Source organism: Bufo gargarizans, chromosome 6 (genome assembly GCF_014858855.1).
Source record: "Bufo gargarizans isolate SCDJY-AF-19 chromosome 6, ASM1485885v1, whole genome shotgun sequence".
NCBI classification, from domain to species: domain Eukaryota; kingdom Metazoa; phylum Chordata; class Amphibia; order Anura; family Bufonidae; genus Bufo; species Bufo gargarizans.
Genome location: NC_058085.1, coordinates 134,329,902 through 134,401,990, shown reverse-complemented (window position 1 = coordinate 134,401,990; position 72,089 = coordinate 134,329,902). Strand labels below are relative to the sequence as shown.

The 72,089-nt window shown below is 45.2% G+C and overlaps 1 protein-coding gene across 1 annotated transcript; it reads left to right on the top strand.

The window, feature by feature from the left end:
- The first annotated feature begins 57,144 nt into the window (after positions 1-57,144).
- On the top strand, positions 57,145-63,723 carry NXPH3 (neurexophilin 3). Its single transcript, XM_044299223.1, has 2 exons — positions 57,145-57,594; positions 62,235-63,723. Exons 1-2 carry the CDS (start codon positions 57,541-57,543, stop codon positions 62,982-62,984), a joined length of 804 nt encoding a protein of 267 aa, XP_044155158.1. The 5' UTR covers positions 57,145-57,540; the 3' UTR covers positions 62,985-63,723.
- Positions 63,724-72,089: the final 8,366 nt, after the last annotated feature.

Below are 72,089 nucleotides of genomic sequence, written 5' to 3'. Positions count from 1 at the left end.
AAGGGACAAGGAGAGCAGGGCAGGCCAGACAGGTGCTGGTGGTTGGAGACTCAATTATTAGGGGTACAGATAAGGCGATCTGTCACAAAGACCAGGATCGTCGAACGGTGTGTTGTCTTCCGTGCGCTCGAGTTCGACACATCGCGGATCGGTTTGACAGATTACTGGGAGGGGCTGGAGAAGATCCAGCAGTCATGGTCCATATCAGAACCAATGACAAAGTTAGAGGTAGGTGGAGAGTCCTTAAAAATGATTTCAGGGATTTAGGTCAAAAGCTTAGGGCAAGGACCTCAAAGGTAGTGTTTTCCAAAATACTACCTGTACCAAGAGCCACACAAGAAAGGCAGAGGGAGATTAGGGAGGTTAACAAGTGGCTCAAGAACTGGTGTAGGAAGGAGGGGTTTGGGTTCCTGGAGAACTGGGCCGACTTCTCTGTCGGCTACACGCTCTATCGTAGGGATGGGCTGCACCTCAATGGGGAAGGGGCAGCTGTGTTGGTGGAGAATATGGCTAGAAGGTTGGAGGAGTGTTTGAACTAGGGACTGGGGGGGGGGGGGTTAATTATTGGAAGATAGTGCAGATAGAGACCAGGGGCGAGGTAATGGAACTGGGGGAGGAATGGAAGGAGGGACTAGAACAGTTCAGAAGGAAAGGTGTGGGGTAAAAAATATACATAAACCTCTTAATTGTATGTATACTAATGCCAGAAGCCTGAGTAATTAAACTGGGGAACTGGAATTAGTGATGTGTGAGGAGGACTATGACATAGTGGGAATAACTGAGACATGGCTGGATAATAGCTATGACTGGGAAGTTAATGTACAGGGTTACAGTCTGTTTAGAAAGGATCGCCAAAACCGGAGAGGAGGAGGGGTCTGCCTTTATGTAAAGTCCTGTCTAAAGCCCACGGTCTGAGAAGATATAAGTGAGGGACATGAACATGTAGAGTCACTGTGGGTAGAAATAGATGGAAGCAAAAACAATAATAAAATACTAATAGGAGTTTATTTTAAACCACCTAATATACCAGAGTCCACAGAAAATCTACTTCTAAACTAAATAGACGAGACGGCAAATCATAATGAGGTCGTCATTATGGGTGACTTCTACTACCCAGATATACAGGGAGTGCAGAATTATTAGGCAAATGAGTATTTTAACCACATCATCCTCTTTATGCATGTTGTCTTACTCCAAGCTGTATAGGCTCGAAACCCTACTACCAATTAAGCATATTAGGTGATGTGCATCTCTGTAATGAGAAGGGGTGTGGTCTAATGACATCAACACCCTATATCAGGTGTGCATAATTATTAGGCAACTTCCTTTCCTTTGGCAAAATGGATCAAAAAAAGGACTTGACAGTGAGATATTTAAAAAATAGTGAGATATCTTGCAGAGGGATGCAGAACTCTTAAAATTGCAAAGCTTCTGAAGCGTGATCATCGAACAATCAAGCGTTTCATTCAAAATAGTCAACAGGGTCGCAAGAAGCGTGTGGAAAAACCAAGGCGCAAAATAACTGCCCATGAACTGAGAAAAGTCAAGCGTGCAGCTGCCAAGATGCCACTCGCCACCAGTTTGGCCATATTTCAGAGCTGCAACATCACTGGAGTGCCCAAAACCACAAGGTGTGCAATACTCAGAGACATGGCCAAGGTAAGAAAGGCTGAAAGACGACCACCACTGAACAAGACACACAAGCTGAAACGTCAAGACTGGGCCAAGAAATATCTCAAGACTGATTTTTCTAAGGTTTTATGGACTGATGAAATGAGAGTGAGTCTTGATGGGCCAGATGGATGGGCCCGTGGCTGGATTGGTAAAGGGCAGAGAGCTCCAGTCCGACTCAGACGCCAGCAAGGTGGAGGTGGAGTACTGGTTTGGGCTGGTATCATCAAAGATGAGCTTGTGGGGCCTTTTCGGGTTGAGGATGGAGTCAAGCTCAACTCCCAGTCCTACTGCCAGTTTCTGGAAGACACCTTCTTCAAGCAGTGGTACAGGAAGAAGTCTGCATCCTTCAAGAAAAACATGATTTTCATGCAGGACAATGCTCCATCACACGCATCCAAGTACTCCACAGCGTGGCTGGCAAGAAAGGGTATAAAAGAAGAAAATCTAATGACATGGCCTCCTTGTTCACCTGATCTGAACCCCATTGAGAACCTGTGGTCCATCATCAAATGTGATATTTACAAGGAGGGAAAACAGTACACCTCTCTGAACAGTGTCTGGGAGGCTGTGGTTGCTGCTGCACGCAATGTTGATGGTGAACAGATCAAAACACTGACAGAATCCATGGATGGCAGGCTTTTGAGTGTCCTTGCAAAGAAAGGTGGCTATATTGGTCACTGATTTGTTTTTGTTTTGTTTTTGAATGTCAGAAATGTATATTTGTGAATGTTGAGATGTTATATTGGTTTTACTGGTAAAAATAAATAATTGAAATGGGTATATATTTGTTTTTTGTTAAGTTAAGTTGCCTAATAATTATGCACAGTAATAGTCACCTGCACACACAGATATCCCCCTAAAATAGCTAAAACTAAAAACATACTAAAAACTACTTCCAAAAATATTCAGCTTTGATATTAATGAGTTTTTTTGGGTTCATTGAGAACATGGTTGTTGTTCAATAATAAAATTAATCCTCAAAAATACAACTTGCCTAATAATTCTGCACTCCCTGTAGACTGGGAAACTGAAACCTGTACATCTCATAAAGGAAACAAGTTCTTGGCAATAACCCAAACAATTACCTTTCCCAACTAGTTCAGGACCCGACTAGAGGGATGGCCATACTGGACTTAGTATTAACCAATAGACCTGACAGAACAACAGACGTGCAGGTCAGCGGACACCTGGGAAATAGTGACCATAAAGTAATAACCTTTCTTTTTTATTTTTATTTTTATTTAATATTGTCTTTATTTTTGTTTTATAAAAGCATAGAGTTAGTACATAGACCAATATCAATCACATTATGTATAAAGTATAACAGTATATATCATATCCATCGCATCTATGTATACAATATAAAATTCATAAACATCTCTCCCCCCCCCCCCCCTATTGGCTGCTGTTCCCCTCAGTTCAATCAAACGCAACATACAACAAATACATTAGTTATTTCTACGTGGCCCTGCGTGCAACTCTCCGATTCCTTTCGCTATCCTCGAATATTTTAATTTGTTGACGGTATGAATCCCACTCCCTTGACGAAGGCTGGGAGGCAGAGCCGCAGTATCTGACCACTATAGCTTTCGCTACCATCAATCCTCTCATCCAGACCCGTCTAACCTGAGGGGGGACTTCCGTTTCTGAACTATAGTCTCCAAAAATCACTATCAAGATCCCCGGGTTATAGTTCATTGATGATTCCTTTTGTAGGGCAGAAAAGACCTCTTCCCAATATTTTCTTATTTTGGTGCAACTCCAAAGTAAATGGACATAATCAGCATTCACCTCTCCACATTTAGGACAACAACAGTCCCGATCCCTATTTTGGGGGAACTTTCCTTGAGTTTTGGGTGTATAATATAATCTATGAAGGATCTTAAATTGAATCAATCTGTGAGCACTGGATACTGTCGCCCTTCTCACATTCCTATAGATATTAGGCCACTGTAAAGGAGAGCAATTTAGCTCTTGCTCCCATTTACCTGGGCTTTTAAAGGGTGTTACAGTAGCCAGTGCCATTCGGAGTTTAGCATATAATCGAGATAGTTTCACCTTCTGGTCCTTCTGAGCGTCACAATAGTCAAAAAATATATTCTCTTGTGGAAAAATACGGCCCCTATTCCTAGAGGCTTCAAATACGTGTTTCAAACGTGCACACATGAATAAATCTAATGGTGAAATGTCAGTTAAGCCAAATTCCAAGAGTGATTTAAATCGTCCTAAGTGAAATAAGTGAGACACCCTATTGATGCCTTTACGTGTCCAATACCCAAACTCTGTAATTTTGAAAAATTCCTCCAGGTCCCCATTCCCCCACAGAGGGGTGAAAACAAATGGTCCGGGGACTTTAAGAAGTTCCTTCAGCTTATTCCACACCCTCTGTATTGAAAAAGGGATCAACAAGGCCTTTCTCATTCCCATGGACCCAGTTTCCAACCATGAAAAAGAATTATCTATTAATTTGTCACAAACTTTACTCAGGTACCGTGAAACTAAGCTCTCTTTCCAATTACAACACTGCTGAATCTGTGCACAAAAGTAATAACCTTGAAAAAAGGGAAGTGACAGCCCACCATCTGCCTCCGACAGCCATAGATATCTCTGCTTTATACGCACCCTCTTCCTGCCCCAAATTAGATCATTAATCAAGGTCTCCAATCTATAAAAGAAGATATCCTCTATCCAAATAGGGGAAGCACACATCGGGAACAAAACCATAGGCAAAATAACCATCTTGATCAGTGCAATTCGATCTATCTGTGCCAGTATCAATTTCCGCCAAGCGCCAATTTTGGTCCTAACTTTATCCAAAACAGGGGCCAGATTGAGCTCATAATACCTGCTTATAGGCACCCCAATCTTAACCCCCAAGTAATCTAATGTATCATTCGGCTCTAAAACCCGAACTCGGCTATCCACATCTAGAGCTTTCCGGTTCAGCGGGAGGAGCGATGACTTTGCCCAGTTAATCATATAGCCTGATAATTTACCATAGTGTTCTATTACCTCAATGACAAACGGAAGGATTTTCCAACCCTGGTCTAGAAACAGGATCACGTCGTCTGCATATAGGCTTATTTTGTCGCTCACTCCCGCTACCCCGAAGCCATCTATACCCCTCTCTAGTCGGATCTGACAAGCCAACGGTTCTATAAAGAGCGCGAAGAAGAGAGGAGACAGGGGGCAACCCTGTCTCATCCCTCTCCGCATCATGACAGGAGAAGTAGTATTACCATTGATATTAATATATGCAACCGGCTGTTCATATAGCATTTGAGTCATTTCCAAAAAAGAGTTCCCAAGGCCAAAATGAGACATTGTGGCCCACAAAAAAGACCACTCCATCCTGTCGAACGCCTTTGCGGCGTCTAATGACAGGATGGAGTGGTCCACACTACCCCCAACAGACAGATTCAAATACACCCTATATATACTCGACTGTATATGGTGACCTGGGATAAAGCCCGTCTGGCCAGGGTGGACCAGATCAGCTATAACCCTTTTCAGTCCGTATTTAAAAGCGATATAGGTCTATATGACCCCACATCGCATGGGTCCTTATCCTTCTTCAAGATCAAAACCATCACTGCCTCTCTAAATGATGGTGGTAGAGAGCCGAGTACACAGGATTCATTAAAGACCCGAAGAAGGATTGGGAGGAGGGACTTAGCATGGTACCTATAGATTTCGAAAGGCAATCCATCTAGGCCAGGAGATGAATTATACTTTAAAGATGGAAGAATGGGGGAGTCCAATATTTCTCTATCCTGGATATTTAATTGGGGAAGCGCCAGTTGCTGAAGGTATTGATCCATGTCAGTACGACTAAACCTAGACTCAGATTCATAAAGGGTAGAATAGTATTTTGCAAATTCCTCTCTAATCTCTTCTGCGGATCTTACTCCAGTTCCCTGTGAGTTCCTGATTTCTTTTATGTTGGTATCCACTCTCTGGTTGGCCACCAAACGAGCCAAGAACCTACCCGTTTTACCTCGCAGAAACGATTCTGGCCCTGAAATAACAGCTTGTGATGTGCTTTTTTATATAACAGTGTCTTAAGCTGAGAGTTAGCCTCCTTTAATTGAGTAATGGATTGCTCATTATGACTGTCAATCAGTGCGGCCCGCAAACTCCTTACTGTATCTGTCAGTTGAATTTCCCTTCGTCGTGATTCCTTTCTGAATCTATGAATTTTATTGAAGTAGAGACCCCTAATATGGGCCTTCAGCACATCCCACACATAATGAATGTGAGTCGAACCTACGTTGAAGCCCCAAAATTCCTGAATATCCTGGTCTATTCGGGACTCCTCCCCAATAACCTCAAGCCAGTGCGAATTTAATTTAAAAATTCTTCCTACAGATGGGGCCTCCACAAACCCAATCAGAACCGGAGAATGATCCGAAATTCCATGAGGTTCATACCTCATCCTCCGGACTCGACCGCACAGATCCCAACTTGCAAAAGCCAAATCAATACGGGACATAGACCCGTATGACTGGCTAAAACATGAAAAGATTTTTTTATTGCCGTAGAGGTGGCGCCAGATATCAATCAGCGCCAACTCCTGGCACACAGCAGTTAAAGGGGACCCACTGCGACCGTGCCCAGAGAGTGAAGAGAATCGGTCCAACTCAGGGTCCAGAACCGCATTAAAATCACCCGCCACCAATACAGAACATTGATTTTTGGTAGATATATATTGAGCTAGATGGGAGAGAACTGTTGGTTTAAATGGAGGGGGGATGTAAATAAACGCCAAAATCACCTCCTGCCTTTTCCAATATCCATGAAGAAATACATATCGCCCTTCATTATCGATGGAACTATCTAGCGGTTGGAACTCCACCCCTCGATGAATATAAACACTAACTCCTCTTGCATAGGAAGAGTAACAGGCGTGGTACTCCAGGGAGGCCCATCTCCTTTTCAATGTGTAAATCCTGTCAGCTGTTACATGGGTCTCTAGTAGTGCCACAATCGCGGGCAGATGCCGGACCACAAGGTCAAAAACCACAGTCCTCTTCACTCTGTCTCCCAACCCTCTCACATTCCAACATAAGATATTACACGGCATATCCTATGAGTAGTGGTATCACCAATCTCAGCGGAGAGGCACGCACGACCACGTAGCAGAGAACAGCAGCCAATCCCTCCCTAAAAAGTATACCCTCCCCCAAAAATCCCCCTGCCTGGTTGACAAGGCGTTTTACAATACCCATCAACCTCTCACCTTCCACCAAACTTCCCCCCCGCCACCTCCCCTCATTAACCTCCCTCCTCTCCACCTCTTCATACTATTTCATAAACCCCTGGAATCCAGCCATTGCCCCACCTCCGCCTGTGTGATGAAAAAATGAACAGAATCGTTGTGTACCACTCTTAATTTAGCAGGGTATAACATTGAATATTTAATCTTAGCTGAAATCTTTTTTTAACTTCGGAAAAGGATCTTCTTTTGTTTTGGGTCTCGGGAAAAATCAGGAAATATTGAAATCAGATTACTATCAAAATATATTTCAGATTTTTCTCTTTTTCGTCTAAGAACCCAATCACGGTCCTTTGAACATACAAATTTTGCTAAAATTGCCCTAGGGGGGGCACCTGGAGGGGGTTTTTTGAATGGGATTCTATGGGCCCTTTCCACACAAAAGGAGGATGCATCGTAGTCAGAACCCAAACTTTCTACCAACCACTTCTGAACAAAATTCGGCGGATTATCCTGTTCTACCCCTTCCGGGAAACCTACTAATCGCAAATTATATCTACAAGACCTATCCTCCAGCTCTACCATTTTCCTTCTTAACCAAGCACGGTCTTCGTCAACCTCTTCTAGTCTATTCTTTAGTATCCCATTCTCTACAGTGACAGAATTTACCGTGGTTTCCAGTTCCTTAACCTTTACCCTCAGCTTCGTCATTTCATCCCTTATTATAGTAACATCCCCTTGTACTACTGCAAGGGAGGAGGCCAGATCTGCAACCGAAACACTAGTAGCATTTACCACTCCCAGTATATCCTGCAATTTATTATTAAAAGTAATAACCTTTCAATTGTCATCCAAAAGAGTGTTTCTTCAGGGAGGAACAAAAATACCAAACTTCAAAAAAGCTAAATTTAGCCAACTAAGAGAGGCCATAGGCCTATCTAACTGGGACAAAGTCCTCAAAAATAAAAATACAGCCACAAAATGGGATATTTTTAAAAGCATCCTAAAATCTAACTGTGAGAGGTTCATACCGTATGGAAATAAAAGATTAAGGAACAAGAAAAACTATGTGGATAAATAAAAATGTAAAGAAAGCAATAAATGACAAAAAGAAAGCATTTAAATAACTAAAACAGGAGGGTAGCGAGGAAGCACTGAAAGGAAAAAAATATATATATAAAAAATATATATAAAAAAAAAAGCAGCCAAACTAGAGACCGAGAGATTAATTACCAAAGAGAGCAAAACTAACCCTAAAATGTTCTTCATTTATATAAATGGCAAAAATTATAAATCTGAAGGTGTCGGCCCTTTACAGAGTAATGTGGGGGGAGTTACAGAGAGCGATGAGGAGAAAGCAAAGCTATTAAATATTTTTTTCTCCACTGTATTCACTAAGGAAAATAAACTGTCAGATGAAATGCAGAATGTAAAAGTTTATTCCCCATTAAAAGTGCCCTGTCTGAACCAGGAAGAAGTACAGCGGCGTCTTAAAAAAATTTAAATAGACAAATCACCAGGACCGGATGGCATACACCAGCATAACAAGAGAATTAAGTAATGTCATAGCCAGACCCTTATTTCTGATATTTAACCGCGTTCGTTTTCACCTTAAAGGATAACTGTCATATTTTATATTTTTTTTTCTAAAGTGTAGGGCAAGTGATAGCTAACAATTTTGCGATAGACTTTATTTAGCCAAAATGTTTATTTTTGGTAGAAAACTGGGGCTGAAATGGCCCTTAGCAGCACTCTTCAAAACTATCTGTCTCCGATTAGAAAAGACGGGCTGTGCAGCCAGACGTTATGCTTCTGCCTCCCGTGCTTCCCTGGGAGACAGAAGGCTGGGCAAAGGAGTCTTAGGGGTTAAAATTACATTTATATTCCCCCTTTCTATGCAATCTAATGCTCCGTTACATTCACTGACCTGCGATCCCTGTGATAATAATTCATGAAGCAGCCGGCGGCTCACTGCGCACAGTGCTTCTACTTCCGGCGGCTGATTCATGAATTATTATCACAGGGATCGCAGGACAGTGAATATAACAGAGCATTATATTGCATAGAAAGGGGGAATATAAATGTAATTTTAACTCCTAAGACTCTTGTGCGAAGCCTTCTGTCTCCCAGGGAAGCACAGGAGGCAGAAGCATAGCGTCTGGCTTTACAGCCCGTCTTTTCTAATCGGAGACGGATGGCCCTTAGCAACGCTCTTTTGAAGAGTGCTGCTAAGGGCCATTTCAGCCCCAGTTTTCTACCAAAAATAAACGTTTTGGCTAAATAAAGTCTATTGCAAAATTGTTAGCTATCACTGATTGGGTGACTAAAATAATAGATGGCGGAGGTGCAGTAGACATCGCTTATCTAGACTTTAGTAAGGCTTTTGATACTCTCCCACTTAGAAGGCTTATCAATAAAGTGCAGTCATTGGGCTTGGACTCCCATATTGTTGAATGGATTAGGCAGTGGCTGAGGGACAGGCAACAGAGGGTTGTAGTCAATGGAGTATATTCAGACCAAGGTCTTGTTACCAGTGGGGTACCTCAGGGATCTGTTCTGGGACCCATATTGTTTAACATCTTTATCAGCGAAATTGCAGAAGGACTCAATGGTAAGGTGTGTCTTTTTGCTGATGACACAAAGATTTGTAACAGGGTTGATGTTCCTGGAGGGATACACCAAATGGAAAAGGACTTAGGAAAACTAGAGGAATGGTCAAAAATCTGGCAACTAAAATTTAATGTTGATAAATGTTAATGTTAATCCGTTCCGCCTCCATTCCGCTCTAGATGCGGTCACCAAAATGCTGCTTGCAGTGTTTTGGTGTCCGCCTGGCGATGCAAAGCCAAACGGATCCGTCCTGACTTATAATGTAAATCAATGGTGACGGATCCGTTTTCACAGACACAATATGGTGCAGTTGAAAACTGATCCATCCCCCATTGACTTTCAATATAAGTCAGGACGGATCCGTTTTGACTTAGACTTTTTTTTTAAAGAATAATGCAAACGGATCCGTTCTGAATGGATACAAGCGTTTGCATTATAGGTGTGGATCCATCTGTGCAGATACCAGATGGATCTGCACCTAACGCAGGTGTGAAAGTAGCCTTAGAAGTTTAGAAGCAAATCTTGAAATATTTCAGAAAATTTCCAAAACCCACTTTTTAAGGACCAGTTCAGGTCTGAGGTCACTTTGTGAGGCTTACCACCCAAAAATGACCCCATTTTAGAAACTACACTTTTAGAAAATTATTTTACAAACGTTGTTAACCCTTTAGGTGTTCCACAAGAATTAATGGAAAATTGAGATGAAATTTCAGAATTTCACTTTTTGGGCAAATTTCCATTTTAATAATATTTTCCCGCTAATAAATCAAGGATTAACAGTCAAACTAAACTCAATATTTATTGCCCTGATTCTGTAGTTTACAGAAACACCCTATATGTGGTCGTAAACTGCTGTACGAGCACACGGCATTGCGCAGAAGGAAAGGAATGCCATATGGTTTTTGGGAGGCAGATTTTGCAGGACAGTTTTTTTGACCTGATGTCCCATTTGAAGCCCCCTGATGCACCCCTAGAGTAGAAACTCCAAAAAAGTGATCCTATTTTGGAAACTACTGGATACGGTGGCAGTTTTGTTGGTACTATTTTAGGGTACATTCTGAAAGCCATAGGTTTAAAAAAAAAAATTGTAAGGTGACAAAAAAATGGCTTTTTTGACACCGTTTTATTTTTAATTTTTTACGGTGTTCACTTGAGGGTTTAGTTCATGTGATATTGTTATAGAGAAGGTCGCGACTATATCTAATGTGTGTTTTTTCTTTTTTTTTTATAAAATTAAGGGAATTTTTTTTTATTGAAAACACATTTTTTTATTTTTGGAAGTCTGATCCCCTCTGCAATGCATTGCAATACATCTGTATTGTAATGCATTGCCTGTTAGTATATGACACTGAGTCATACACTAACAGGTTGCCTGAGGCTGGATCTCCTCGGCTCCCGTAGAAGGCAGGTCCTGATGCCGTGCAAGGCATTGGGCAGCCTCTGCACCGCATCGGGCTGTCTTCTCACCCATCGGGTCCCCGCCACAGCAGAGCGGCGGTGATCGGAAATACTAAGGGCGTACCTGTACTCCCTGTGTCCTTAAGGACTCGGACATCAGGGCGTACAGGTACGCCCTGTGTCCGTAAGAGGTTAAGGACTCTATACTGACAGGGAGTGTTCCACAGGATTGGTGCATAGCAAATGCGGTGCCAATATTCAAAAAGGGTCTAAAATCAGAGCCCGGAAACTATAGGCCAGTAAGTTTAACATCTGCTGTGGGTAAACTGTTTGAGGGTTTTCTAAGAGATCCTATCTTGGAGTACCCCAAGGAAAATAAGCAAATAACGCCATATCAGCATGGCTTCATGAGGGATCAGTCATGTCAAAATAATAAAATCAGTTTCTATGAAGAAGTAAGTGCTAGACTTGACAGCGGCGAATGAATGGATGTCGTATATCTGGACTTCTCCAAAGCATTTGACACTGTACCACATAAAAGGTTAGTATATAAAATGAGAATGCTGGGACTGAGAGAAAACATCTGTATGTGGGTAAGTAACTGGCTCAATGATAGAAAACAGAGGGTGGTTATTAATGGTAAATACTCAGATTGGGTCACTGTCACTAGTGGAGTACCTCGGGGGTCACCTATTTTCTTCAATATATTTATTAATGTTCTTGTAGTAGGCTTGCACAGTAAAATATAAATTTTTGCAGATGACACTAAACTGTCAGATAAGTGGCAGATGAGGTTTAACACTGACAAATGTACGGTTATGCACATGGGAAGGAATAATGCAAGTCACCAGTACATACTAAATGGTAAAACACTGGGTAACACTGACATGGAAAAGGACCTAGGAATTTCGGTGAACACCAAACTAAGCTGTAGAAACCAGTGTCAGGCAGCTGCTGCCAAGGTCAATAAGATAATGGGGTGCATCAAAAGGGGCATAGATGAGAACATAGTGCTATCACTCTACAGATCGCTAGTCAGACCATACATGGAGTACTGTGTACAGTTCTGGGCTCCTGTGAACAAGGCAGACATAGCAGAGCTGGAGAGGGTTCAGAGGAGGGCAACTAAAGTAATAACTGGAATGGGTGGACTACAGTAGGCAGAAAGATTATCAAAATTGGGGTTATTCAACTTTAGAAAAAAGACGACTGAGGGGAAATCTAATTACTATGTATAAATATATCAGGGGTCAGTACAGAGATCTCTCCCATCATCTATTTATTCCCAGGACTGTGACTGTGACGAGGGGACATCCTCTGCGTCTGGAGGAAAGAAGGTTTGTACACAAACATAGAAGAGGATTCTTTACGGTAAGAGCAGTGAGACTATAGAACTCTCTGCCTGAGGAGGTGGTGATGGTGAGTACAATAAAGGAATTCAAGAGGGGCCTGGATGTATTTCTGGAGCGTAATAATATTACAGGCTATAGCTACTAGAGAGGGGTCGTTGATCCAGGGAGTTATCTGATTGGTTGATTGGAGTCGGGAAGGAATTTTCTTCCCATTAAGTGGGGAAAATTTTCTTCTACCTCACAGTTTATATTTTTTTCCTTCCTCTGGATCAACTTGCAGGATAACAGGATGAACTGGATGGACAGATGTATTTTTTCGGCCTTATAAACTGTTACTATGTTACACCATCACACACCTGCTCTGCCTGCTTCATTAGTAAAGTGGGAGGAGTAGATGTTTGACAGAGTGATTTACATTGCCGGCAGGCCTGCTACGGTAGTTTGATAGTGAGTACTACTACAGACCATTACGCAGCGCTCCAGATGACAACCCAAATGGTCGCTAATGCACCTTAAAATTTGCAGATGGCGACAAGACTTTTTAGCCTTGTCGCTATTTGCCACAGGGCTGCCGCACTGTAGCTGAATATTGCGGTGGGGCATGGGAGCCAATAATTCCTTGCCCCGCAGTCCCAGCGCAGGCGTTCGCTCAGCAGCACAGGGGAGGAGAAAGCAGTCTCTCCCTCCCCCCTGTCCCACTGGCACCCATGAAAAGACAGAGTGGAAGAGGCAGACAGGACGCTACTGAAGCCGTGGCTGCCATGCTAATCTCCCTGCTGCTGTGTGCACAAAGCACAGGGCAGCAGGGAGAGTGTGAAGTACTATTCACCCTCTATTAGGGTGAATAGGACAAGGAATGTATCCACTAAGGGGGCTAATAGTTAGTAAATAAAAAGTGTAAAAAAAATAAAAGTTTAAAAAAACACAAACACTAAAATATTAAGTAGAAATCGCCCCCTTTCCCAAATTTACTTCTATAAACAATAAATAAACATATTACATATCGCCACATGCGAAAAGTCCAAACTATTAAAATATTAAAAAATATCTCCTATGAGGTGAACGTCTTAAAAGAAAAAAAATAATAACTGTTTCACCTTGTCCCCCCAAAAAAATAGGATAGAACTGTTGTATTATGGGCCGGCCGTTCCATAAAATGCGGAATGGTGTTTTTTTTTATTTTTTTCATGGTTTCGAGTATCGCAATACTTTTTTATGGTATCGAAACCGAATCAAAATTTTGGTATCGTGACAACCCTAATATGTAGTGCTGGCTCATTACTGTGACCTGCGTATCATCTTCTCCAAGTCATTTTTTTAATTATAATTATCTATATTTTCAATTTGGTGACTAAAAATTAAATTTGGCTTCAAAATTTTTCAGTTTAGGAGCCAATGGCTCCTGTTTATTTTTTTTAGTCTGGAGCATTGTTATGCTACTTTAACAAAGCTTACCAAGAGGTTAAGGATTACATGACTGCAGTTTAGATATGAAGACTGCTGTAAGTGGAGCCAGGTGTATTGGGGGTCACTATTTACACAGGTACACTTTTATGGGGGGGTCTGTGGATGACACATATATAGCATAAGATGCAATATATGTGTCATCCACAGATCCCCCTTATAAGAGTGTCATCCACAAATCCCCCCTTAACAGTGTCATCCACAGATATCTCCATAACAGTGCGTCATCCACAGATATCGCCATAACAGTGCCATCCACAGATATTGCCATAACAGTGCGTCATCCACAGATATCTCCATAACAGTGCGTCATCCACAGATCCCCATAACAGTGTCACCCACAGATCCCCATAACAGTATCATTCACAGATCCCCCATAACAGTGTGTCATCCACAGATGCCCCCTTAACAGTGCGTCACCCACAAATCCCCATAACAATGTGTCATCCACAGATCCCCAATAACAGTGTGTCAACCACAGATTCCCATAACAGTATCACTCACAGATCTCCATAACAGTGTCATCCACAGATCCCCATAAGAGTGTGTCATCCACAGATGCCCCCATAACAGTGCGTCATCCACAAATCCCCATAACAGTGTCATCCACAGATCCCCATTAGTTCAAAATCCACCAAAAGCACACCTTTTGGTTAAAAATATTTTTTTTCTTATTTTCCTCCTCAAAAACCTAGGTGCGTCTTATCATCAGGTGCATATTATAAAGCGAAAAATACTGTATATTTGCCATTCAACGGTGCAGTTATATGTTCTAAAGCCCTTTTTGGCGTGTATTAGTGGAAAAAAGGGCTTGTTAGCCGTTGTGTGGTGAAGTGAGAAAATTACAGACTTTTTGGGGGTGTTTCAATTTCCTTTTTATTTATTAATTTGATCTAACAGTGTGTCAGACAAAGAAGTGCCAGGCCCTGCACAGGGGAGTGGCAGAGGCCTAAATGTTTCTGGCCCAGGCACAGGCCACAGCAGAGTCAGGGGCCATGGCAGCAGGAGTCGCAGCGAGAGGCCTGAGCTCCAGGTGTCATCTAGTGGTCGTGTCTTGACCAGCAACCCAGCGGTCCTTGAATGGTTGACTCGTTCATCCACTTTGTCCCAAGTGACATCAGACACCCCCAGCCAAGAGTCTTTGGGTTTGTCTGACACAACCCTTAGTTGACATGGCCCGGGAGCAGGCCCTGTGCCCTCACCTGTCCTCAACCTGCCTCTGTCCTTTTCTGTTCCCTCAGCCAGAGAAGTATTATATGCTGTGGGTTTAACATGTTACCAAACTCTTTTTCCCAGCTACCACATGTAAAGTGTAAGTGTATTGTCAGTCCGCATAATCTATTGTCATTATATGTATTTTCTAGGCCTGTTTTATATATTTGCTGTAATTTCCATGTACACCAGCAGGTGGCAGCAATGTGTCAGCAGAGCTTTAGGTGAGTTTAGCATATCTAGACTGGAATAGTACATTCCAGTTTAGCGACCCCCTCTTTGAGGAGGTGTGGAATGTTTCCACATCCTGCCTCATGGGGAGGAAAGGAAGTTACAGTTAGGCCTCATGCACACGACCGTTGTGTGCATCCGTGGCCGTTGTGCCATTTTCCGTTTTTTTTCGCGGACCCATTGACTTTCAATGGGTCGGTGGAAAAATCGGAAAATGCACCGTTTTGCAGCCGAGGCCGTGATCCGTGTATCCTGTCCGTCAAAAAAATATGACCTGTCCTATTTTTTTGACGGACAACGGTTCACGGACCCATTCAAGTCAATGGGTCCGTGAAAGAACACGGATGCACACAAGATTGGCATCCGTGTCCGTTATCCGTGGCCGTAGGTTGCTTTCATACAGACGGATCCGAAGATCCGTCTGCATAAAAGCTTTTTCTGATCTAAGTTTTCACTTCGTGAAAACTCATTTCCGACAGTATATTCTAACACAGAAGCGTTCCCATGGTGATGGGGACGCTTCTAGTTAGAATACACTGCAAACTTTGTACAAGACTGCCCCCTGCTGCCTGGCAGCACCCGATCTCTTACAGGGGGATATGATAGCACAATTAACCCCTTCAGGTGTGGCACCTAAAAGGGTTAATTGTACTATCATATTCCCCTGTAAGAGATCAGGGCTGCCAGGCAGCAGGGGGCAGACCCCCCCCCCTCTCCAGTTTGAATATCGTTGGTGGCACAGTGTGCCAACCACCATCGCCCCCCCTCCCTCCCTCTATTGTATTAAATCGTTGGTGGCACAGTGTGCCAACCACCATCGGCCCCCCTCCCTCCCTCTATTGTATTAAATCGTTGGTGGCACAGTGTGCCAACCACCATCGGCCCCCCTCCCTCCCTCTATTGTATTAAATCGTTGGTGGCACAGTGTGCCAACCACCATTGCCCCCCCCCCGCCACCCCCCCCCCCTCCCTCTATAGCAGTAACATTGGTGGCAGTGTGCGGTCTCAACAGTAGAAGATTCATACTTACCTGCTTGCTGCTGCGATGTCTGTGAACGGCCGGGAGCTCCTCCTACTGGTAAGTGACAGTTCTTTAGCAATGCGCCGCACAGACCTTTCACTTACCAGTAGGAGGAGCTCCTGGCCGGACACAGACATCGCAGCAGCAAGCCGGTAAGTATGAATCTTCTACTGTTGAGACCGCACACTGCCACCAATGTTACTGCTATAGAGGGGGGGGGGCGATGGTGGTTGGCACACTGTGCCACCAACGATTTAATACAATAGAGGGAGGGAGGGGGGCCGATGGTGGTTGGCACACTGTGCCACCAACGATATTCAAACTGGGGAGGGGGGGGGGGCTGCCCCCTGCTGCCTGGCAGCCCTGATCTCCTACAGGGGAATATGATAGTACAATTAACCCCTTTAGGTGCCGCACCTAAAGGGGTTAATTGTGCTATCATATCCCCCAGTAAGAGATCGGGTGCTGCCAGGCAGCAGGGGGCAGTCTTGTACAAAGTTTGTAGTGTATTCTAACCTGAAGCGTCCCCATCACCATGGGAACGCCTCTGTGTTAGAATATACTGTCGGATCTGAGGTTCACGAAGTAGCTCATATCCGACAGTATATTCTAACATAGAGGCGTTCCCATGGTGATGGGGACGCTTCAAGTTAAAATATACCATCGGATTGGAGAAAACTCCAATCCGATGGTATAAAAGAACTCCAGACTTTACATTGAAAGTCAATGGGGACGGATCCGTTTGAAATGGCACCATATTGTGTCAACATCAAACGGATCCGTCCCCATTGACTTGCATTGTAATTCAGGACGGATCCGTTTGGCTCCGCACGGCCAGGCGGACACCAAAACGACTTTTTTTTCATGTCTGTGGATCCTCCAAAAATCAAGGAAGACCCACGGACGAAAAAACGGTCACGGATCTCGGACCCACGGACCCCGTTTTTGCGGACCGTGAAAAAAAACTGTCGTGTGCATGAGGACTTAGTGTGCCAGCCACCCCTGCTAGGGGAAGGCTGTGTTGGTAGGAGCTCCCAGAAACAGGGATCCCAAACCAGGACCTTGTCTCGGTTGAGACCAGAGAGCATTCCCAGTCTGAGCCTTCAGCCTCAGCTGGTGACAAGCAAGCAGCACCTCCAGATCTCCAGGAAGAACCAATCCCTGTGAGCATAACTGTGAGTAACATCCAGAGACCAGGAGAAGCCAAAGTCCTCCTCAGCTAGTCAGTCCTACACACAGCAGAAGATAGACAGAGCAGAAGATATAGATTCCTGCCACATATTACAGATCCATAAGCAGACGACTAATCCTGCAAGAGAGCTCCAGGCACACGATAGAAGCAGAAGAGATATTGATCCCTGCCATACATTGCCAATACCTGCTGGGACCCAAGACTATTGCTGTATCTCATATGGATTAATGCTGCCTCTAGTAAAGACAAGTTGAATTATATTCCAACTCTGGATTGCTACCAAAACCCTCAATTACTCCTACTAGCAACACACTCATTTATTGCAAGTGAGCCAGGATCCAGGAGTCCAGCCGTACCAAGGTAGGAGACACCGTTGACACTATACCTACTACTATACAGAGACATTACACCACTCTGGCATTCCTCACCCGGTGCGTGAGTTGCAACACCTTATAAGGCCCTGAGACTGTACCCTGCGCACGCTGCAATTGGCGTCACGAACGGCACGGTCCTGCTCATTGCATGGGCTCAGCTCCACTTTACAGCGAGGACAAGCTACTAGATGACAGTCAGCAGCTACTGACCAGCCAAGATGTGGAGGAGACATCTGCCGCTTCCTCCGGTAGGCGGGTAAGTAGTGATGAGGAGAGAGGCGTGGGAGCTGGTGTTGCGAGCGGTCAGACACCGCTGAGGAGGACATCAGTGACGTGCAGACAGTACTTGATGATGTAGCTGATTGCACTTAAAAGCCGGGTGAATTAGGGACTTCATCATAAGGAGAAGAGAGTGGCAGCTTGCCAGTGAGGCAGTGGCAGAGCCAGCAAGTCGCTAGTGTGGCAGGGAGTCAGCAGGGTGGGAGCAGTGGGAGGTCGGGTGCCAAATTTGCCTGGGGTAGACCACCCGCTTCGCAGGAGCCTATCTGCCAGGAAAGTAGTGGTGCAGGGGTTCAAGGAAGCAGAGGCGATAGCAGTCAGTCAGTGAAGATTGTTGGGGGTAAAATCACCTACTCGGCGGTGTGGCAGTTTTTTGTTAAGCCGCCAGAGGAGGTGAACATGGCCATTTGTAGAATCTATGGGCAGAAGGTGAAACATGGCCAGGGTGCCAATGTTGGCACCACGGCCCTGCATTAACATATGCAGTGTCACCATAAAGTGGCCTGGGAGATCAGTTGCTTCGATATGAGTGGCACGCACCCGATTTCAGTCAGTCAAGGTTCCACTGCCTCAGCCGAAGGGAGCTGTCTGTCCTTCCCATCATCTGCTGTTTCTGATGCTCCTGCTCCTACTCATAGTCAGATATTCCGTTAGCAATCAATCACCGAAGTGATTGCCAAAAGACAACAGTATGCGTGCGCAGAAGCTGAATGTGCTCCTGGCCAAGTTGCTGGTGCTGCAGTTTCCAAGTGGTGGACTCTGCACCTTTCAGAGAACTGGTGGCTTGTGCCGAGCCTAGGTGGAGAGTCCCAAGCTGTCATTTCTCTGCCAAAAAGGCAGTACCAGCCCTGCACACGTATGTAGAACCGAAGGTGGGCCAGTCCTTAAGCCTGTCGGTGTCTGCCAAATTGCATGGCAGCACCGACGTGTGGATCTGTAACTATGGTCAGGGACAATACATGTCCTTTCCAGCCCACTGAGTGAATGGTTCCTGCACAGCCACACCAGCAACTTGGCCAGGTGACGCCGCTTCTGCCTCCACGTTCTCACGCCGTTGGTCCTGCGACAATGTCCGCCTCTGTCTCCTCATCCTCAGCCTCCACTGCAGGCACAATTCACAGTGCCCCTCCAGCATACCACATGTGCAGGGCACGGCGGTGTCACTGTGCTGTTTCTTTCAAATTTAATTAATGCACTGTATTATTATATCTCCTTTTACTATGTTGTTTCTACGTATTGTTTCTCTGCTGCCATCTGCTGGCCGGAATTTGTATGCTGCACGCCTTGTTCCTTATCTATAAAGTTTTTCTCTGCTGGGCGTGGTTTTAGCAGCCTTGGTTCTTGTGACTGGAGACACACATCCTGGCTTGTTAAGGCATCAGTTTTTGACCAGCAGTTGCCTCAGCAGTTAGCCTCAGGAAGACATCCACATGACAGCATCTACACTGCTACTGCATCCCTGTATTGTATAACCGTATGTTGCTGCTCCGGATCAAATAAACCCACGTTTGATTGCATCCTCATGTCTACGTCTGGGTCCATCTAACCTGAGCATCTGCCGGTCCGGTCTGCTCCACTGCTTGGATACGAAGGTAGGTCAGTCACAAGGTCATTATCAGTTACACCTTCATTCGCCTTCATGTGGGGACAGAACAGTCACTCTGTTCTGCACATCATTTGCCAGGGCGAACGGAGTCACACAGGGGAATAAATGCTCCGTGTGATGCATCAATAAATAGAATTCTGGCTTTCTCCGTGACAACTCAAAATCGGAACCAGGTTGACCGACAACGGGAAGAACATGGTGTCGGCGCTGCATTAAGGAGAGGACTGAGCCATGCGCCCTGCATGGCACACATGTTCAATCTGGTTGTCAAGCGGTTCCTGAAGTCTTCCACCCATCTGCAAGACATCCTAAAAATGGCCAGAAAACTTTGCATGCACTTCAGCCACTCATACACCACAAAGCACACCCTCTTTGAGCTGCAGCGGCAGAACGGCATCCCACAACATAAGCAGATATGCAACGTTTCCACCATTGGAACTCCACCCTCCATATGTTGGACCGACTATACAAACAGAGAAAGGCCGTAAACGATTTCTTTATGATCCAAGCAGACAGGAGTACTCCCATGTTTAACTTCGATGTCAGCCAGTGGCAGCTCATAGCTCATGCGTGACACCTCACGTTTGCTTAGGCCCTTTGAGGAGGCCACATTATTTGTCAGTCGCCAGGACTATGGGATGAACAACGTCATTCCACTGATTCATGTCCTGGAACAGATGCTGGTAAATCTGGATGGTCAGGGGACTGGAGGCGTGGCGCCAAGATCTCACAGCCACATGAGCCCTGTGGGGGCTGAACTGGAGGAGGAGGACTTTGGAGCACAAGCAATGTGTAGCGAAATTGGTTTTTCTACACAGGTGACAGGAGAGGAGGAGCAGGAGCAGCCACAGGAGCTACAGGGCGATGAGGAAGATGAGGCAGAGGACCCAGACACACTGTGGTAGTATGCAGTGGAGATGGAGGCGGGGAGTCCCTCCGAGTCACTTGCACAAATTGCACGATGCATGCTCGCTTGCGTAGTGATAGCCGAATTGTCACCATTCGGCAGAGGAATGACTTCTGGCTCTCCACCTTGTTCGACCCTCGCTACCAGTCCAAAATTTGGGCCTTTTTTGCACCTGCTGAGAGAGAGAAAAAACTGAAGTACTATAGAGACATCCTATGTAGTCAGTTCGCCGCTGCCTATCTGCACCATCGTCCATCCTCTTGCAGGTCTGACTGGGGGGCCCTCTGAGCTCACGTTCCTTTAACATGGCTGGGTGGGGTGGTAGGAGCAGTTCCAGCTCCAGCAGAAGCAACTTCAGTCTAGAGTCGCTGATGAGCAGTTTTCTTTACCCGCCTAGTGAAGAAACTACTCACCAGCAGCAGCAGCAGCTAGACCTGGAGCAGGACTTGAACCAGCAGGTGGTGGCATACTTGGACAGCACCCTGCCACCCCACATTGAGGATCTGCTGGACTACTGGGCAGCCAAACTGGACTTGTGTCCGTAACTTGCACAGTTTGCCCTGGAAAAGCTGTCCTGCCCGACCAGTAGTGTGGCATTAGAGCGGGTGTTTAGTGCGGTGAGGGCCATAGTTACCCCAAGAAGAACTTGCCTGTCCACCCAAAATGTGGAGATGATACTGACCTTTGTCAAAATGAATCCGGCGTGGATCAGACAGGATTTCCACCCACCAATGCCTGATGCATCAGACTAGATCATCCATGGTTACACTAAATGGTGTTTAGAGACCGATTTCTTCTGGCTTTCTGCCTCAGCTACTATTCTGATGCTGCCGTCAGCCTGATGCCACACATCTGATGCCAAGTGCTCCTTCTTTCACCCACCATATTCAGCTGGTACTGGTATTGCCACTCACCTCCCCAATCTGTCACCGGACTTACTATGTGGTCTCCAGATGCTGCTGCCACCTCCACAATATGTCACTGTGCCATTCTGTGGTCTCATAATGCTGCTGCCACCTCCATAATATGTCATCTTGCCACTCTGTGGTCTCTTTATGCTGCTGCCACCTCCACACTATGTCACCTTGACACTCTGTGGTCCCCTGATGCTGCTGCCACCTCCACACTATGTCACCTTGCCACTCTGTTTTCTTCAGATGCTGCTGCCACCTCCATACTATGTCTCCTTGCCACTCTGTGGTCTCCTGATGCTGCTGCTACCTCAACACTATGTCATCTTGCCATTCTGTGGCCTCCTGATGCTGCTGCTGCTGCCTCCTCCACAATGTCGTTTTGCCAACCTGTGGCCTCCTCGTCATGCTGCTGCCTGCGCCAACTCCACACTCTGTCATTGTGCTACTTTGTGTCCTCCGGATTCTGCTGCTACCACCTCCACACTGTCATTATGCCACCCTGTGGCATCCTCCTCATGCTGCTGCTGCTCCGCTTCCACACTCTGTCATTGTGCCACCCAGTGTCCTCCTGATGCTGCTGCTGCCACCTCCACACTCTGTCATTGTGCCACTATGTAGTCTCCTCATGCTGCTTTGACTGCTGACACCTCCACACTGTCATTGTGCCACCCTGTGGCCTCCTTCTGATGCTGCTGCTTCCGCCACCTCCACACTGTCATTGTGCCACATTGCGTCCTTCTGATGCTGCTGCCACCTTCACACTGTCATGGTGCCACTCTTTGGCCTCCTGATGCTGCTGCTGCTTCCACCTCCACACTGTCATTGTGCCACCCTGTGGCCTCCTTTTAAAACTGCTGCCGCCACCTCTACACTGTGGCCTCCTCCTGATGCTGCTATCTCTGTCATTGTGCCACTCTGTAGCCTCCTGATGCTGCTACTACAACCTCCACACTGTCATAGTGCCACCCTGTGGCCTCTCCCTGATTCTGCTGCTGCCACCTCCACACTCTGTCATGGTGCCACTCTTTGGCCTCCTGGTGCTGCTGCTGCCACCTCAACACTGTCATTGTGCCACCATGTGGCCTCCTTTTAAAACTGCTGCCACCACCTCTACACTGTGGCCTCCTCCTGATGCTTCTGCCTCCGCCACCTTTACATTCTGTCATTGTGCCACTCTGTAGCCTCCTGATGCTGCTACTACCACCTCCACACACTGTCATGGTGCCACCCTGTGACCTCCCCCTGATTCTGCTGCTGCCACCTCCACACTCTGTCATTGTGCCACTCTGTGGTCTCCTGATGCTGCTGCCACCTCAACACAATGTCACCTTGCCACTCTGTGGTCTCTTGATGCAGCTGCCACCTCCACACTATGTCACTTAGCCACTCTGTGTTCTCCTGATGCTGCTGCCACCTCCACACTATGTCACCTTGCCACTCTGTGGCCTCCTGATGCTTCTTCCACCTCCACATTGTCATTGTGCCACCCTGTGGCCTCCTCCTAATGCTGATGCTACCCGAATCTCCACAATCTGTCATTGTGCCACTCTGTGACCTCTTGATGATGCTGGTGTCACCTCTACACTCTGTTATTGTGCCACCCAGTGGCCTCCTCCTTATGCTGCTGCCACCTCCACACTCTGTTATTGTGCCACTCTGTGGTCTCCTCATGCTGCTTTGGCTGCTGCCACCTCTACTCTGTCATTTTGCCACCCTGTGGCCTCCTCCTGATGCTGCTGTTGCCACCACCTCCACACTTTGTCATTGTGCCACTCTGTGTCCTTCTGATGCTGCTGCTTCCACCTCCACATTGTCATTGTGCCACCCTGTGGCCTCCTCCTGATGCTGCATCTGCTGCCACCACCTCCACACTCTGTCATGGTGCTACTCTTTGGCCTCCTGATGCTGCTACTGCAACTTCCACTCTGAAAATGTGCCACCCTGTGGCCTCCTCTTCATGCTAATGCTGCTGCCTCCTCCACACTGTCATTGTGCCACTCTAAGGCCACCTGATGCTGTCGCCACCTCTACACTGTCATTGTGCCGCCTTGTGGCCATCCTCCCTTTGATGCTGCTGCCACCTCCACACTCTATCTTTGTACCATTCTCTGGTCTCCTCATGCTGCTGCCACCTCCACATGAGGTCACCTTGCCACTATGTGGTCTACTGATGCTGCTGCCACCTCCACACCATGTCAATTTGGCACTCTGTGGTCTCCTGATGCTGCTGCCACCTCCACACTACGTCACCTTGCCATTCTGTGGCCTCCTGATGCTGCTTCCACCTCCACACTGTCATTGTGCCACCCTGCGGACTCATCATGATGCTGCTGCTACCACCACCTCCACACTCATTGATTTCCTGATGATGATGCTTCCACCTCCACACTGTCATTGTGCCACCCTTTGGCCTTCTCCTGATGCTGCCGCCACCTCCACACTCTGTCATTGTGCCACTTTGTGGCCTCCTGATGCTGCTGCTGCCACCTCCACACTGTCATTGTGCCACTCTGTGGAATCCTGATGCTACTGCCACCTCCACACTGTCATTGTGCCACACTGTGGCCTCCCCCTGATGCTGCTGCCACCTCCACACTTTGTGATTGAGCCACTTTGTGGTCTCCTGATGCTGCTGCCACCTCCACACTATGTCAACTTACCACTCTGTGGCCTCCTGATGCTGCTACCACATCCACACTGTCATTTTGCCACCCTGTGGCCTCCTCCTGATGCTTCTGCCTTCACCACCTCCACACTATGTCATGGTGCCACTCTTTGGTCTCCTAATGATGATGCTTCCACCTCCACACTGTCATTGTGCCACCCTGTGGCCTTCTCCTGATACTGCTGCCACCTCCACACTGTCATTGTGCCACGCTGTGGCCTCCCCCTGATGCTGCTGCCACCTCCACACTTTGTCATTGTGAAACTTTATGGTCTACTGATGCTGCTGCCACCTCCACACAATGTCACCTTGACACTGTGTTCTCCTGATGCAGCTGCCACCTCCACACTATGTCACTTTGCCACTCTGTGGTCTACTGATGCTGCTGCCACTTCTATACTTTGTCACTTTACCACCCTGTGGCCTTCTGATGCTGCTGCCACCTTCACACTGTCAAGGTGGCCTCTTCCTGATGCTGCTGCCTCTGTGTCATGTCCTGCTCGGACGGTGTGCGGAGGTCTGTCAGATTGGCAGCACGTGTCTAACCTTTTTGTTTGTTTTGGAATCATGCTGGATCCGCCTTCCTTCAGGTGCTCTGGGTGGGGTCATTGGCTTAAATTGCCGTGGGGGTTATAGTATTCATTCTGGTCTTGGATTCAGGAAGGAAGGATTGTCTGTTCCAGCTCAAATAAGTTTCATTTCTGTTTGTGTTGTTTGCGGCCTAGGCTATTTGTGTGTCTTCTGCCCTTTCTCCCCTTTCACCATCTCAGGAATTCTAGGGTGTTTGCAGCCCAGGCACGAGGACACTTCTTACCTACCATCAAGGTCTGAAAGTGGGCTTAGCAGCATTGGGAGAGAAGTCAGGTATGTGCTAGGAGGTGACCTGTCCCCAGCATCTAGCCTAGACACTGGTGTATTTGGTTGTTTGTATAGCTGAGTTCCTGTCCGCCGTGATGCTCTGCCACCTTCACACTCTGTCATTGCGCCACTTTGTGTCCTCCTGATTCTGCCACCTCCACACTGTTATTGTGCCACCCTGTGGCCTCCTCCTGATGCTGCTGCCACCACCTTCACACTCTGTCATGGTGCCACTCTGTGATCTCCTGATGATGCTGCTGCCACCTCCACACTCTGTCATTGTGCCACTCTATGGTCTCCTCATGCTGCTGCTGCAGCCGGCAACTCCAGACTCTGTCGTTGTGCAACTTTGTGTCCTCCTGATTGCTGCTGCCTCTGTGGCCTCCTCCTGATGCTGCTGCCGCCACCTCCACACTCTGTCATTGTGCCACTTTGTGTCCTCCTGATTTCTGCTGCCTCTGCGGCCTCCTCCTGATGCTGCTGCCGCCACCTCCACACTCTGTCATTGTGCCACTCTATGGTCTCTTCATGCTGCTGCTGCTGCCGCCACCTCCAGACTCTTTCATTGTGCCACTTTGTGGCCTCCTGATGCTACCGCCACCTCCACACTATGTCTCTTTGCCACTCTGTGGTCTCCTGATGCTGCTGCTGCCACCTCCACACTCTGTCATTGTGCCACTCTATGGTCTCTTCATGCTGCGGCTGCTGCCGCCACCTCCAGACTCTTTCATTGTGCCACTTTGTGGCCTCCTGATGCTACCGCCACCTCCACACTATGTCTCTTTGCCACTCTGTGGTCTCCTGATGCTGCTTTGGCTGCTGCCACCTCCACACTGTCATTGTGCCACCCTGTGGCCCCCTCCTGATGCTGCTGCTGCCACCACCTCCACACTCTGTCATTGTGACAATCTGTGTCCTTCTGATGCTGCTGCTGCCACCTTCACACCGTCATTGTGCCACCCTGCAGCCTTCTCCTGATGCTGCTGCTGCCACCACCTCCACATTCTGTCATGGTGCCACTATTTTGCCTCCTGATGCTGCTGCCACCTCCAAACTGTCATTTTGTCACTATGTGGCCTCCTCCTGATGTTGCTGCCTTCACCACCTCCACACTGTCATTGTGCCACCCTGTGGCCTCCTTCTGATGCTGCTGCCGCCACCTCCACACTCTGTCATTGTGCCACTCTGTGGTCTCCTCTTGCTGCTTTGGCTGCTGCCACCTCCACACTGTCATTGTGCCACCCTGTGGCCCCCTCCTGATGCTGCTGCTGCCGCCGCCACACTCTGTCATTGTGCCACTCTGTGGCCTCCTGACGCTGCTGCTGCCACCTCCACACTGCAGTGTGCCACTCTGTGGCCTCCTGATGCTGCCGCCACCTCCACACTGTCATTGTGCCACCCTGTGGCCTCCCCTTATGCTGCTGCTGCCGCCACTTCCACACTCTGTCATTGTGCCACTCTGTGGCCTCCTGATGCTGCTGCTGCCACCTGCATGCTGTCATTGTGCCACTCTGTGGCCTCCTCCTGAAGCAGCTGCTGCTGCTGCTGCCTCCTCTACCACTCTATGGCCTCCTGATGCTGCTGCTGCCACCTCCACACTGTCATTGTGCCACTCTGTGGCCTCCTTCTGATGTTGCTGCCACCTCCAGACTCTGTTATTGGGCCACTATTTGGTCTCTGCATGCTGCTTCCACCTCACCACTATGTCATAGGGCCACTCTGTGGACTTCTCATGCTGTTTCCACCCTCCCCACTTAATGACTGGGCTACTATTTTGCCTTTTGGTCTGACTGACATCATCATGTATTTGATCTGTCAGAAGGATGGAGAAAGGAGACGCACAACGGATCCTGTCTATGTAACACCTTAAGGCCTGCATTACATGGTCCCTATTTTGCATCAGAATTGGCTTATGATTTTGTAGCCAAAAGCAGGAGTGGGTTCAAAACACAGAAGACATGCAAATATGCCATTCACGTGTCATCTCTGTTTTGGACCCACTCCTATTTTTTTATCTCTAGCAATACTGATGGATTACTGACCAAATGCTGACCAAGTGAAGGCGGATACTCCACAGACCGGATCCATTTTTTGGGGGGTTATTGTTCTGACGGATCAGAGGAAGGGCAAAATAATCAGTGACGTCAACACAAACTTACTGCTGACACCCTCTCCACTCTGACACCCTCTCCACACTTGTATAAGCATTTAATAGAGCAGATTCTGTAGACATCTATGTGGAATCAGCTGCCGACTGTGTAAAAGGAGTTCCCTTCTTCTTGATGCGTTCACACTTGAGTTATTTGGTCAGTTTTGGCCCCGTGACTGCCCAAATAAGTAAAGTGTGCAGTGATTCTAAGAGCGACTCCGGTCATCTGCATGTCATACTGACTCACAGTATTGTTTCACTACCACAGCAGATTCCCTATGCTTGCTACTGCAAGGCACAGTGTTCTACACCACTATAAAGGCTCTCTGCAGCCGGAAAAGTCTTTTTTTTAACGTGATTCACCACAAATAAATTTATATCGAACCACATTTTTTTCGAAAAATTTGGCGAACCGAACAAATCGCATTTTTTTAAAATTTGCTCATCTATAATAATGTTGTATATTATACTGTCCCACCAAGACACAGTGCACTTATTGATTTTGCATCTCAAGTAGACCTCATAATTTGGTACGGTTGTGACCCAGTGCCAAGGCAAGAGAGGCCTAGTATGCCCAAATAATGAAATGTATATGTTAATGTTCTTAGTCTCTAAGTCAGCATAGTATTTAGCTGGTAAATCTTAGTGCCTTCTGTATTGATTAGCATCCATAGAATATGGGCAGGATATGGGAGTATTATTTGGAGAGGTATTATTTAGGAATTGAATGACAGTGTTATTTATGCACCGCACTTCAAGTATTATTTGTTATTGTTTGGCAGTTTTTGGGTATAAACATTTGCAAAATGGAAAAAGATGGTGCTGACCACAATGATGTAATGGTGCAACATTAAGGAGAGGAGCAGGGCTGATGTGTTATTCAGTGCTGAAAAGGACAGGAAATCGTCTTTTTTCTGAGTCTTCCTCCCTGAGTTAAGCTGCCCATATACATTCGATAGCTGTCTCCTTCCCAACTTCCCTATTCATATACACGTTCCGCCAAACATGTCTGTGTATGCTATGGGGAGAGCGGAGTAAGCTGCTTGCCAGACAGTTCTAGCAGTGGCTTATCTCCCAGGAGAATAAAGGGATCAGGTGAAATTATTAATTTCACCCGATTCTTGCCTCCCCCAACATCATCTGTTGGGGAAAAGTCAGGAGCTCACCACACACTGAGAATGGTGTGTTCGGCTGACAAAAGTATATTGTGGATAGGGTTGCCATCTGGTATTTTTCTAAGATTGCTGATACCTGTATTTATTTTTTCACTGGCAATAATAATTTTATCAGCTTCAATGGTTCAGCTTTAAGCGCCTGACTAAGGAAGTAGAAGGAACAAAGCGCAGCAGTGCCGGCATTCCAGCTGCTTAGGAGTCCATATATGGAGTCAGTGCCTCTAGTGTTAAACCACGCCCCCTTTTTTTTTTACCTGTGTAACATTGACCGGTATTTTTTATTGGGAAAGGTGGCAACCCTAAATCCATAAGAATTGTATACAGTATATAATCATAATTTTAAAATGATGCGAAGCGACTAACTAGTGGTACTGTTTGTGGAGGTTTAAAGTATTGCAGAAGTGGAGTTTGATTTAGCTTGAGATTTTATGTGGGTTGTAGTTTTGTCGATGTGGTTTGGTAGACAGCTTATCTACATTTAGTTAGAATGAAAAGGGAGCCAAAGTCCATGTTCACTTGTCTTCAGGGCTGGGTGTAGCTTAAGGATCTCCCCATTTATTGTTTTATAGCACATTCATTGCAGGGTAGGTTGATATTGGGTGGGACATGCTAATAGCTGGTTGGTTTCTTTAGTGAATTAGACAGGTGCAGTCATTTGAAATGTGTTAATATGTTTAAGGTTAATAAACCACCATGGCCTTTTTTCAACCACAGAAAATGGGGGCATTTTTTGCTAGCACTCTTTATTAGGTCTGTGACTGTTCTGAAGACAGTGAGGCACTGTTATGGTAACATACCACACGTCGGCTCACAAAGAGAGGATGTGGAGGGCAGAGCGGATGAGGGTGGCAATTGAAACAAGTTGAGGGTGACGGTGTTTGTGGTCTTCACGGTGGCTAATCCCTGCCCCAGCGCTCCTCCCAGGTCACATGGGCAGTGAATGGAGGGGTGGAACCTTTCTTTTCCTTGGGGAATACCCTGGATTTGGTGCCTCCTATCTGGTGGTGGCCAGGGTGCCCTTTGTGTTGGATGGATAGTGGGGTGCAAGGTGGGAAAATAGTTGCAGGGCCATTGGTTGGTGGAGGCAATGACCGGGCCTGCTTGGTTATAATAAATAAAGTCTCTATTACTGAAATGATGATGAGGTTTTCAGTAGAGATACAAGCAATAGGCACAGTTCTCAAGTATTTAATAGAACATTAGTTTTCCCTAAAGCTCTCAATAAATGGTTGGCAGTAGGATGTTCCCCTCTAAGTCTCTATCAAGATATACCGTGCAATCTTCCCAAATGACCAAAGGAGTTCTAGATGAGATGGTCAGTCCGTCTCAAAAGTGTGGTAGGAGCCATAAGTAATTACCATGGTCTTTATGGTCCTCAACCACCTATAGAAATCCAATGCTTCTTTCCTCAGAGACTGATCCTAAGCAGAGTTGTCTTTCTGGCAGCTTTTCTTCTCAGGAAAAGTGTTTTCCTTGAGAAGAGTTCTCTTTTTGCCTACTTGGCTGCAGCACACACCAATCAGGCCTTCACTCTAGCTTGACTTGCTAGGAACTCTCTACTGTACTCTAGTCAAGGGAAATGGGACCAGTCAACTACCTGATAACTAGTTACCAAGACTGTCAGTTTAACTATATTGTCTCATACATAGCTTTTCTGTCTCATAGGGTGCACAAATCACAGTTAGCAGAACATTTTAAAATAGTGAATCTGAATATTAACCCTTTAGCAGTGAACCATATCATTAACCCTTTAGCAGTGGAACAGTGGGTCACTGCAGACACTGTCATCGAGATCTTCTTATAGGAATACTGTTATGGGGGCACTGCATTGGTGACACTTCTGGAGACACTGTTATGAGGGCACTTTGACACTGCACTAGAGCATTTTGGCAGACATTTCTCAATATTAAAGGGGTTATCCTCAGGATAGATCATCAGTGTGCCAATCAGCTGTTAGAAGAGGCTTTGGGCGCCGCATCTTCTTCCTAGACCAGTTAAATCACTGTACATCAGTCACATGGTCTAGTTGCAGCTCAGCCCCATTCGAGTCAATGGGGCTAAGCTGCAATAACAAGCACTGCCACTATACGATGTACAGCGCTGTCTTTGGAAAGCTGTCGGAAGCCTGCATTGCAGCAGCTCCATGAAACAGCTGAGCGGCGGGGGTGCCAGGACTTGGAACTCACGCTGATAAGTCATCATTATCTTCTCCAGGATAACCCCTTTAAGGGTGGGACTTCTGTAAAAAAAATAATAATAAAAAATCCTGTACATCTTTCTTACAAGCTGGCAAGTATATATCACTCTCTTCACATAATAATGCTCATGTACCCAGCCAGCTTAGTTGGCACAATAGGCTGTGCATTTTTTAATTCTTCTACTGAATGCATCCTCATCACCCCAAACATGGAGAGATGTTTCCATGAATCTATCACCCCATCTGCAGAAATACAGAATTAATTAATTCTCCCTCCATCTTCAGAAGCTGGGAGAAAACATTCAGCCAGTCCTGTCATTATATAGTAATCACTCCTCGTCTCCTGGGAGCATGGCTGAACTGCTACACCGAGCACTCAATCTGAATGAGGCGCAATACACTTTTACAGATAAATCCCAGGTTTACTTTTCAAGTGGCTATTTTTTTCATGGAAATTTTGAGAAATACAGGTAATAAAGCAAAAGGGATATGTAAAAATGACCATGGACATTATTAGCTCTGCCTAGCTGTATCTTTTGTTAATACTATTAATAAGAATATAATCACCAGTATCATTATATTGTACATGATATACATACCATAGAGACATACCATGATGCGCCTGCTATGGGGCCCTTGGACAGAAGAGGCCCAGTCCTGGTTGGTCATATTCTCTTTGCTACTGGGTGGTAAGAACCTGTGTGTGGCAACCCTGCATTCATAGCAAACACAAGGAAAAGAGGGGACAAGGAAGGAACAAAACAAAAAAAAAAAACAGGCCCCTGTGCCCAGTGAGGGGCCACATTAATCTCTGAATGGGTGCAGTGACCCAGTAGGCTACTGCTAGTAGATAGAATGGGAATATTTTATGAGATGTTGTGTAATGTGGTATATTTGTAATGATCATTGGGTGTGGAACCACTGGAGTCACTAGAGTCAACAGCTGACCCAGTGGGGCCAGAGACACCCGAGCACTGAGGGGTCTGGCAAAACGTGCAGTCAAATGCAGGCAGAGTTTGTCAGAATCCATGAAACAGGCCCAGCAAGAATTGGGTGTAGGTCGGTACATGGGCAGAAAAAAGTGAACCTTTGCAGGGACTAGTACTCTAGATATACCTTTTACTCAGGATTCACCTTCCAACAAGAGAAGGTGCCTTCAATATCCAGGAGCGGCAAGGGATAGGCTTGGGAAGAACTAGGGTGCCATTGTACGGGTGCGGAGAGCAAGCCAGGCAGAGAAGTGCAGGCTGCAGCTGCAGCAGAAGGAGTGCTACAGGTGAGGCAGAGGAGTGGCAGTAGGCCCGAACTGCTGGACAAGACCAGGAGGGTGGGTGAAGAGGCATCCCATGCATGGAGGAGACACCAGCAGGCACGGGCCACGGCCACCATAGTAAGAATATTCTTAAGGTTTTCCACTGTGTTATACTATCTCCATAGGCTATAAACTAAATTATAGGTTAATCCTGTCTTTGAGATGCGGTTTCAAGAAGGGAGGTGTAGATTGAGCTCTTGGCCTTGGATCTCCTTGCTGTTTACTAGTAGTTAAAACAAAGGAGCGACACCCAACCCTGTCACTCAGTGTCAGTCAAGTTTGACCCCAGGGGACTCTAGAAGAACCCCTAAAATTGTATGTAGCAGAAGAACCCCTGAGATTGTTCAGCAGCTGAATGAGTGAGTGCAAGGATTTAGTCTGTGAGGGCAATGCATGCTTACACCTTTTAGACTTCACAACATTTCATGGAGTTTAAAAGCTTTCAGCTCCCAGTCATATCAGTTTGCAGCTAGAGGTACTGATTACTGGAGTCTGTACCCACAGTTAGGAATTGCAGACATTGCAGAAGAAACTGTATTTGTGTATACCACAAGCTGGAATGGTATGTAGGAATTGCTATGTAAGGATTTGCATCCCAGAGGGAACTTTTGTGGTGACTAGTGTTGAGAAATTTACTTAGATCCGAATTTCAGGAAAAATTTGATTCGCCACGAGGACGGTTTTCCTCGTGCTCCATGGTAACAAATCAATTTTTCCCCAAATTACAGTAAAAAAAATACATACTCACCTCATCCATTTGCTCGCAGAGAGGCCGTCACGGCCACATTGATTGAAGAAACTGTTCAAAATCTCGAGCGCAGTGACATTTTTTTCAATCAAGATTTTTTTACCACTGATTAACCCCTGAAAGGCCTCAATGTAATACGTAACCAATTGAATTTTTTGGTGAAATTTACCCAGGGGTGTAGCTAAAGGCTCATGGGCCCTGGTGCAAGAGTTCAGCTTGGGGCCCCCCTTCCCTCAGTGCTTTGGGGCCAGGGCAGGGAAGCTCCTAGTTTTTGTGCTGCCTGAGGCAACAATTTAAACTCCCCCCCCCCCCCCCCCAAGCCAAATTCTTGACCTACCTCCTTCCCACAAGCTAGAGGTGTAACTTGATCAGCATGCACTTTCTATAATACTGATGCCTTACATGCATTACAAGGGTCTTGGACCCCGTAGCGACTGCTACCCCTGCACCTCCTATAGCTATCCCCCTGCTTGCACCCATACAAATACCTAACATCAAGGGCAACCCAGATGCCATCAGGCAGGAACCCCAGAATCAGGGTTTGCCCAGAAGGAAGAAAGGGTCTCCCATCTTTTCACTGTCTTAGGAAGCAACAGTCTTTTTGTAGGCATTGTTTGGGTCTTTTTGCAACCACTCGTTATGTATGTATTTTAAAGCCCTGATTTATGAATTCTGAGATGCCAGACTATTTTCTAATTCAGCTTAGGTAACACTTCTACACCAAAATACACAAAATACACCAAAATATTATTTTTAATTATATGGAGGTAAAATGTTGGAGAGTTCTCTAGACAGTGTGACAATTGTTTTTCGAAACTAGACAAACCCTTTAAGGACATCCAACTACGCATCAGTCTTGCATCCTTACTGATGGAGTTATAACTCCGATGATGTAAAACTTCATCTAAAGGACAAATATTCCCAGACTCCCTGAATTCAATCATGCAGTACTTAGTAGACGGCAGATAAGTTGTGGTGTTGAGGCCAATCTGTTTCATTTCTGTTTGGAGTAAGTAGTCGCATCATTAATTAGCATAAATAATTATCTGTAGTCTGAGTCTTTCCTCTTGCGGGCATTGTTGATCACACCTTTCGGTGACAGCTCTTAAAATTTACATATAGTCATTTTTTTCACCCGTCTCCTACAGAACGAGTAGACTTACTGATTTTGGATTTCATTAGGGATATGTATAGAAGGAGCCTATGATATCAAATGAGACCACGGCGTACTGCACTTAGGCTGGATCTCTGGCTCATTCCTGTTGAGTTAAAACCGAGGAAACACAATTAGAACCATTACTAGGACCAGGACAAGTGGTGGGGCCACCAATATCTAAAAGGAATGGCCTACATACAAGTACTCCAAATGATTTAAAGAGACTCTACCATTAAAAAAATGTTATCACATCCTAACAGACGATATGTGAATATTCTATTTAATATTATTATTTTTTTTCACAAAGACAAGGTGGATGGTTTTCTTAAGTCACACCATGTTCAGCATTCTACTTCTTCCTTTGGACTTTTAGCACAGCAAACGGGCTCACTTGACTTTTTTAGTTGGACCACCAGGTAAATGTTCTGTTTGTTCCCCAGTTAATCTGTTTTGTTTTGTTTTCTTGAACTGGAGGGTTGCTTCAGGATTTAATCATCACAGCTGAGGGTTTGCTAAAAATTGTGCTCAGTGTAGGAAAACCTATGTGAGCTAAAGAGTCTGCAAGATGATACATTTTCCCTGCACTGATACACTGTAACAACCATCAGGTGAGAAATTTGAGGCTAGGCCATCCATATGAAAATCTCAGTCATATCCTTTAATAGAAAAAAAGTATTTGGTAGGGTTTATCCTTAGGAACCTCAAGAAGCAAAACTATAGAGGTTGCATAGAGATGAAGTGTGATAGTTTGGGGGCCCCGTTACAGATTTCGCATTGTGGTCCAAGAGCTTTAACTTATAGCTGCGGTGATCAGTAGAGCTGGTCCCTTCATTGTTCATCATAAATAACTTATCACTGCAGCTGTGCAAATCATACACATCTCTCCTGGCATGGCACATTACACTCCCCATGACCTAGTCTATAAGGTATGATATGGTAATAGCCATGCCCTGTCTCACAAATTGGAGTCTGAGACACATGCAACTAGTGCAGATTCATAATTGAAATATTCAGTGCCCCATGCAAAATCCGTAACAGGGCCCCCACCTATCATGCGCCACTTTTTAATACTGATGTGTTCTCAGGCACTAGGTTTGGACATGACTGCTTCCTCTAGATGCCTATTAGAGATGAGCGAATCGAAGCTTACGAAGTGGAATTCAATCCGAATTTCAGGAAAAATGTGATTCGCAACGAATGCAACTTTCCTCGCGCTTTGTGGTAACGAATCGCAATTTTCCTAACATGGCGGCTACACGTGTGAGGGCTGAGGACATGGGGCAAGGAACTCTGGGAAGGAGGGACCACCCAGATTGACCTGCCTGCATGCAGCCAATCAGCAGCCAGCCAGCCCTATAAATATGGCAGCCATTTTAGATTCTGCCATTTTCCAGCGTTCAGAGTGCAGGGACAGACGTGTGAAGGCGCTAGGGACAGTGTCATGGTCTTACCTCCTTGCTGTTCCCTTCGTTTGACATGTGCTGGCGGCCATCTTGGTTTCTGGGTTTTCTTGTAGCCTCCCACCCTGCGGCTCCTCCTTCCCACTGGGAGGAGCTGGATGCCCAGCTCATATACAGACGTGGACAAAATTGTTGGTACCCTTTGGTCAATGAAAGAAAAAGTCACAATGGTCACAGAAATAACTTTAATCTGACAAAAGTAATAATAAATTAAAATTCTATAAATGTTAACCAATGAAAGTCAGACATTGTTTTTCAACCATGCTTCAACAGAATTATGTAAAAAAATAAACTCATGAAACAGGCATGGACAAAAATGATGGTACCCCTAGAAAACACAGAACATAATGTGACCAAAGGGACATGTTAATTCAAGGTGTGTCCACTAATTAGCATCACAGGTGTCTACAACCTTGTAATCAGCCATTGGGCCTATATATATGGCTCCAGGTAATCACTGTGTTGTTTGGTGATATGGTGTGTACCACACTCGACATGGACCAGAGGAAGCAAAGGAAAGAGCTGTCTCAAGAGATCAGAAAGAAAATTATAGACAAGCATGTTAAAGGTAAAGGCTATAAGACCATCTCCAAGCAACTAGATGTTCCTGTGAGTACAGTTGCACATATTATTCATAAGTTTAAGATCCATGGGACTGTAGCCAACCTCCCTGGACGTGGCCGCAGGAGGAAAATTGATGACAAATCTAAGAGACGGATAATCCGAATGGTAACAAAAGAGCCTAGAAAGACTTCTAAAGAGATTCAAGGTGAACTTCATGCTCAAGGAACATCAGTGTCAGATCGCACCATCCGTCGTTGTTTGAGCCAAAGTGGACTACATGGGAGACGACCAAGGAGGACACCATTGTTGAAAACGAATCATAAAAAAGCAAGACTGGAATATGCCAAACTACATGTTGACAAGCCACAAAGCTTCTGGGAGAATGTCCTGTGGACAGATGAGACAAAAATCGAAGTTTTTGCCAAGGCACATCAGCTGTATGTTCACAGACGAAAAAATGAAGCATATCAAGAAAAGAACACTGTCCCTACTGTGAAACATGGAGGAGGCTCTGTTATGTTCTGGGGCTGCTTTGCTGCGTCTGGCACAGGGTGTCTTGAATCTGTGCAGGGTACAATGAAATCTCAAGACTATCAAGGAATTCTAGAGAGAAATGTACTAGCCAGTGTCAGAAAGCTTGGTCTCAGTCGCAGGTCATGGGTCTTGCAACAGGACAATGACCCAAAACACACCGCTAAAAACACCCAAGAATGGCTAAGAGGAAAAAATTGGACTATTCTAAAGTGGCCTTCTATGAGCCCTGACCTCAATCCTATTGAGCATCTTTGGAAGGAGCTGAAACATGCAGTCTGGAAAAGGCACCCTTCAAACCGGACACAACTGGAGCAGTTTGCTCATGAGGAGTGGGCCAAAATACCTGCTGAGAGGTGCAGATGTCTCATTGACAGTTACAGGAAGCGTTTGATTGCAGTGATTGCCTCAAAAGGTTGCGCAACAAAATATTAAGTTAGGGGTACCATCATTTTTGTCCATGCCTGTTTCATGAGTTTATTTTTTTACATAATTCTGTTGAAGCATGGTTGAAAAACAATGTCTGACTTTCATTGGTTAACATTTATAGAATTTTAATTTATTATTACTTTTGTCAGATTAAAGTTATTTCTGTGACCATTGTGACTTTTTCTTTCATTGACCAAAGGGTACCAACAATTTTGTCCACGTCTGTATATAGGAGGTCTGTGGCTTCAGTTCCTTGCTTGGTCCTCCTGTGTTCACATGCTTCCAAGACTGCTGCTGCTTCTGGTTCCTGATCCTGGCCTCGTCTGACTACCCCGTTGGTTCCTGATTCCGGCTTCGTCTGACTACCCCGTTGGTTCCTGATTCCGGCTTCGTCTGACTACCCCGTTGGTTCCTGTTCCTGGCTTCGTCTGACTACCCTTCTGGTTCCTGACCTCTGTCTCCGCAAGACCCTGCTTCGGTTTAGCCATCCGTTCGGACTTTGCTTACGGCTTGCTCTTCAATAAAACCTTCTTATTTTCCACTTATCTCTTGTTGTACGTCTGGTTCATGGTTCCATGACATTAGGACCAAGCCATGAATTCTGACGGTACAGGGCCACCCTCGCTACCTACGCTGGTTGCCAGACTTGATCAGCAGGATCACCTGTTGGGTCGGTTCGCTGTGGCGTTGCAAACCCTGCTTGAACGCACGGCTCATTTAGCTTCCGTTGCCGATGGGTCGGTTGTCGCTCCTGGGCCCGCTCCTACTGCCGCTCCGGTTGTTGCGCCAGAGTCTACCCTGACACCTGTTGCTGCGCCTGTGGTGTTTCAGGGTATGACCGGTTCTGCCCCCCTTCCACAGCGCTTTGGGGGAGAGCCAACTCAGTGCCAAGGTTTCCTTAACCAGGTGGGCATTTACTTCGAGTTGCTGCCACATGCCTTTCCTACTGAGAGATCAAGGGTGGGCTTCTTGATCTCGCTGCTCTCGGACAAGGCCTTGGCCTGGGCCAGCCCTTTATGGGAGAACAACAATCCGGTGGTTGCCGAGTTTTCCGGTTTTGTTGCTTCTCTTCGGAAGGTATTCGATGTGCCGGCTCGTGCTGCCTCTGCTGCGAAGCTCCTTATGTCCATCAGACAGGGTTCACGATCCGTAGCTGAATACGCCATTGAGTTTCGTACCCTGGCAGCAGAGGTGGGCTGGAATAATGAGGCTCTGGTCGCTGCTTTCTCTCATGGTCTCTCGGATGCCTTGAAGGATGAGGTTGCAGCTAAGGACCTACCAGTGGAGCTCGAGTCTCTTATTTCTTTCCTGATTTTGATTGACACCAGACTCAGGGAGAGACCTTCCTTTAAGGAGAGCCTGCGGAGGTCTCCTAACAGATTGGCGCCTACGTTTGCTGTCCCACCCGTGCCTCCCTCTCCTCCCACGCCTCCTGGGGATGACTTGTCTGGGGGTGAACCCATGCAGCGGGGGTTTGCTCGCCTGTCTGAGGGGGAGAGGGTACTCCGGAGACGCGAGGGCCGATGCATGTACTGTGGTCTCGGTTGGCATGTCCGAACCGTCCGGGAGAACGCTCGCACCTGAGGTCCTGTCGGGGGCAGATCTTGGGTGGAGTCTCCTCGTCCCCGGTTTCCCGTGTTGACAAACCACTGATCACGGTTGTCCTCTCCTGGGTCGGGGGCTCGGTGACGACCCAGGCGTTGGTGGACTCTGGTGCTGGTGGTTTGTTCATTGATAGAGTGTTCGTTGCCGCCAATTCCATTCCTCTGCAGCCTCGAGGTTCCCCACTGGCTCTTGAGGCGATAGACGGCAGACCCCTTCTGCCGCCACACGTGACTCATGAGACCCTTCCAGTGGGGATAGCCATTGGTGCCGTTCACAGAGAGTCGGTCTGTCTCCAGGTTATTTTGTCTCCACACTACTCGGTGGTCTTGGGGTACCCCTGGCTCCAGAAGCATAATCCGACTTTCGATTGGAGATCGGTCGAGATCCTCTCGTGGTCACCGCAGTGTGGGGCTAGTTGCATCCATGGGCCTGTCAAGTTGCTGTGTACTTCCTCGGACTCTCTGTTGCCTCCTGAATACGAAGAGTACCGGGATGTATTCGATAAGGTGCGCGCGGTTGCCCTACCTCCGCACCGCCCATACGATTGTGCCATAGAGTTACAATCCGGTGCCGTTCCTCCTCGTGGCAAAGTCTATCCACTGTCGGTAGCGGAGAATGAGGCCATGGAGGAGTACGTGAGGGAGGCGCTTTCACGCGGACACATTCGCAAATCCTCGTCCCCGGCAGGGGCTGGATTTTTCTTTGTGAAAAAGAAGGGCGGCGAGTTGAGGCCTTGCATCGATTACAGGGGTCTCAATCGCATCACGATCAAGAACGCTTACCCGATACCCTTGATTTCCGAGCTGTTCGATCGCCTCAAAGGGGCCACGGTCTTTACCAAACTCGACCTGAGGGCGGCATATAACCTGGTAAGGATCAAGGCGGGCGATGAGTGGAAGACCGCGTTTAACACCAGGACCGGTCATTATGAATCCTTGGTTATGCCCTTTGGGTTGTGCAATGCGCCCGCAGTCTTCCAGGAATTCATCAACGATGTTTTCCGTGACCTGTTGCAGCAGTGTGTGGTGGTCTATTTGGATGACATCTTGGTATATTCTGCATCCATGGAGGCCCACATTCTGGATGTCAGACGAGTGTTGCAACGCTTACGAGAGAACAAGCTGTTCGGTAAGCTTGAGAAATGCGAATTTCACCGATCCCAGGTAACCTTCTTAGGTTACATCATTTCCGCTGAGGGGTTCTCCATGGATCCTGAGAAGGTTTCGGCTGTCTTACAGTGGCCCCAGCCCAGTGGGCTTCGTGCCCTGCAGCGCTTTTTGGGCTTCGCCAATTATTATCGGAAGTTCATCAGGGACTTTTCCATGCTAGCCAAGCCTCTCACGGATCTGACCAGGAAGGGCAGTAATCCTCAGGTCTGGCCGCTCGAGGCCATCCGAGCTTTTGAGGCTCCAAAGTCCGCCTTTGTGTCGGCTCCGATTCTGTCGCATCCCAACCCTGGGTTGCCTTTTGTCCTCGAGGTGGACGCGTCTGAGACGGGAGTAGGCGCCCTCCTGTCTCAGCGTAGAACACCAGAGGGTCCTCTGCTTCCTTGTGGGTTTTACTCCCGGAAACTGTCTTCCGCGGAGTGCAACTATCAGATTGGTGACAGGGAGTTATTGGCCATCGTGCAGGCCCTTAAAGAATGGAGGCACTTGCTCGAGGGCTCGGTGGTTCCGGTTCTCATCCTGACGGACCACAAGAATCTGACCTACCTCTCTGAGGCCAAGAGATTGACACCACGTCAGGCCAGATGGGCTCTGTTCTTGTCACGTTTTAATTACGTGGTCTCCTACCTACCCGGCTCCAAGAACATCAGAGCGGATGCCTTATCACGGCAGTACTCCGAGCTGTCCGGGGAGGAGTCGATTCCGACTACGGTCATACCCCCGAATCAGATCCTGGCCGCTATTCGCACCAGCCTGACTTCTCCTCTGGGTGAGCAGATTTTGGCGGCTCAATCTGGTGCTCCCTCTGGGAGACCCAACGGCAGGTGTTTTGTGCCTGAGGAGTTGCGCACTCGGTTGTTGCGAACCTACCATAACTCCAAGGCCGCGGGGCACCCTGGAAAGAATCAGCTGTCCTGGGCGGTTTCACGTCTGTTCTGGTGGCCTTCTCTACGTTCCGACATCGCCGCATATGTAGCGGCATGCTCCGTTTGTGCCCAGAGTAAGTCCCCTCGGCACCTTCCGTTGGGCCTTTTGCAACCCATAGCCACCGGGGAGCGTCCATGGTCACACCTGGGGATGGATTTCATTGTGGACCTCCCTGCATCCCGAGGCCATACGGTCATTCTCATGATTGTGGATCGGTTTTCCAAAATGTGCCACTGTGTTCCTCTCAAGACGTTACCCTCTGCACAAGAGTTGGCCTCGATTTTTGCCAGGGAGGTCTTCCGGTTGCACGGTTTGCCCAAGGAGATTGTGTCGGATCGGGGGAGTCAGTTTGTGTCCAGGTTCTGGCGCGCCTTTTGCTCCCAGTTGGGGATTCATCTCTCTTTCTCCTCGGCCTACCACCCTCAGTCCAATGGGGCCGCAGAACGATCCAATCAGGCCTTGGAGCAATTCCTTCGTTGCTATGTCTCCGATCACCAAGACAATTGGGTTGACCTCCTGCCTTGGGCTGAGTTTGCCAGGAACACGGCGGTGAACTCTTCCTCTGGGACGTCTCCCTTCATGGCCAATTATGGGTTCCAACCTGCCGTGTTACCGGAGGTATTCTCTCCCCAGGATATTCCGGCTGGGGAGGATCACCTTTCCGTCCTACGTGCTTCTTGGGTACAGATCCAGAGGTCCCTTGAGGTCTCTGCGCAGCGCCAGAAACTCCAGGCTGATCGCAGACGAGCGCCCGCTCCTTCCTACCAGGTCGGAGACCGCGTATGGTTGTCCACCCGCAACCTCAACCTTCGAGTGCCCACTCCCAAGCTGGCGCCTCGCTTTGTTGGTCCCTTCCGAGTGCTTCGCAGGGTAAACCCGGTAGCCTATGCCCTTGCGCTTCCTCCTGGCATGCGGATCTCCAACGTGTTTCATGTCTCCCTGTTGAAGCCACTGGTGTGTAATCGTTTCACTTCCTCGATTCCTCGGCCTCGTCCGGTCCAAGTGGGCAATCGTGAGGAGTATGAGGTGAGCAATATCCTGGACTCACGCCTGGTCCGCGGCCGGGTGCAGTTTTTGGTCCATTGGCGTGGTTATGGTCCAGAGGAGCGTTCCTGGGTTCCCTCCGCAGATGTCCATGCTCCTGCTTTGCTCCGAGCCTTCCACGCACGCTTCGCTCAGAAACCGTTCCTTACTCCGCGGAGGAGGGGCCCTTGAGGGGGAGGTACTGTCATGGTCTTACCTCCTTGCTGTTCCCTTCGTTTGACATGTGCTGGCGGCCATCTTGGTTTCTGGGTTTTCTTGTAGCCTCCCACCCTGCGGCTCCTCCTTCCCACTGGGAGGAGCTGGATGCCCAGCTCATATATATAGGAGGTCTGTGGCTTCAGTTCCTTGCTTGGTCCTCCTGTGTTCACATGCTTCCAAGACTGCTGCTGCTTCTGGTTCCTGATCCTGGCCTCGTCTGACTACCCCGTTGGTTCCTGATTCCGGCTTCGTCTGACTACCCCGTTGGTTCCTGATTCCGGCTTCGTCTGACTACCCCGTTGGTTCCTGTTCCTGGCTTCGTCTGACTACCCTTCTGGTTCCTGACCTCTGTCTCCGCAAGACCCTGCTTCGGTTTAGCCATCCGTTCGGACTTTGCTTACGGCTTGCTCTTCAATAAAACCTTCTTATTTTCCACTTATCTCTTGTTGTACGTCTGGTTCATGGTTCCATGACAGACAGCAATTGGAAAAACCTCTATGTTTATAAAAAAAAACTGAAAAATTGATTTATAAGTGCAGGGAAAGGATAGGGAAGAATCATTTCACAGCATCTTAGTGCAGGGAGAGACGTCAGAAGGCGCAAGGGACATTGATAGGAAAGTGATTTACAAGTGCAGGGAACGATTATTTGGGGATTCAAATAGTCATTAGACAGCTCTGTCATTCCAGCTTTTTGTTATTGGGCTGCAAGTGTTATGTTGGAAAGCCTTTAGTGGCTTATATCTTAGTATCTTATTCAGTACTACAAGAAAAATATATACGCATTTCACTTCTGCAGTTATTTCTGTTGAAAGCCTATAGGGGCGTATTTCAGTCAACAAAAAAAAAAAATATATATACACACTGCACTGTTGCAGTTATTTCTGGTGAAAGCGTATAGGGGTGTATTACAGTAAAAAAAAAGAAAAATATATATGCACTGCACTGTTGCAGTTATTTCTAGTGAAAGCGCAAAGGGGCATATAGGGGCATATTTCATTAAAATAGGAGAAATATATACACCGTGCACTGTTGCAGTTATTTCTGGTGAAAGCGTATAGGGGCATATTTCAGGCCAACAAGAAAAATATATACGCACTGCACTGTTGCAGTTATTTCTAGTGAAAGCGCAAAGGGGCATATTACTTTTAAAAAAGAAAAATATATACGCACTACACTGTTGCAGTTATTTCTGGTGAAAGTGAATAGGGGTGTATTACATAAAAAAAAGAAAAATATATACGCACTGCGCTGTTGCAGTTATTTCTGGTGAAAGCGCATAGGGGTGTATTACAGTAAAAAAATAAAAATATATACGCAATGCACTGTTGCAGTTATTTCTAGTAAAAGTGTATGGGGGCATATTTCAGTAAAATAAGAAAAAAAGTATATACGAACTGCACTGTTGCAGTTTATTTCTGGTGAAAGCGTATAGGGGCATATTTCAGTAAAAAAAGACATATATATATACACACTGCACTGTTGCAGTTACTTCTGGTGTAAGCGTATAGGGGCGTATTTCAGTACCTTAAGAAATATATATGGCCGCAGTTTACTCTTTAACTTTTTTTTCTGGTCAAAGCGTATAGGGTCGTATTTTAGTACAACAAGAAAAATATATCCTCAGTGCATTTCAGCAGGTAATTGTGGTGAAAGCGTTTAGCGGCCTATTTCAGTACAAAAAGAAAAAGATATTCGTCGCGTTTAGTGGTGGTTTAATTTCCATTTCATTTGTTTAGTTCAGCTACAAGTATGTAAGGCAGAAAAGTGCCAGGCCATGCACAGAGGAGTGGCAGAGGCCTGAATGTTTCAGGCGCATGCAGAGGTTGCAGCAGAGTAAAGGGTCGTGGCAGCAGTAATCGCAGCAAAAGGCCTGAGCTCCCGGTGTCATCTAGCAGTCGTGTCTTGACCAGCAACCCTGCGGTTCTTGATTGATTAACTCTGTCATCCATGTCATCCCAAGTGACATCAGACACCCCCAGCCAACAGTCGGTTGGTTTGTCAGACACAATCCTTAGTTGGCATGGCCCGGAAGCAGGACCTGTGCCCTCACCTGTCCTCAACCTGCCTTTGGCCTTTTCTGTTCCATCACCGCAAGAAGTGCTACATGCAGTGGGCTCAGCTTCACTTTTCAGCAAGGATGAGCTACTAGAGGACAGTCGTCAGCAGCTACTCCCCAGCCAAAATGTGGAGAAGACTTCAGCCACTTCCTCTGCTAGGCGGGCAAGTAATGATGAGGAGAGCTTGTGTTGCGAGTAGTCAGGCTCCTGAACCAGAGGCCGTTGAGGAGGACATCAGTGATGTGCAGACACTACTCGATGAAGATGAAGCCGATAGCACTTGGGAGTCGGGAAAGGGCTTCGTCATCCTCAGGACATGAGGGTGGCAGCTTGGCCGTCAGGCAGCGGCTGAGCCAGCAAGTCGCTACTGTGGCCGGAAGTCAGCAGGGTGGCAGCAGTGGGAGGTTGGGAGCCAAACGTGCCCGGGGTAGACCACCTGCTTCACAGCAGCCTACCTGACCGGGAAGTATTGGTGCATGGAGGCAGCAGCGGTAGCAATCAGTCAGTGCGCACTGTTGGGGGGAAAATCACTTACTCAGCGGTGTGGAAGTTTTTTTCAAAGCGCCAGAGGAGGTGAACGTGGCCATGTGTCGCATCTGTGGGCAGAAGGTGAAGCGTAGCCGTGGTGCTAATGTTGGCACTACGGCCTTGCGTCAACATATGCAGCGTCACCATACAGTGACCTGGGAGAACCATTGGTCCGATGTGGTGCTCCAGTCTACTGCAGCAACCACTGCATCAGCCAGTGGCACGCACGCAGATTTCAGGCAGTCAAGGCTCCACCACCTCAGCCGAAGGGAGCTGTCTGTCATTCCTATCTTCTCCTGATCCAGATCTTCCTGCTCCTCCTACTCCTCATCAGTCATTCCGTCAGCAATCGATCACCAAAGTGATTGCCGAGAGACAGCAGTATGCGTGCAAGCATCCAACGGCGCAGAAGCTGAACGTGCTCCTGTCCAAGTTGCTGTTGCTGCAGTCCCTCCCTTTCCAAGTGGTGGACTCAGCACCTTTCAGAGAACTGATGGCTTGTGCCGAGCTGAGGTGGAGAGTCCCAAGCTGTCACTTCTTTTTAAAAAAGGCAGTACCAGTCCTGCACTCGTATGTAGAACAGAAGGTGGGCCAGTCCTTGAGCCTGTCGGTGTCTGCCAAAGTGCACGGCAGCACCGACGTGTAGAGCTGTAACTACGGTCAGGGACAATACATGTCCTGTACGGCCGACTGGGTGAATGTGGTTCCTGCACAGCAACACCAGCAACTTGGCCAGGTCACGGCGCTTCCGCCTCCACGTGCTCACGCCATTGGTCCTGCGACAATGTCTGCCTCCTCATCCTCCACCATGTCCTCAGCCTCCACTACAGGGACAAGTCACAGTGCCCCTACAGCATACCACATGTGCAGGGCTCGGCAGTGTCAAACTGTTCTGCACCTGGTTTGCCTTGGCGAACGGAGTCACACAGAGGAGGGTGCTCCGTGTGATGCATCAAGAAATCGAATCCTGGCTTTCTCAACGACAACGGAAAATCAAAACCATGCTGACCGAAAACGGGAAGAATATGGTGTCGGCACTGCATCAAGGAAGGCTGAGCCATGCGCCCTGCATGGCACACGTGTTCAATCTGGTTGTCAAGCGGTTTCTGAAGTCTTCCACCCATCTGTAAGACATCCTAAAAATGGGCAGGAAACTTTGCATGCACTTCGGCCACTCGTACACCGCAAAGCACACCTTCCTTGAGCTGCAGCGGCAGAACGTCATCTCCCAACATAGGCTGATATGCAGCGTTTCCACCCATTGGAATTTCACCCTACATACGTTGGACTGACTATATAAACAGAGAAAGGCCATCAACAATTTCTTGAGGATGCAAGTGGTTAGGAGTACTCCACTGTGTAACTTCGATGTCAGCCAGTGGCAGCTCATGCGTGACATTACACTGCTTCATGTCCTGGAACAGATGCTGGTAACAATGGCTGGTCAGGGGACAAGAGACATGGCGCCTCTATCTCACAGCCACATGAGCCCTGTGGGGGCTGAACTGGAAGAGGAGGGGGAGGACGAAATTGGAGCATAGGCAATGTGTAGCCAAATGGGTGGTTTTTCTACTCAGCTGACAGGACAGGAGGAGCAGGAGCAGCTAGAGGGGCTACAGGGTGATGAGGAAGATGAGACAGAGGACCTGGACACACTGTGGCAGTATGCAGTGGAGATGGAAGCAGGGAGTCCCTTCGAGTCACTTGCACAAATCGCACGATGCATGCTCGCTTGCGTAGTGACAGCCGAATTGTCACCATTCGGCAGAGGAATGACTTCTGGCTCTCCACCTGGTTTGACCCTCGCTAACGGTCCAGAATGGGGGGCATTTTTTACACTCACAGAGAGGGAGGACAAACTGAACTACTACATCCTATGTAGTCAGTTGGCCGCTGCCTATCTGCGCCATCGTCCATCCTCTCGCAGGTCTGACCGGGGGGCCCTCTGCGCTCACATTCCACTGCCATGGCTGCTGGGGAGGGGTGGAGTAGCAGGAGCAGTACCAGATCCATCAGCAGCAGCCTGAGTCTACAGTCGCTGATGAGTAGCTTTCTTCACCCGCATAGTGAAAAAGCTACTCACCAGCAGCAGCAGCAGGTAGACCTGAAGCAGGACCTGAACCAGCAGGTGGTGGCATACTTCGAAAGCACCCTGCCACCCCACATTGAAGATCCGCTTGACTACTGATATAGCAAAACTGGATTTGTGGCAGCAACTAGCAGAGTTTGCCCTGGAAAAGCTGTCCTGCCCAGCCAGTAGTGTGGCATCAGAGTGAGTGTTTAGTCGGCGGGGGCCATAGTTACCCCAAGGAGAACTCGTCTGTCCACCCAAAATGTGGAGAGACTGACCTTTGTCAAGATGAATCAGGCGAATTCCGCCTTTGTTGTATTTTCACCAGTTTATTATATGGATACCGATATGTTATGTTGGCTAACATAACACATTGCATGTAATTAGCTATGTGTATGATTGATATGTGCTTCACCTTGTAACTAGCTATCTCTTGTTGTACTGCATCATATGACATGTTATACAATAATAAAAACAGATTTGGTAAAAAAAAAAAAGATGAATCAGGCGTGGATCAGCCAGGATTTCCAACCATCAATTCCTGATGCATCAGACTAGATCATCATTAGTGCCACACCAACACTTTGATAAAAGAGACCAGTTTCTTCTAACTACCTGCCTCAGCTACGACTCTGATGCTGCAACCCACCTGATGCCACACATCTGATGCCAAGTGCTCCTTCTTGCACCCACCTTTGTCAGCGAGTACTGGTATTCCAACTCACCGCCCCACTCTGTTACCGGGCCACTTTGTAGTCTCCTGTTGCAGCTGCTGCTGCCATCTCCAAACTATGTCACCTTGCCACTCTGTGGTCTCCTGATGCTGCTGCTGCCATCGCCACATTATATCACCTTGCCACTCTGTGGTCTCCTCATGCTGCTGCCATCTCCACACTGTCACCTTGCCACTCTCTGTTTTCCTCATGCTGCTGCCATCTCCACACTATGTCACCTTGCCACTCTGTGGTATGCTGATGCTGCTGCCATCTCCACATTATGTCACCTTGCCACTCTGTGGCCTCCTCATGCTGCTGCCATCTCCACACTATGTCACCTTGCCACTCTGTGGTATCCTGCTGCTGCTTCCATCTCCACATTATGTCACCTTGCCACTCTGTATTTTCCTCATGCTGCTGCCATCTCCACACTATGTCACCTTGCCACTCTGTGGCCTCCTCATGCTGCTGCCATCTCCACACTATGTCACCTTGCCACTCTGTGGTCTCCTCATGCTGCCGCCATCTTCAAATGATGTCACCTTGCCACTCTGTGGTCTCCTCATGCTGCTGCCATCTCCACACTATGTCACCTTGCCACTCTGTGGTATCCTGCTGCTTCCATCTCCACATTATGTCACCTTGCCAATCTGTGGCCTCCTCATGCTGCTGCCATATCCACACTATGTCACCTTGTCACTCTGTGGTCTCCTGATGCTGCTGCTGCTGCCATCTCCACATTATATCACCTTGCCACTCTGTGGTATGCTGATGCTGCTGCCATCTCCACATTATGTCACCTTGCCACTCTGTGGCCTCCTCATGCTGCTGCCATCTCCACACTATGTCACCTTGCCACTCTGTGGTATCCTGCTGCTGCTTCCATCTCCACATTATGTCACCTTGCCACTCTGTATTTTCCTCATGCTGCTGCCATCTCCACACTATGTCACCTTGCCACTCTGTGGCCTCCTCATGCTGCTGCCATCTCCACACTATGTCACCTTGCCACTCTGTGGTCTCCTCATGCTGCCGCCATCTTCAAATGATGTCACCTTGCCACTCTGTGGTCTCCTCATGCTGCTGCCATCTCCACACTATGTCACCTTGCCACTCTGTGGTATCCTGCTGCTTCCATCTCCACATTATGTCACCTTGCCAATCTGTGGCCTCCTCATGCTGCTGCCATATCCACACTATGTCACCTTGTCACTCTGTGGTCTCCTGATGATGCTGCTGCTGCTGCCATCTCCACATTATATCACCTTGCCACTCTGTGGTCTCCTCATGCTGCTGCCATCTCCACACTATGTCACCTTTCCACTCTGTGGTATCCTGCTGCTGCAGCTATCTCCACATTATGTCACCTGGCCACTCTGTGTTTTCCTCATGCTGCTGCCATCTCCACACTATGTCACCATGCCACTCTGTGGTATCCTGATGCTGATGCCATCTCCACATTATGTCACCTTGCCACTCTGTGTTTTCCTCATGCTGCTGCCATCTCCACACTATGTCACCTTGCCACTCTGTGGTATCCTGATGCTGCTGCCATCTCCACACTATGTCACCTTGCCACTCTGTGGTCTCCTCATGCTGCCACCATCTCCAAACTATGTCACCTTGCCACTCTGTGGTCTCCTCATACTGCTGCCATCTACAAACTATGTCACCTTGCCACTCGGTGGCCTCTTCATACTGCTGCCATCCACAGACTCTGTCATTTTGCTACTCTTTCAAAGTGTTTTTTTCTGTAAAAATGATGGGTGACTGAAAAACTCATTTTGCTGTATGGACCGAATGACGTCATGTGAGGTTGTGTGACGTCTGAAAGCGTGAGGAAAATATATATTCTGAAACAACAAATATACAAAAAGTACATGAAAACAATGACAACCTCTTTAAGCTGCCGCCACCCCCAGACTGTCATTGTGCCACTCCGTGGCCTCCTCATACTGCTGCCAACTCCAAACTCTGTCATTGTGCCACTCCGTGGCCTCCTCATACTGCTGCCAACTGCAGACTCTGTCATTGTGCTACTTGGGGGCCTCATCATATTGCTGCCATCTATAGACTCTGTCATTGTGCCACTCGGTGGCTTTCTCCTGATTCCGCCACCTCAAGACTTGGTGATTGTGCCACTCTGTGGTCTCTTCATGCTGCATGCACCTCACCACTATGTCACCACTATGTCATGCTGTTCCCACTCTCCCCACTTCATGACTGGTCCACTATTTTGCCTTTCGGCCTGGCTGACATCATCATTTATTTGACCTTTCTTCTGATCTGTCAGAAGGAAGGAAAAATGAGACGCACAACGGATCCTGTCTGTGTAGCAGCTGAAGGCCTGTATGGTCCCATCAGAATTAGCTTATGATTTGGTAGCCAAAAGCAGGAGAGGGTAGAAAACACAGAAGACATGCAAATATTCCTTTAACATGTTATCTCTGTTTTACATCCACTCCTGTTTTATTTTTTGGGGGGCATTAGCAATACTGATGGATTATTGAGCAAATGTTGACCGAGTGAAGGCGTATTCTCCACAGACAGGATCCGTTTTTTGTGGGTTAATGTTCTGACGGATCAAAGGAAGGGCAAAATAATCAGTGACTCTGTCCGAGGGCACTACTTGTATACGCGTTTATTAGAACAGGTTCTGATAACATTTATATAGAATCAGTTGGCGACGGTGTAAAAGGAGTGCGCTTCTTCTTGGAACTAACATCTACCTGTAAGGCTGAGTTCATACTTAAGTTATTTGGTCAGTTTTGTGCCCCGTGACTGCCCTAATAAGTGTGCAGTGATTCTAAGAGCGACGCCTGTCATCTGCATGTCATACGGACTCACAGTATTATTTCACTAGCAAAAAAGACTCCCTATGCCTGTTACTACAAGGCACAGTGTTCTATACCACTATAAAGGGTCTCAGAAGCCAGGAAATAGCCTTTTTTTTTTACTGGAATCGCTGCAAATAAATTCGGATCGAAGCAATATTTTCCAACAAATTGGGTGAACCGGCCGAATCGAATTTTTGAAAAAATCGCTCATCTCTAATGCATGTAGATGTGCCCCTGCAGCTGAGCTTGGAAAACAGCGCACGGTTAATATAAGCACATATACGGATTTAGAAAGCAGCGACTCTTAAAATAAAGTCTACTCCTTAAAGCACAAAACCCCCTTTCCCCTACTGCAGCATCATCCTGCAATATGAATACAAATGTGTGGGATATAAATATATAAAACTACAGGAATCAAAGAAGGCAAAACAAATAGAAGGAATCTGCTCTCAGGAAGTACTAAAAAGAAAAGTCGTTGAAATGGCAATAAAAGCGACATTGTTCTTACAAGGAATGATACAACACATAGTCTATTACTTCCTAAGCAGAAGAAAGGGATATTGTAAGTGAAATGTGAGCCACAAGGTGGTGCTACATCTTCATTCAATGTTTCTGTCCCTTACTCCTATTTTTATGGGATTTCGGCAGACAGCAGACTTTACTGCAATCTCAAGGAGGCCTTTGGACTTCATAGAGACGGTCCCTAACCTGTGACTCCATCTATCACATCTGACACTATTAGAATTTCCCTTGTTTCTCATGCCATCTGTAGGATCAACTATTCCTAATGGAAAGTTCTGATTTCTATCAACTTCTGACAAGCTAGTATGTAAATAATGGGTGGGGTGGTCCACCCGGAGCAAGAGTCATTACAAGGATACAATATACAAAGACGAAGAGAGGCAAGACACAGGAGATAATGTTCCTATAGGAATGAACTTACAATGTCTAAGGAGGGGAATCTTTGAGATTGGTTTGGCTGGTACGAGATATTTAAGGTGGTAACCAGTGATTAATAGGTGGGTAAAACAATTGTGGGGTGGATTGACATAGTTTTTCAGCTGTGTTTTTCGCGTTTTTTTACAAATGCTGTTTTGATGCATTTTGCCTAAACTCAGCTCCAGAAGTTAGCAGAAAGTCTATGGAATATATGAACTGTGCTAGTGGCCTTTTTTTCATCCCCTCCTTATTTATTAATGGCTTTTTTGGGGGGGCAGTAAAAAATGTTAGAGCAAATTTGAGGATGCAGAAAGTCTAAAGAACAAAAGGGAAAGACTGTAGAAGAAGAATCCTGGGAAGATTTGATGAACTTGTGACAGAACAAAGCTTGAAGGACTAGATATCTTTGGAAGGAACTTTTATAAGTTATTGTGTTGTCAGGAGAGCAGACAGAAGGATATTGTGGTAGTTAAGAGATTGCATTCAATAAGGACTCTAGAGTTAAGAAATAGGTTTTGGAGATGTTTCAAAAGCGAAGACTGCAGGACTTGATAATGTAGGTGTGACAGATGAAGAAGAGGACCACGTCAAGGGATGCAACAAGACAGATAGTTTAGAGACAGTGGTAACTAACAGGAAGAAAGAAAGATAATTTAGCGATTTGGTTCTGATTCAGTTTTTTACACTTCTCAGACATTCAAAAGGAAATTACAGATGGGCAGTGTAGAATGGTAGAGATGAAGGGTGTTTAGGGGGTGGACATTTCGATTTTGGTGTCTTCTGTACACAGTTAGTGCATGAGGCTAAAGGAGGTTGGTTTGGCAAGACTAGTAGTGTAGACCAGAGTAGGACCTAAAGGGAATTTGTCATCAGCAACCTCCATATCAAATTGTTTGCATAGACACAGCTGTGGTTCACCTGATTAAAATGCTGTTTTTCTTTTGTTGAGATGAGCCATTTCTGAGTTATGATTATTTTTCTTAATATTTAAATTAGCCTTTTGTGCTGTGAGGGTTGCACCATTGCTCTTCTTGCACCCAAGCTCTGCTCCTTTCTATGGCCAGCCCTTTGATTGACATGACCAGGCGGTGTCATGGCAGTAAGGGATGGGCTGGAAACAGACATGAGTGGTGTTCGGGTGCAAAGAGCAATGGCGACGCACTCATTGCACCAAGGGCCTAATTTGCATATTGAGAACAAGTATCATAACTCGGGAATGGAGCCCCAGATCAACAAAAGAAAAACAGCATTTTAATCAGGTTAACCACAGCTATGTGTGTATGCAAACAGATGGATAGAGAGGTCACTGATGACGGATTCCCTTTAAAGGGAACCTGTCACCATGAAATGCAGTGGAATCTGCAGACAGCATGTTATAGACCAGGTGGAGCTGAGCATATTTATATATAGCTTTGTGGGAAAATATGCAGTAAAACTTGTAATTTATACATTTAAATCTCTGCATTTCTGAACTTAAGACCGCCCCTGTGTACAGCCATCAGTAACTGACAGCAGTCTCTGTATAGACGCTTACACAGAATATCAGTCACTGATAAAGATGGTCCCCATGGACTAATGAAGTCAGAAACCAGTGATTTACATGCATAAATTACAAGTTTTACTAAATCTTTTCCCACAAATCTGTATATCAATCAGTTCAGCTCCTCCTGCTCTATTATATGCTGCCTGCAGAATGCACTGCATTTTGTAGTGACAGGTTCTCTTTAATGGTAACAGGATACTTACCAGTTGACCCATGCAATTCAATGGGGCCAAGCGCAAATCCATTTTTTTTTACACAGATCTGTATTCCCACTCAGAAAATATGTTCTTTTCTTTTTTTATAAATAAAAATTTCTATTGATGGGAGTGAGAAAAATGTGATTCTTTCTGTTTTTTAAGCTATTCATTTTTCAAGGATCCATGCTTCTGGCCCTGTCTGCTGTTATGTTTCCATCCCTGAAGGCTGCTATAAGCAGCTGATTGATGGGGGTGACCGGTGGGAGATCCTCACCAATCTGATATAGATCGCCTATACAAAGGACACTTTAAAGGGGTTGTCCAGGTTACAGATGTTGATGACCTATCCTTAAGATAGGTCATCAACATCAGATTGGCAGGGTCAGACCCCTGGCACCCCTGCTGAACAGCTGTTTGAAGGAGCCACAGCACTCATACGAGCTCTGTCTACTTTGTAATGGCGATGCAGTGTAATTACAGCGGTTCATCCCATTATGTGAATGGGAAAGGAAACTGTAATTACACTGCACTGCCACTACAAAGTATAAGCATAAGCACTGCAGCCCCTTTAAACAGCAGATCGGCAGGAGTGCCGGGAGTCGGACACCAACCCATCTGATGTTGATGACCTGTCGTGAGGATAAGTGATAAAAAGCTGTAGCCCAGACAACGCTTTTAAGGAGTACTCTAAATGACTAAGGGGCTATGGGTACTGTTCTAATACCCAAATAGCCAGTCCACCCGTGGTCCATAGAGAGAAGGGGGGATTAGGCCAAGGAATGAGCCTTGGGAAAAACCTACAAAAAGGGATATGGAAGGGAGGAGGCACCATAAACACAGACCACAAAGGGAAGATGACAAGACAGAAGCATAAAAATGAAGCATTTGTAGCAACAACGAGCAACCATCAGAGTCAAAGACAAAGTAGAGGTCAAGAAGTATGCAAAGAACAAACAAATGGAATTATGGGCACAATTTCTAAGGATGGTGGCACCGTGGCAATACAAGTGTTAAAATCGAGAGCGTTTTTATTGCTTTACTTCTGTGACTTTAAACACAAGGGAACTTATGTTTATGTCACCTGTGTCGTTGGATATGTGCCGTGTCCCCACACCCCCTGAGCATTAAGCCCTGATGCAATTTTAGGAAACAAAGCATTGCAATCCTTAGAGAGTAAATGTACAGAGATACCAGTGCCCAGAATGCACTGCAAAAACCGGGCATGAATTTCATTACGTCATATGGAAAACAATTACTGGATTCAGTGTCTATGAGTTATAGCATAGCATAGAAAACTATGGCCGCAAAAGACTGAGATAGATTGTCTGCAATTTACTGAACTTTTCTGCTTTTACAACTCTTTTTTGTTAAAAAGGTTTATAGTGTTAATGTACAGTATAGTAACTGAAGAAAAAAGAGCAGCACTCACCTGCATCCAGCAATCAAGAAGCATGGACACAGCCTGGACTCGGCTGCTACAACTTGCAAAGGAAAACGAGATGAAAGGTCCAGCTTCTAAAATACAAACTTTTATTCCAAGCGTTAAAATTTCCATACACAGGAGAAACAGTACACGGTCTACGCGTTTCGGACCTAACGATTACGGTCCTTACTCATGACAAATGTACCTTAAAATCCCACTCCACATTCAAGCAATCCAAACCAAGGAACGGCTCACGTGGTTTATCTGGGGTGGGAAATAAAAGGGTCAAACACAATTGCCATAAAAAATGAACCCTATATGTGCAGACATAAAGAGAAAGAAAAAAAGAAAAAAAAATCCCAAAACTCATATATAAATAGATAACAATCAGTAAATAAAATTAGTAACACAGCAGGGCAATATATCTATCACTAGTATTGTAAGATTAAATCATGTTTTTTAGTGTATAAAAAAAAGTCACCTCTATAACTTTTCCAATAACTGTTACTACTGTACTATTACTATAACTCCTATAACCTATATCTCCTCTTATTACTGCCTATAACCTCTCCCTATATCTCCTCTTATTACTGCCTATAACCTCTCCCTGTATCTCCTCCTATTACTCCATATAACCTCCCAAATCTCCTCCTATTACTCCATATAACCACTCCCTATATCTCCTCCTATTACTCTATATAACCTCTCCCTATATCTCATCCTATTACTCCATATAACCTCTCCCTATATCTCCTCCTATTACTCCATATAACCTCTCCCTATATCTCCTCCTATTACTCCATAAAACCTCTCCCTATATCTCCTCCTATTACTCCATATAACCTCTTCCTATATCTCCTCCTATTACTCCCTATAACCTCTTCCCATATCTCCTCCTATTATTCCATATAACCCCTTCTTATATCTCCTTCTATTACTCCATATAACCTATCCCTATATCTCCTCCTATTACTCTATATAACCTCTTTATATATCTCCTCCAATTATGCCTTATAACCTCCCCTATATCGCCTCCTATTACTCCATATAACCTCTTCATATATCTTCTCATATTACTCCATATAACCTCTCCCTATATTTCACCCTATTATTCCATATAACCTCTACCTATTTCTCCTCCTATTACTCTATATAACCTCTATGTATATCTCCTCCTATTGCTCCATATAACCTCTTCCTATAGCTCTCTTATTACTCCATATAACTTATCCCTATATCTCCTCCTATTACTCAATATAACCTTTCCCTATATCTCCTCTTATTACACTATATAACCTCTCCCTATATCTCCGCCTATTACTCTATAAAACCCCTCCCTATATCTCCAATTGCTCCATATAACCTCTCCCTATACCTCCTCCTATTACTCCATATAACTTCTCCCTATATCTTATCCTATTACTCCATTTAACCTTTGCCTATATTTCCTATTACTCCATATAACTTCTACCTATATCTCATATTACTCCATATAACTTCTCCCTATATCTCATATTACTCCATATAACCTTTCCTATATCTCCTCTTATTACTCTATATAACCTCCCTCTATATCTCCTCCTATTACTGCATATAACATCTCCCTATATCTCCTCCTATAACTCCATATCACCTCTCCCTATATCTCCTCCTATTACTCCATATCACCTCTCCCTATATCTCCTTCTATAACTCCATATAACCTCTTCCTATATCTCCTCCTATTACTCCATATAACATCTCCCTATATCTCCTCCTATTACTCCATATAACCTCTCCTATATCTCCTCCTATTACTCCATATAACATCTCCCTATATCTCCTCCTATTACTCCATATAACCTCTCCTATATCTCCTCCTATTACTCCATATAACTTCTCCCTATATCACCTCCTATTACTCCATATAACCTCTCCCAATATCTCCTCCTATTACTCTATATAACCTCTCCCTATATCTCCTCCTATTACTCCATATAGCATCTTCCTATATCTCCTCCTATTACTCCATATAACCTCTCCTATATCTCCTCCTATTACTCCATATAACTTCTCCCTATATCACCTCCTATTACTCCATATAACCTCTCCCAATATCTCCTCCTAATACTCCATATAACCTCCTTCTATATCTCCTCCTGTTACTGCATATAATCTCTCCCTATATCTCCTCTTATTACTCCATATCACCTCCTATTACTCCATATAACCTCTCCCTATATCTCCTCCTATTACTGCATATAATCTCTCCCTATATCTCCTTTTATTAATCCATATCACCTCTCCCTATATCTCCTCCTATTACTCCATATAACTTCTCCCTATATCTCCTCTTATTACTTGGGATAACATATTTTATATTTATATACTTTATAGTTTTCCAGATATTCCTCTATAAAAAATAATGCAAGTTTCTGCTCCTCCTTTCTTCATTATAGCTTATTTAAGTCCATACAGTTTGTTCATTGTAAATTACAAATGAATGTGGAGCTCTGGGTAGCGGCTGGTGCCCCCTCTATTCCCTGGTACTAACACGCAGCGAATGAAAATGTCTGTCTAAACATCAATTTAATTGGAAAAGCCTTGTCTCTAACCTGGCATATTGACCCTGTGAATGCGGGAGAGATGGGGGAGAGAGACATGGATAATCAGGAAAGAGGCTGATAGAGCCTGCTAGTGTTAGGCAGGGACAAGGGTGGGGGGAGAGGTGAGTAAAAGGAATTGGTAACCTGGTCCAGTCTATAAAAATGAGCAAAATACTGTTCACTACCAGTTGTTAAAGGGGGCATTATATTGACTCGGAAGGTCTAATTGTTGGATGCCATCCCTTAGGGAGATAAATCATGGGTATCTCTCTGGGTGGTAAGAGAATAGACTACATACATAAAATAGAACAGGGTACAGGGATGATAGTAAGTAAAAGCACAGAATATAAAAGAGAAAGGGTGGTCACTATAAAGAAAAGGTATAGAGGTAGGCTAAAGGAGGGAGAGTAACTAGTACAGAGGCATGGACGAAAAATGAGAGAGACAGACAGACAGTAGGAGAGTGTCTGAGGGGAGGAGAGAAAGAGGGAGGGAGATAGAAGGTCAGATAGAGAGAGAGGGAGAAAAACACAAGGAAAGAGGGAGGGATAGTCAGGAGCGGGTGTCAGACCCTGAGTAAGAGAGAGCCCTAGACCTAGCAGGAGAGGGATGACTGAGAAAGCTAGGGGACCAGCAGAGAAGGCACGAACCAATGAGAGAACTGGAGAAGAAGAGAAAGGTGTGTGACAACCAGGCAAGGAAAGCAAGGAGAGAGGCGAGCAGGTGGAAGGAGGCAGCCGAGACAGAGCAAGTGCCAAGAGCAGGGGAGAAGCAAGGAAAAGAGTAGAAAGAACCAAGGTGATGGTCAAAGAGAGTGAAGAAGTGGAGACGAAAAGGCAGTCACCTATGTAGGGGAGGGGGAGAGTAGAGAAGTGCAAGGCAAGGGAGTAGCACAAGTGAGTGGTCAGGAGCATCCAGGCTGTGTATATCTCTAGCTGTGTATTCACAGCATACACATGGATGCTGAACGCAGGTGAGTGTACGTCTCAAGACTCAGCCACTGAGCAAAATGCAGCTAACGCAATGCTGCTTTATATTCCTGGTTCAAGGCAGCATCTATCTGGTAAGTAGTACATGAAGGAGAACCTCTGCTTCTACCCCCCAGCTGTGCCACCCCATACATGTCATGTGTTTCATACCCTTCTATGTGCCCTGTCTTGTGCCCTCGCTCCTAAATGTATGTTCTCACACCTGCTGCTCTACTGTTCTACATATCCTGGGCATTCCTGCCTGCAGCAGTGGGTCAGACTGGATATCTGCTGGGTGGCTTATGTTAAACATTCCCTGTCTACCTGTTGCTGGTTGAAGTCACATAATATGATAGCATATGCACATACGATAGTATATAGGGGGCGTGTGGGAAATGTAAGATTGGAGGTGTATGTGATGTGGCAAGAGCGATGTAAGCCCCAGACAGGATAAATCTAATATGGTGAAAGACAGATTTTCTTATAGGATTCTGGAAGGGGGATTATAAAGGTGTGGGGGGGGGGGGGGATTCTGGAGTCAGTTAGATGATACAAGGGTTAAAAAAAAAACGTCTCGCAGATGAGGAGAGAGCTTTAGATTGGAGATTATTTAGTAGATCAAACAGGCTGAATCATATACCTTAATACAAGGACTTGTGATAGTGTCCTTCTAGACAACTGGATGTGCTATTCAGGGGTTAATAAGAGAATTGTATTTATAGTCAGGGAGATCTAATAGCAAGGTCTGGTTTGTAAAGCAGGACATTTTTGATAGCCAGAACCATGTATCAGACATTTCATGGGTTAAACTATCACTCCAGTATGAAACCAGGGTGCCGTGTATGTTTTTTATAGGTTTATTAGAGGATGGACTATATGATCGGAGATGCTTATTGTGCTAAAAGGTCATTCTGGTAAAGAAGTAAAGGTCTACAGACAAAACAAAATTTCATATTTGACTGGGTCATGTTTAAGGGGGTCTGATTCTGAGTAGAAAAGAAAGGTCTACAACCATGGTCATGCTACTGACTCGTTAAAGAGGTGGTGTCACCTATGATCAGTAAGATGTAACTGAGAGACACAGTTAAAGGGTTAAAGAATCTTTTATGGAAGAAGATACCCGATGATAATGACGTTTGATAGGTCTCATCACATACAAAGTAACCGATCAATGAAGTTGATCATTTATAGAAATGCAATAATATTCTAATGATTAGAAAATAATATATGCTTAGATAGTCAGAGGGGCATTTACTAAGAGGCTAGTCTACTGTTAGTCTCAACCCAAAAGCTAATTTGTGGGTTATATCCCATATACCAGATAATTAATTAGTATGTCTTGACCTCGAAAATTACATAAAGGTTAAATACTTAGCCTTGTGTGGGGCTAGGAACTATTGACAAAATGTAATTCATTATGAATGACTCTTCACTGGGCAAATTAGCTTGCATTTTTAGATATAAACATAGACTAGATCTGGTTAATACCTGTCAGTAGCAAGGGGCCTTCAAAGACCCATCAATATTGACCTGGCCTCTAGGGTAAAATACTTGTCCTAACAAGAAGCCAGATGGACAAATAGGAGGCTTATTTAAAATTCAGGCCATTTATCCATGGTGTGAATGTGTCCATTGGTATGTATACATTGGGTCAACCCTGTAGTCTAGATGATAAGGACATTTATGAGAAGTTCTACCATACCATGACCTATTCACATAGCGGTACAGGTTGTGGATTTCAATATAAAGTGACCTATTGATTGTAAGCTAAAAGGATAAGCTTAAGAATGATGTGGTTTCTAATGTTGACTTGAGTCGAGTTGTTTTTAAGGTTCTTTCAAGGTTTTTCCTAATTGTCATTGCCCTTACACTGAACCAGTGCAGGCAGTCTTAAGTTCTTGCTAAGACAGATCTCAGAATACAGGACAGGCTCATACAGAGCTGCCTTTTCTACCTAATTGTGTTATTGTGTGACTGTATAACATTTGTAGGTCTCCATGGGTCTGTGGGATCATTTAGCAGATGCTACCCTCTACGGTAACTGCCATTTTGTAGCTGTCTTCTTTTTTCTCTTGACTTCTATCATGATATTGTATAATTGGTATTTTGTTATTGGTTGAATGATCTTGCTCTGCATCTTATTTTCGTGAAGGACATTGTGATGCACACTACAGGGTATGTTTCCATAAATTGCCATACTTCAGAAATTGTGGGGCAACAGCCAATAGAAGATATTAGAGGTGATAGTTTTTTTTATCTCTATTGCACTTGCCATAGTGTAAAATACAAAGATAGCCCCCAACCCAAGGAAACATTTGATGCTTTCATTAAACTTTCCAGGCCGCTATTGTCTTGTGAGATTATGCAATTCAATATCTGGCAATTTTTCTATTGTCACTAATTATTCATTGCCGTCAGGAGGCAGCACGAGCCTCATTATTTTATATTTTCAGCTTTTCACCATTGATCTGCAGTTCTGAGCCTATTTTGATGTAGCAATTAATTGCATATTAGAATTTATGTTTTACGATCATGTGTTGGGCTGAACTCATTCATGTATCTGCTACATTATGCATTCATAGGCTTGGTTATACATCTGTATTATTTCGTGAGCATACATTAGAGTGTGCCAGACGGTTTAAGGTTGTCAGAGTGGTCTGTCATCATTGCAGGAGGACTATTGTCTTCTATTATTGCTGTCTGGTGGGATTTACCAGGCTGTTATAATCTTCTGTGTGATCTTAAAGGATCCATATCCCTGCCCTTTTTTGTATCAAGGTTCACTCTTGTGTATCTTTTATGTTGCTCTCAATCAACATAACTCCCTATGGACTTAATTCATTAACCAGCTGCCCCCTCCTATCTGTCACCATGGTTATCCCCCTTTTGTAAAAAAAAAAAAAAATTAACTATTTCAGTTGTGGATATAATTATTCATGCGGCCTGTCCCACCTACAGAGATGATACTCAAACAACCATGTTGTTTACATGGCTCCCATAGCTGGAGGACCTCTATATAACTGCCCGCAGATGTAATATTGTAATGGAGCCCTCTTAACTGTAACAGCTACCCCACCTGCCGTAAGCCCTGTACTATATAATACTAGCATCTTCTTTTGTGGCCCTGGTGTCTTTGGGCTCCCTCAGGCAACAGGCCTGGGGTGTAGCTACTTATCTGACTATATGTAAAAGAGGCATGCAAATAATCAACCACTTCCTCAGTCCAGGAATAATGGTTCTAAAGAACCCAGATGTAAAGTGTTGGCCCTTCGTGTTGTCTTGTACTGAAAGGGGTTATCCAAGACCTATAATACTCCCCATATGCCCGGGCCGCTCACACAGATTGTAGTTGACTCCCTTCCCTGCATCCGTGTTGCTTCTGATGCCGGCACGGACACCGCTGCATCTCCCCGTCACGCAGATGAAAATATCCGGCGTGGGTGGGGCAGCCAATAGCAGGCCGCAATTGGAACGAGTCTCCCTAGCATCGCGGGTGATGCTGGAGAGGCTTGTTCCCACTGCTATAGGCTGCACCCCACCACCATCGCCGCTTGTTTTTATCCGCGTGACAGGGAGATGCAGTGGTGTCTGTGCCGGCATCAAAAGCGACGCGGGGTGCCGGAGAGTGAGGTAACTACAATCTGTGTGAGGGACCCGGGCATATGGGGAGCATTATAGGTCTGGGATAACCCCTTTAAAGTGTACCTGTCAGGTGATTCTTGCTGCCCTATCTGAGAGTAGCAAATGACAAAGGGAGATAATCAGAGCTCTGTGATATATTGGTTTATATGACTTTGAGGAAGATTTCTGATTAAAAAGCAGTAAATCCTGAGAGGACTCTTAGAAGAGACTCTGAGAGTCCTGATAACCCCACCCACACTGGATGATTGACAGCTCTCTGCATACACACACTGATTCAGGGAAAGCGCTCAGTCATCCTGTGTGGGTAGGGAAATCAGGACTCTCACTGTCTCTCCTAGGAGTTCTAGTAGTCCTGTCAGGATTTACTCTGCTATTTACACAGAAATCATGCTCCAAATCATATAAATCTATATTTCACAGAGCTCATGTTCTTTTTCTGTATCATATCCTGCTCTCAGGTAGGAGAGCAGAAACCACCTAATAGGTTCAAATCAAACAAAATCCTCTGAAGAAGTCATTCATACTATGGCCTCTTGGGTCTCAATTAATCTAAATTTGTTTTAATGTCTTACTCTGGCTTTTTATGATACATTTTGTATATTAGTACATTGTCTATGTCTGTTGGTTATATGGCATGCTGCAAGTGTGAACAGCAAGATGATATTTTACCATGAAGGTGTTAGCATTGGAATAGTGATGTTAAGAGCCTATGCCCTCGGTTGCTAAAAGCATATTCTCGTGACATCTGCAGTTACCACACAGCGTCTGTGAATTGTGTAGTGGTCTCTTTTTTCAAGTACCTCTTTGACATTGTGATACCCAGGGGGTGTAGGTCAGGTGGATGCACATTACTCAGCTCTCATTAAACTGGTTACACTGATTAGTACTCAGTATCACTAATTATCAGCTGTAGCATCTGTTACTGCTGGGGATTTCAGGTGAGAGGCTATCAATAACAGAAAGGAGCGGAGGGAGAATAAAAAAATAGAAGACATTGAAGAAGAAACACAGGGGAAAGGGAAGGAACACTTTCTGGTTGACTGAGACATAATTAAATTTTTTTTCTTCTGATATATGTATTTTTTATCTTCAGGTGATCTGTGGCCAAGAAGATTCTTCTACTGACCCAGATGATGAAGACCAGACAGATACAAAATCCCATTCCAGGCCTCGAATTCCTAGGAGACGGTCTTCTTCTCCATCCCGGTCTCGTAACTCAAGCCCCTTGAACTCCACTATCCTTCAACTTCTCTCCAACTCTCCGGAATTCTGGGATGTCCTGAACAGCCTTTCAGAGCTGGGTCATAATTCAGAACCCCCAATACCAGCTCGGATTCGACGTCAGTCTGTACTAAGGTCAACAGGAAGAGCCAAGAAAGTCTTTGGTTGGGGGGACTTCTATTCCAATATCAAGACAGTAAAGCTCAACCTTCTCATCACAGGAAAAGTGGTGGATCATGGGAACGGGTCCTTCAGTGTCTACTTTCTCCACAATTCTACAGGCCAGGGGAATGTTTCTGTCAGTCTTGTCCCACCATCTAAAGTCCTTGATTTTGATTTGGAGCAGCAGATGTATGCAGAAGCAAAGGAATCAAAAATCTTTAATTGTCGAGTGGAATTTGAAAAAGTAGATAAAGCAATTAAGACAGGTTTATGTCCTCACGACCCGTCAAAGACCTGCCACCAACAGCAAACTCGTAGCAAGGTCTCATGGACATGCTCTCACCCATTCAAGATTGTTTGTGTTTATGTCTCATTTTACACAACAGATTATAGACTAGTGCAGAAGGTCTGCCCGGACTATAACTATCACAGCAGCTCTCCATACTCACCCTCGGGCTAAAGATGACAAAAAATTGAGCTCACAGCTGTGGAATGGCCTATATTGGTCTAACTTTGGGTCTACCTTTTATGGACTTCCTGTGCCTTGGTCTGGTCCATTGTGGTGTATGTATTTGTGGAGACAGTGGGCAGAAAGCTATGTAAGTGATGTGTTGGATGTGAAATTTAAACCACTTCAATATACACACAAATATAAATTCTATATTGTTATCTCCCTATAAAATGAACTCATAGATTCACCTGGACACCGAAAAAGTTGTGGTCTTGAGGCCTAACTATGTCTCTGAATACTATATCTTCTGAAAACCCTACTAGAAAGATTTAGGGTAACACCCAAAAATCTAGAAGTGAGGTTTCAAACATTAAAGTAAAGTTAAAGTAACAGCTGACTGCAAGTTATCTTGTCCATCCATCATAGCAAATATCTTATATCTTGTGTATGACCATTTGGCCAATTTGCAAGTTGTGACTCCGTTTTATTATCACTGTTGTTTACCATCATCTGACCATCTTGTAGTTCAGTATTGTCTGTGTATCTACATCATGAGGGTTGCCTTAATGTGTAGTGAAAAAACTCATATCCTACAACTATGGAGACTATAGAACTTTATAAAGGCACAAAAACATACAATCATCATACAAGTAGAAGCCACCAAAACTGTAAACTTCCCATTCAACAAGTGATCGAAAGCAGTGGTAATATCGAGAGGCTGGCAAGAAATACATATTGTAAAATAAAATCTGAGAAATAATCAGTGTATTTATTACATGAGAAAAAAAAGTCTCCCAAAAAATAATCAGATGCGACTATATTACGACCTACCCCCCCCCCCCCCCCCGATAGTAAGTTATATGGAGCTGATGCAACAATTCTAATTTACATTTTCCTGTTTCATACTGCACACATCACTATCTATATGCCTGTCAGACTTCATATAGACATGATCCCTATGATAAAGTAATTTGAACAGTCATGTAATAAGCTACATCAATTACTTTCTTACCTCTCGCCTTTAATCAAAATAACATTTCTGCTCTGGGAGGTATTGTAATTCATTGTATTAGGCTTATATGTATACAGGTTCCTCTTATGCCACGGGAAAGCTTTAAGGAGTTGTTACGTGTCTACTATATACAGTGGACCATATGTTCTAGCTTTCTGCATGAGAGCATGGGAAGCAATGACATCTCTAAAGACGGTGGTCTTCATTGTATTTTCATAATTGGACTGCCTGATTCTAGAAATCCCCTTGCCATTATGTAATCAATAATGCGGGGCCCTCTACTGAATACTACCAAATGACTCATTGTGAGTTCTGGGTTGTGTTGCCTATCCTTGTTTCCTCATAGTACCCACCTGCTACGAAAATAATGCATAACTTGACCCAGTCTGATTCAGGAACACAATTTGGAACCATCTGTAAACTTTAGCTAATAGACTGTTAACTGGACAACCTCTTGAATATGTGGGACACCCAGAAAATGAATGTCTTAGCAATATTACTACTAGCCAGCCATACACAATGTATGGATTCAGCCTTTCAAGGGTGGCCTTCACTGTCTACAGATGAGTTTACCCGTTAAGGTGGTTATTTTAGGTCCTTAACCCACTGTTATTGACCAAGGCACATCAGGCTGAAATGGTATTAAGGGCTGACTAATTCATAGAAGGTTGTATTGTCAACCATCAGCCCTTAGGAGGACAGGTGTAATGGGGAAAAAACCCATATGGTTTCTTTTTATCACCAAAGCAGACTTTATGGCAATATACAATGTGAATATACTGGTATATTAGATAGTGAGGAGCTTTCCTCACACAAACGTATTTAAAAAGAAACGGGGCTACAGAATTATTACAACCTAAAGCTAAGATTTCATGGGTTGTGATAGTTATTACTGATATCATGTATGATGTGTATTATATACTGTAGATGAGACTTTATTTTCCAGATGAAAAGTATATTATTCGTTATAGGGGAGCAATAGAAAAAAATACACAAAATTGCAAAAAGGTTTCCCTCCTCTCTGGGGTCAACGGTGACACATCTGTGTTAACCCATTAAAAGTCACTGTCATTTTCTCTCTCATGGGACATGTCATTGCATCATTCTTCAGGAGGAGGCCGATGCCATTAACTCATTTCTTGCCAGATCAGCCTGCAATACCTTCAATAGGCCTGGGAGAGTCTTCTGTTAACCTTGGTGTTTTACGACTATACCTTGTGTAAGGGGGTGGGGGACGTTGGCTATATCATTATTGGGGCTCTGTGCAATATGAAAAATATCTCTGTACCTTAATCGGAAAACAGAAAAATCTGTCTGTGAAAAATAAATGATCCACCGACTGTACGTGTCTGTGTATGAAAGTTTTTTTTCTTAATGGTCTCTTTATTATCATCTGTGCTGTATCTCAGGGTCATTAAATGTAGGAAGGGCATAAGGTAGCACATTATGAGTCTATATACCGGTGTATATATAGAGCATATATACACACATACATATACTACAAACGCATAGACACATAGGCAGAACAGTGTGTGTGATCCCAGTAGCTGCGCCTATTAATCACTAATTACCAGTCCGCACGTCCCCAGCTCAGCATCTTTCTGTACTGATCCCAACAGCAGCTGTTCTGCAGTAGCACAACATCCATCTTCAACCCCCCTCCCTCCTCTTCATGTCTCCTTTTTCTATGTATTACGTTGCCCTCCACTACTGTTACCTCACATCTTTCTTTATTAAAGTGTACCTGTTACCTCTACACAGAAGACAGCCATTTTCCAAAATTAGCCAATATTAATGTCTTCCCCGAGGTTTAATTGCTCAAGTACCAGATATAATTCATCCTGCTGTCTCCTCTGACCTGACAGTCTACGCAGTCAATGAAGGTTGGGTGACAGGTGACAAGGGTGCCATGTGACTGACAGAGCAACGCATGATTATCTGCCTGTCATCCGGTCAAATGTGTGTCGAGATCAAGGAAAGAACTGGTTATTGAGACTCATGGCATGAATGCCGAGATGTTATTAGGGAGGGCACAAACATCAGTCAATCTTTATGATACAGGAAAACTTGAAGATGTCGAACAGTAAGTCAGAGTCAGGGGATTCCAGAGCAAAGGTACAGAGATGTCTGGGGTAATAAAATCTCTTACGTATTGTATGTATTTGGATATTTCTGTGTTTGGGCAAATCTGATATATTTCCTGAGGGGGTGGAGCGAGGCACAGGGATTCAAAGAAACCAAAGAGGGAATTTCTGTATCATGTTCCATCCTCTCTAGTCCCACACTAGGCATAGGAGTGTATCGGTTGGGGGAAAGCATGGGTTAATGAATATAAAGAAGAATTCATACATGTGACAGTCCCATTCCCAGGAACCTCAAAGAATTACTAGTTATAGTATTGTAGCTGTGCTAATAAGAAGGGTGCACCCTTTCTTCCCTCGGGGCACTCCCTGTAGTTGGGGCTTCTGCCTAATGGTATTTTGGGGTGCTCTTGATGTTGGTAGTTGTATGGGTGCCTGGCTGGCAGTATAGTAATGCAATGCCCAGTGTATGGTGTGGTAGGAGTCAGGAAATCAGGCCAGAGATGGAAGAATAAAGTCTCATTTTACTTGAGTTCAAAATAGGAGTTGTAGTACATCCAACAATAATCTGTACACAATCCTTTTCCCAGATGGTAAAGTATGGTGGCTGGCACAGTGACAAATAATGGCACTCTTGGTATTCTATCTTACTAAATTCTCTCTCTCAAGAATCTCTGACTAGGAACTGTAATCTGGCAAGTATGACTGTAGTGTGCACTGTGGATACAGGTCTTTAGAGGCACATCTGGCCAGGACCTGGTTAAGACTTCATGGACACGACCGTGGTGTGTTTTGCGGTCCGCAAATCGCAGATCCGCAAAACACGAATGGCATCCATGCGTGTTCCACAATTTGCGGAACAGCACGGACAGCCTTTAATATAAATGTCTATTCTTGTCCGCAAAGCATGGACAAGAATGGGACATGTTATATTTTTTTAACCGGGCCACGGAACGGAGTGCTGTCCGCATCTTTAGCGGCCCCATTGAAGTGAATGGGTCCGCATCTGAGCCGCCACAATGGCGGCTTGGATGCAGACCAAAACAACGGCCGTGTGCATGAGGCCTAAGTGTGATGGGTGTTTTAACTGTAATCCCTCACAAGCAGCAAATCCTAGTTAGCTGAAGTCACAGGTTACCTTGCTGACTCCTATGCTTGGCTATGCAGATTCTGAGTTCTTATTAATATTTCTCTCTTTCTTGCTTTTTCTGTAGCAGAAGCAGTAAGTCTTGCAGAGATCAGTTTGTTTATGGATCCTGAGGCCTATGGAGAAGGAACACATGGACTTGCTTTCTCTTTCCTCGCTCAATAGACATGAACTCCCCCACCAGACAGGAAGTTGGACCAGCCCACTCCTACCAAAAAGGGAAGAACAGGGTGGTTATATATCGGTCAAATAAAGGGGAAATCCATTAACTTAGAAAAAAAGTGAAATTCAAGCAGAATGCTAAAACTAGGCAAATTCTATCCTCTGGATAGATCATCAGCATCTGATCAGCGGGGGTCCGACACACAGGACCCCCGCCGATCAGCTGTTTGAGAAGGCGGCGGCGCTCCATGAGCACCACAACCTTCTTACTGTTTACCACAGGCCCAGTGACGTCACGACTAGTATCAACTGGCCTGGGCGCGGCTAGGCTCTATTCAAGTGAACAGACCTTAGCCCCGCCCAGCCAAGTTGATACTAGTCGTGATGTCATTGGATCTGTGGTAAACAGTGAGAAGGCCAGAGGATAGATTATTAGTTTAAACAAACTGCAGAACCCCTTCTTCCAATAACATACTGTATTTGCAAATGTATATATCAATTGCAGGGTTTAAAGAGATGTTCCAATCTTTTATGCATCTGGAACTTGGTGCCAAAAGGGATCCAAAGCCCCTCAGACACAAAAACAGTATTTTAAGGGCTCATGCACACGACCCTATGTATTTTGTAGTCCGCAAAAAACGGATCAGCAAAAAAACAGATGACGTCCTTGTGCATTCTGTATTTTGTGGAACGGAACAGCTGGCCCCTAATAGAATAGTACTATTCTTTTCCGTAATGTGGACAATAATAGGACATGTTCTATTTTTTTGCGGAACAGAAATATGGACATACGGAAACAGAATGCACACGGAGTAACTTCCATTTTTTTGGCGGACATATTGAAATGAATGGTTCCTCATACGGTCCGCAAAAAAAAGGAACAGACACGGAAAGAAAATACGGTCGTGTGCATGAGCCCTAAATGTTACGTGGAAGGTGAAGGGTCTGTTACAGATATTGTATTACACCTCTGCCTATATCTATGCTTTCTTCCCGAGACTTCATTTCATAGCTCCAGCCTCTAAAACCATGAGACCACTGGTTGTGAGGAGGTTGTACACATTAAGAAAGGAGCTTTGCATGTGAGTACCGATAATAGAATATGTTTTTTTTTTAACTTTTAGGTTACAATTGTGTAAATACCATGTAATGTCAGTGTGACGATGCACTACATTGCCTATGTCAACTAAAAACACCAGCTGACAATTTTTTTGCCCCAAGAGTCTTTCCTAAAATAATTGGAAAAAAAAATGCAACATTGTAAAAATCCAAGACCTTTAGGTATCGCCACCTAGTAGCCATTAGTGGTACTGCAATCGATGTCCTTTTTTTTTTTCTTTTTTTTTTATATGCAATCAGTGGTAAAGATTTCTAAAACTCTTAATGGCAAAGAATTGATCTGCAATTCCAGTCCAAAAATGAGTGTTATAATCTGACACCCTTCCCCTAACACACCATGGCAAGCCTCCTTCAAAGTGCAATGAGATCAAATCATTGCAGGTTTCTTTTTTTAATCCTGAGTCATGGAGAGGCAGTGTATGCTATTACAGAGCAGATAGACTAGGTTGCAGCTTGTAGATTCTTATCCAATTCTGACTTCTTTAAGCCATTATTATAACAGCATTTTTATTTATGCTCTGAACCATATTGTGAAGGGTGTTGCGGTCCATGTTGTGTGCCATATGTCAAACAATATTCGATTAGGACTAAAGCAGATGTACTCATTAAGGCTCAACATAGGGGGGTCGTGCTGAAATATATTTCAGTAAATTAAAATGACGACTAATACTATATTACCTGTAAGTGCTGATAATTCAGACCATATAGGATAAGCCCAAACTTGGCGTGTAGAGGAATTTCTGTATTACGTTGGACCTTAATTTAAAAAAAATGTGCCTATATACTGCAGCATGGCCTACCTGACACAGCCATCCCTGCCCTCCGAAAGCCATAACTTTATTTTTTTTGTTCCCATATTCGTATGAGTGCTTTTTTTCGAAGGACAAGTTGTAGTTTTTGACAGCAACACTTAACAATGTAGTGGAAACCTGGAATAAAATAAAAATGAGGTGTAATTGGTATAAAACGCAATTCCTCCGTAGTTTTATGGGTTTCATTTTTACGGCATTCACTGTGCAGTAAAAATTACATGTTAACTTTATTCTGCGGGTCAGTACACTTACAGTGATACCAAATTTATATACCGTAGTTACGTTTTAATTCTTTAAAAACAATTTTGTTTTTGTGCACCGTCATATTCTGGCACCCATCACTTATTTATATCTCCATCTACATAGCTGTGTAAGGCCTCTTTCACACAAACAATACGGAATGGCTCTGGGTGCGTTCAGTAAAACTCGCACAATTTTGCAAGCAAGTTCAGTCAGTTTTGTCTGCAATTGAGTTTAGTTGTTCAGTTTTTTCCGCGCGGGTGCAATGTGTTTTGATGCGTTTTTCATGCGCGTGAAAAACAAATGAAGGTTTACAAACAGCATCTCTTAGCAACCATCAGTGAAAAACGCATTGCATCCGCACTTGCTTCCGGATGCAATGCGTTTTTCACTGAAGCAACATTCACTTTTATGGGGCCAGGGCTGCGTGAAAAACGCTGAATATAGAACATGCTGCGATTCTCACGCAACGCAGAACTGATGCACGAAAAAATCGCTCATGTAAATGAATGGGTCAGGATCGAGTGTGGGTATTTATGCGTTCGCTTCACAAATTTTTAATTCTTTTTGTTTCTTGTTTTTATATATATATAAAAAAAAAAACTTTATTAATACAAATAAGTCGCAGGAGCCTGATGGGATACACCCAAAGCTAATAAAAGAGCTCAGCGGTGAACTAGCAAAACCATTAACAGATTTATTTAACCAATCACTGGTAACAGGAGTAATCCCAGAAAATTGGAAATTAGCAAATGTTGTGCCCATTCACAAGAAAGGTAGTAGGGAGGAATCGGGCAACTATAGGCCAGTAAGCCTGACATCAATAGTGGGGAAATTAATGGAAACCATACTTAAGGAGAGGATTGTGGAACATCTAAAATCCCATGGATTGAAAGATGAAAAACAGCATGGGTTTACTTCAGGGAGATCATGTCAAACTAATCTTATAGATTTTTTAAATTGGATGACTAAAATAATAGATGGCGGAGGTGCAGTAGACATTGCTTATCTAGACTTTAGTAAGGCTTTTGATACTGTCCCACATAGAAGGCTTATCAATAAAGTGCAGTCTTTGGGCTTGGACTCCCATATTGTTGAATGGATTAGGCAGTGGCTGAGGGACAGACAACAGAGGGTTGTAGTCAATGGAGTATATTCAGACCATGGTCTTGTTACCAGTGGGGTACCTCAGGGATCTGTTCTGGGACCCATATTGTTTAATATCTTTATCAGCGAAATTGCAGAAGGCCTCGATGGTAAGGTGTGTCTTTTTGCTGATGACACAAAGATTTGTAACAGGGTTGATATTCCTGGAGGGATACACCAAATGGAAAAGGATTTAGGAAAACTAGAGGAATAGTCAAAAATCTGGCAACTAAAATTTAATGTTGATAAGTGCAAGATAAAGCACCTGGGGCGTAAAAACCCAAGAGCAGAATATACAATCAGTGATACAGTTCTGACCTCAGTATCTGTCGAAAGGGATTTAGGGGTCATTATTTCAGAAGACTTAAAGGTAGGCAGACAATGTCATAGAGCAGCAGGAAATGCACTAGTGAGACCTCATTTGGAGTATTGTGCTCAGTACTGGAGATCATATCTTCAGAAGGATATTGATACTTTGGAGAGAGTTCAGAGAAGAGCTACTAAACTGGTACATGGATTGCAGGATAAAACTTACCAGGAAAGATTAAAGGACCTTAACATGTATAGCTTGGAAGAAAGACGAGACAGAGGGGATATGATAGAAACTTTTAAATACATAAAGGGAATCAACAAGGTAAAAGAGGAGAGAATATTTAAAAGAAGAAAAACTGCTACAAGAGGACACAGTTTTAAATTAGAGGGGCAAAGGTTTAAAAGTAATCTCAGGAAGTATTACTTTACTGAGAGAGTAGTGGATGCATGGAATAGCCTTCCTGCAGAAGTGGTAGCTGCAAATACAGTGAAGGAGTTTAAGCAAGCATGGGATAGGCATAAGGCCATCCTTCATATAAGATAGGGCCAGGGGCTATTCATAGTATTCAGTATATTGGGCAGACTAGATGGGCCAAATGGTACTTATCTGCCAACACATTCTATGTTTCTATGTCTACAGTTTTACCTTTGTTTGTTTTTTTAGCCCCCTAGAGGTTTGATGTCAACCAATCATGGGCTTAATAGGAACTGAACAATGACAGGCCTGAGGGCCATCAGAAGGTTCCCAGGTGCTATAGCAAACAAATGCATTTCATCACCATATCTTGCTCCCAGTAAATGACCACTTAGATGCCATGGTCGCACTTGCTGCTAGGTTTCCTCCACAGTCTCAGCTGATCATTGTGGGTCCCAGCAGCAGAACACTCTATATTCAGCTTAAGGCCTGTTTACACTGTCCGATGTTCAGGTAGATTATCACTAACGAGCATTCGTACAAACGCTCGTTAGTGATAATCTGCCTGTGTAAAGATGTTGCTGATAATCGAATGAATGAGTGAAAAATGGATTACCCAATGCATACAATGCCTTTCATCACACGGTTGTATTGTGTAATATGCAGCA

Coding starts and splice junctions, on each gene's coding strand:
- NXPH3 (XM_044299223.1), top strand. CDS start 57,541: ATGCAGCTAACGCAATGCTGCTTTATATTCCTGGTTCAAGGCAGCATC. Junction 57,595..62,234: donor TTCAAGGCAGCATCTATCTG/GTAAGTAGTACA, acceptor TTTTATCTTCAG/GTGATCTGTGGCCAAGAAGA.